Raw genomic sequence first — 72,089 nt, 5'->3', positions numbered from 1 at the left:
GCCGATTACTAACTTCAAGAAAGATAAAGTATTTGCCCTAAATGTAGACAAGACTGGGAAGAAGCCCGCTAATGAAGCTTTCATCGTCAACATTACCCCAATCAAGACCTTCTCAGCGCCCATCAAGATCTTCTCCAAGAAGAAAGCGAAGGAGATAAAGAAATGTGAGCCTTTTCGCGCCCAAGACAGATACAAGAGCACCTTGAGGGAGCTACAACAGAAAACGTATCCTTTTCCTGACTCTGACATGGCTGCAATGTTAGAGGACTTGTTGGAAAAAAAGGTGATCGAGCTACCCGAATGCAAACGTCCTGAAGAGATGAATCGCATAAACGATCTTAGGTACTGCAAATACCATTGTATTGTGAGCCATCCTGTTGGCAAGTGCTTCGTTCTTAAAGAACTTATCATGAAGCTAGCACAAGAAGGGCAAATTGAGCTCGACCTTGAAGACACAGCCGCATACCACTACAATTGCATTTAGATCGTTCGATCTCATGTCTTTCCAAGCGACACCTGACCATTCCCGTGAACGCTCAAGCTGCATGGCACCTCATGCACAACCATCACTGGGGGTAAGCGACCAAGATGCACATACTGATGATGAAGAAGGATGGACATTGGTAACCTACAAAAAGACAAGGAAGCCAAAACCACGAGTCATACAGCCAAAGGCGGAACAAAAAGGAAATCACCATTGCCGCAACAATGGGAAACCTAAAAAAAACATAAAAGTTGATAAGACAACATATGCTGGGGAACCTATAGAGCAGGAGCCACGCATTCCAGTTTCCTTGCATGAGTATTTCTCGAAGGACTTTTTCCAACAGTGCATCACCATCGCCTGTCACATGGTTGAAGTAGAAATAGAAGAGCCCTCAAAAGGCAAAGCTATCGCCACTGAGGTAGAAAAGACCCTCACACCTGAAGAAAGTCTGCCAACACACTTTCGCATCGAGGAAACGCTACAATTGCCAAAAAAGATGCGAAGAGCACTAACATCAGTCTTGGCAAGTCTCGGCGACCACGAAGTGCAAGAAGGCAACGACGAAGACTTGAAGCTTCAGCCACATGAATGTGCCACATGTTGTGCCGCCCATGACGCAATTAACTTCACTAACGAAGACTTACTGCTAGGATCAAAGCCTCACAATCGTCCACTCTTTGTCTCAAGGTACGTAAGGGAACACAAAGTCAATTGCATGCTTGTAGATGGTGGGTCAGCCAGAAACATCATGCCGAAATCAATAATGACCACAATCGGCATTAAGGTAGATGAATTATCCCTAAGCTGTCTGCTGATCCAGGGTTTTAACCAGGGAGGACAAAGGGCGATGGGCATGATCCGAGTGGATATGACCATTGGTGAGCTCAAATCAAGCACGATATTCCACGTGATTGATGCAAGAACTTCCTACAGCTTGCTCTTAGGAAGACCTTGGATCTACGCAAATGGGGTAGTATTGTCCACCCTTCACCAATGCTTAAAATTTTACCGAGAAGGAGTGAAGGTGATCCAAGGCGACACCAAGCCATTCACCGAAGCCGAATCACACTTTGCAGATGCCAAGTTCTATATGGAGGAAGACATGGTGCCCGAAGCTTTTCCAGAAAAGATCAGATCCACGGGCAAAGTAGCACCTAAAAAGCAGGAGTGACAAACCATGCCTAAAACGCAAAAAGGGCAAGCTGTGCCATCTTCAAGCAAAGACGATGACGAGCATGCTAAACCTATAACAACCAAAGGGAGTAGGACGCCATCAAAAAGGCTGAACACACCCATATTCTGATACATCCCGATGTCAAGAAGAAAGAATGGTCAATCTCTATTCGAAACTAGAGCAAGAAAAACCGATACACAATGGCACAAGGATAATGTGAAGTTGCTCAAAACGAATGCAGTTTTGCCTCTGACACAGCTAGGCGGTGCTAAGGTTGCAAGACTACCACAAGGCTTTATAAAAGCTATACCAAAAGGGTTGGAATCAAGCTTTCTTCCAACCAAGAGAACCGAGGAAGGTTTTGATCTAAACGCGTACAAACTCATGTCGAAGGCTGGGTATAACTTCGCTTCCTCTTCTAATCATGGGAAGAAGGTTTCAAACACTGTCAGCGACAAAGAACATAACCTCACCAAGACTAAAAAAAAGTTAAAAGAGCATGGTTACGGGGTTGACAACAACAAAGATGAACTTATCTTTACACCAAATGCACCCGTGATGATTTTAAACAAAGCGAAAAACACTAGCGCTCAATACGTCAGTGTGAGCATTGAACAAAACCAAGAAGAGCCCAAACCCACCCCTCGGATGTCAGTCTTCGATAGGATGAGCCGTTCAAGACCCAGAATTTTAGTGCTTAATCACATTGGCGGTCAAGACCGAACTTCCGTCTTCAAGAGGCTTAACGTATCAACATCCCAAAGCTCTGTTTTCGGAAGGTTGTCAAAACCTAAGAAACAAAGCAACACAGCTAGCTCTCCTCCACGACGGTCAGCTTCGAAAAGATTTGAAGATAATGAGAAGTTTTCTAGAAAGAGGAAGACAACACCAAAGGAAGAAAAGCTCGACAGGTTAGCAGAAAAAGGCGACGTTCGAAGCTTGATTCCTTGAAGGATGAAGCGCCAAGCAATCTTAGAGGTTGACACAAATGGACCATTGAAAGTAAGAAGGCGTACTATCATCCACACCGGACAATCCTCATGCCAACAAGCTTGAGAAGACAGCACTGAAGAGGAGGTCAAAGATGTCTTCCACATCACGATTCAAGAAGGTAAAGAAGACGAAATCCCCGAGGAAGATGTCACTGCTACACCACCACAGCTTGAAGATGGGGGCAAGCCATAGTTGATGATCTCAAGGAACTCAACTTAGGCACAAGCGAGGAACCAAAGCCTATCTTTGTAAGTGCATTATCAAGTATGGATGAGATAGAGGAGTATTACCAGTTGCTATTAGAGTACAAAGACGTCTTTACTTGGACCTATAAAGAAATGCCCCGCCTGGACCCTATCATCACTGTTCATCATCTTGCAGTCAAGCCTGGAACGCAATCGATAAAGCAAACTCAAATACGTTATCGATCTGAGCTCATCCCACAAATCGAGGTCAAGATTGACAAGCTAATTGAAGCAGGCTTTATTCGAGAAGTGCAATAGCCTAAGTGGATCTCCAACATCATCATTGTATTTAAGAAATCAAGACAAATACGTGTTTACGTATACTTTCGGGACCTCAACAATGCTTGCCCAAAGGACAACTTCCCCTTGCCAATCATTGAAATCATGGTGAACGCAACCACTGGCCATGAGGCATTGTCATTCATGGATGGCTCTTCTGGGTACATTCAAATTCGCATGGCCCTCGAAGACGATGACCTAACAGCCTTTCACACTCCAAAAGGTATCTACTATTACAAGGTGATGCCCTTTGGTCTAAAGAACGCTGGAGCTACGTATCAACGCGCAATGCAGAAAATCTTCAATGACATGCTACAAAAAAACGTAGAATGTTATGTTGATGATATGGTGGTCAAGACAAAGAAAAGATCAGACCACTTAAAGGATTTGTGAATAGTGTTCGAAAGGTTGCGAAAATACAGCCTCAAGATGAACCCATTAAAGTGTGCGTTTGGCGTCACATCTGGAAAATTCCTTAGCTTCATCGTCAAGCACCGTGGTATTGAAATGGACCAATCAAAGATCAAGGCCATTCAAAGCATGCCCGAGCCAAGAAACCTGCACGAGCTGAAAAGTCTACAAGGACGGCTAGCCTTCATCAGACGTTTCATCTCCAACCTCGCAGGGCCTTGTCAACCGTTTAGTCACCTTATGAAGAAAGATGTTCCATTCGTATGAGACGAAGCATGCCATAATGCTTTTGAAAGCATAAAGAAATATTTGTCAAGTCCACCTGTCCTGGGGCACCTGTGCTCGGGAAACCGCTCATATTGTATATTGTTGCTCTAGAAAGTTCAATCGGAGCACTTTTGGCATAATAGAATGAATCCCAGAAAGAAGGAGCCCTTTACTACCTCAGTCAAACTCTCACCGGCGCTGAGTTGAACTATTCCCCAATAAAAAAGATATGCCTTGCTTTGGTGTTTGCCATTCAGAAGCTCAGATATTACATGCATGCTTACACCATCCACCTGGTTGCTAAAGCTGACCTTGTCAAATACGTCATGTCCAAGCCAGTCTTGACAGGGTGACTTGCTAAATGGGCTTTGCTTCTTAATCAATATGAGATCATCTACTACCTAGCTAAAGTCGTCAAGGGACAAGCACTAGCAGACTTCCTTGCCGATCACCCAATCCTGGTTGATTGGAAAATCTCAGACGACCTGCCTGACGAGGAGGTGTTCTACATCGACATCTTCCCGACATGGATGATGTTCTTCGACGGATTCGCATGAGCAGACGAAGCGGGGGTAAGAGTAGTATTCATGTCGCCGCAAAGGCAAATACTACCTTACTCCTTCCAACTGAGTGAGCTATGCTCCAACAATGTTGCTGAGTACCAAGCGTTGATCATCGGGCTCCAAATGGCGATCAACATGGAAATCACAGCTCTTGAGGTATATGACGACTCCAAGCTCATAATCAATCAATTCTTAACTGAATATGAGGTGAGGAAAAATGATCTCGTCCCATACTTCCGGCTAGCAACTCAACTACTACAAAAGTTCGAAGCCGTGTGATACGAGCATTATACGCATACAAATTAAACCCTATTTGTGACAATTGTAGTAATGATGTAAGTAGGGATCGTTCTAACCGGGGATTAACTAGGGATGCTAAACACTTGACTTAAATAAATAAAACTAACTTTTAAAACACTAAGACAAACTTAAAAGACTCAAAACAAGTTCAAAAGACTCCAAATACTTTAAAAACATAAAATAAGACAAATCAAATGATTAAGACTTAACAAAATAAGGGGGGGGAAATTTGATTTGACGAAAATTGAAATAACAAAACAAGTTAATAAACTAAGCAAATTGTAAAACGAATAAACGTAAATATGAATGTGATGAAAATATGGATGATGGAATAGCCAAGGGGTTCTTCTCCACACATGTTACACTTGCAATACAAGATTGATTTTCGGTTGGTCTTTCGATAAATTATGAAACTTAATGCTCCAAGTTAATTAGGTTCGCTTAAATTAACTTTCAGATTTCCCTAGATTCATTGGATTGAATGGAATACGCATTACAACCAAATTATTCTTAATCAAAGTCCCTAACTATGGAATACGCATGATAGAGACATTCAACAAAGATCATTAAGTCCAACGGAAATCATAAACATTGACGAGGCATTCGTTACTATGGAATACGCATGAAACTTATGCCAAGAATTCGTTTAACGCGATTGTTTATAAGCGTCATATTCATGCATGAAAATTAAGCTTGCAATCTCAATGAACATACATAAATACGTTATCAATCAAACAGTTAAACGAATTGAATCCACAACTTATGAAATTCCAACCAAAAGTAATCAATTCATATTGCAAATATAAACATAGTTTCGAATCAGCCCCTAGCTAAAGGGGGTTTAGTTCCTCATAAGTTTGAAATCAAAGAAACCCCTAAACATTCCAACAACTCAAACGTGAATTGTATGAACGTTTAGGCACTCTTCTCTTCCACTCTTATACGTACAAAACAAAGAGAATTAAATTTAAACTTTGAAATCAAAGAAACACCTAAACATTCCAACAACTCAAACTTGAATTGTATGAACGTTTAAGCACTCTTTTCTTCCTCGTTGTTGTAGCACAAGGTCTAAGGTGAGCTTTGGGGATTATGTGAAGTGTTTTGGAGGGATGGGAAGTGGTTGGATAGTGGCTGCAATGGAGGATAAAAACTGCACAGATTGGAAGGGAATTTGCGGCACAAGGGTTGTGTTTGTGTGGTGTGAAGTGTATCAAATGAGATGCTAATTGAATGGGGAGTGAATGAATGAATGCTAGGGTATTTATAGGGGTAGTGGAGGGAACATATGACTGTTTGTTTAAGCATTTGTGTGGAGGAATGATGGAAAAACAGCTAGGACACATGTGAAAACTGGAATTGCACAAGGGGAGCAAAGGGAACCCACGGCAATTAGAGTTTGTTTGATGATGATGCATGTGATAGGTGGGAACAAAGGGTGAAACATGGCACAAGGGGGCTTGAATGAATGATTGAATGTGCATGTGGATTTAAAGAATGAATGGTGGTGTAATGATGAAGTGAATGCATGTGGAATTAAAAGGAGGAAAGCTGAAATTGTGAAGGGAAGGCACGGCAATGTGTTTTGTAAAAGGGAAGATGGTGTGTGAATGCATGTGATTGTAATGTTTGTTGGTTAAAGATGCATGTGGATGTATTATACAATGGGAAAGTATGTGATTGAATTAAAGGATGCAAAGTGAATGAATCATGAATCATTATGGATGAAAGGTGGAAGTGCATGTGTTGATGACTAGGTTAGTGGGTGGAAAGCTGAAAATGGCATATAGGAATGGGAGCTCACGGTTTGAATGTGTAAAGTGTGTGTGAATGCATGTGAAGATGCAATAAATAATGCATGTAGGGTTAGGAAATAATGAAGAAATGCATGTGAGATGTTTGGAAAGGAATAAAGAATGAATGGTGGAAATGTGAGTGAATGATGTGCATGTGTGAGAATGCATGTGGAATTAAGAGGAGTATGGAAGTGAAATAAATGAATGATATGTTAAGTGATAAGTGAATGATATGTGGTGAGTGATAAGTGAATGGTTTGATAAGTGATAAATGAACTAGTTTAAAGGGCTAGGGTTTAAGTACATAGAATGGGCCTAAAATAGGTTGGTTTGTATGGCATAATGTGTTATGTGATTGGGTTAGGGCCATTGTTTTGTGTCTTCAAGTGCATACAAGGCCTTCAAATTCGTCCATCCCCTTGGCTCCATGGATAAGCTATCCAATCCATGCCCAAAAATGCTCCAAATGGCCTCAAAATGCACTTACTTGCTCCCTAGGCCCTTAGAACCTGAAAACACACAAAAGAAGCATAAAGGACTAAAATAACGAGAGAAACATAACGTAAATACACGAGAACAAGCCATTTAAGTCGCATGAATATGCTCCTATCAAATACCCCCACACTTAGCTTTTGCTAGTCCTCGAGCAAAACAGAATAAAAACGAATAAACAAAACGACACTAAACACGTAAAACACAACCTAAACCTTCCAACAACCGTCTTAGGGATTTCCAAAGCACATGACAAGTTAAAAATCATCATTCTCACAGATTTTAGTCATCTTCACACTTAAGTACATTCTTAATCATAGTCACCATATACTAGTTCACAATTAAGCATTTAAAACCATGTTTTGAATGTAGTAACATGCCTTAGAGAATTTGCTCAATTTCTTTCAAGATATGCACTCAATTTTTACTCAGATTTTCTAACTACACACCCTAATCTAGTCATATGTGAGAAGATTGATGTAAACATGAAAACGACACTCACATATATGTATCACAAAGAACGCAAATTCTGGAGTTAATAATCAAGTTTAGATATGATCTCATGAATGGAATGCTACTACTTAGACGCGAGAACCAGAGACACCATAAGCTCATACCAAGTTCAAACTCCACAAATTGAAATACACAACACTCAAGATAGAAGTCAAGGGTTGTAACGGGGCTTGGGGTATGTGGATAACAAAGAAGGGATATGGAAAACAAAGGTTCTTAAAGAAATAGTGAGCAAGCATTTGAATCAACTTAGAATTCACTTTTGAATGAAAACTCAACTTTTGAACAAAAAGGGAGAATTTAGACAATTTTACGCCCAGAATTGGTGTTTTGGAACCTTTCTTCAATCACTTATTCTTTTCTCTCTTTTTTTTTTTTTTTTTTTTTTTTTTTTTTTTTTTTTTTTTTTTTTTGAATCTCAAAACAAAAACACTTAAACATTCTCTCCCCCACACTTATTTTCTTTCATAATGTAACTCAAAAGGAATTTAATTAAGTCATGCTCACTATCTTTTAAGAACAAGGGTAAGGACGGTCATATTCTAGGTTAGGTGAAGATAAAGTGGGTTAACAAAGAACATGGGTTAACATGGCTCAACGGGGGTAAAACTTACAACATATACGAAATATGGGAAGCAAGGCTATTTGGCTATGGTGGCAACTATACAACTTCATCTTGATATATGTTATGCAAATCAATAACATGCTTTGAATGAAATGGGCATGAGTTCTAGCATTTGGAACTATATGATGAAACGCCTTCTAAGCAGTAACCAAGCAAAGAATAATGAGATCATGCAACGATTTTAGAAAACAAGAAATCACAGATTATACTCTCCAAAGAACGTTATAGGCTCAAGTCTCTCAGGGTTGTAGCATTTGTTTGAGTTCCTTCCTTCAGGCATGTTACAAAAACTAAATTTTCTTTTATGATTGCATGTGAAGTCATACATTATAACCATAACCAAGCATATACCAAGAGTAAATCAAACTTTTCTCTATGTTTATAACTCTTTTTAACAGTCATGCAATTACAAACCAAATCCTTATCATTGTGTTGGAAGGTATCTTAAGACACAAACACACACACAAAAACAACTATTTTTGGGTTTTTCAAAACAATTTTTCAAATTTTTATGGGATTTTCGAATTTTTAAGACAAAACACACTAAAACAGTTTTTAAAACAGTGAGAAACAACATGTGAAGTGATAGGTGATAAAATCCAACGAATTTGCATCAAATATACTTAGTTACCCCCCCACACTTAAATCAAACATTGTCTTCAATGTTTTAAGCATAGATTCACACAAAGCATAAGTAAATACACAAAAAGCACTTAAACATACTAAACATGGCATAATGTAATTAACAAAGAGAAGAGTTTAGAGACGCAAATCTGGTTATAGAGTGTAAATTCCCTCTTCTCCTTGGTGATTGCATTGAGGCTTGATGTTGTTGATTCCACAGGGGTTCTCTCGAACTGGTTGCCACCCATCGTTGATTTTCCTTTGTGCTACTCTTGATCTGGGCAGCAGGATTCCCTTTAGGGTCTCCCCCGAAGGTCTGAGCTTATCCCTTTTATCTGTTTCTTTGTTCAATCTGTGCAGGAGTGGTCCCTTCTCTGGAAGTGTATCAACCGTTGAAGATGACTACTCGAGAGCAACGCTAGGTAAGCAATCAGGAATAAGTTCCAGGCAGTTGGCTCCAGATCGGAAGACTGACTCCAAGTGCCGGCTGATTGCTTCTTTCACTTTGCCATGCGAGTAAGAACAAGGACAAAGAAAAAGACAGGGAAAAAGCATGATATGAGATACTTTTGCTTTTGACCTTGATGATATGAGATACCTTTGCTTTTGAAGAAGCGGTGAATGAATCAGCGTATTTCAATCCGCCGTTTCCTCCTGGGTCATCTGTACTCCAGGCATCTGGTATCATCTTTGGGGAAGAAGAAAGAATTGAGTATTTCGAAAGGCTTTGCTGGGAGTGCTTCCTCAGAGGTGAGGAAGAGTTGGGCATTTTCTTCAGGTTTTACCTTGCCAAAAACAAAATGAAGGTCGACATATATAGAGATAATAGCAAGTGGTGGTACTTTTTACCCTTGTCGACAAACGTTTTGATCTCGCAAATCCGTCTTTTTGAAATAGTGGCGCCTCTTCGATCTTTGAATACGCCTCTTCGATTTCTGAGCAGGCGCCCCTTCGATTTCTGAACGACGCCCCTTCGCTTTCTGAATGACACGTGGTAGTGCAGATGCGGCTCCTTTTGACAAAGCTGCACGCGTTTTCTGAAAAGCAGAGAAAGCGTCGCCGAACTTTGCGCTTGTCGGCTAAAGATGTGTAGTTGCGATGATGGCCTCCACGTGTTGTCTGAAAAGAAGAAATCTTTTGACAAAGTTGAACACGTCTTCTGAAAAGCCGAGAACGCGTCGCCTAACTTACGCCGGAAAATCCGGCTCTTTGAATCGGTGGACGCGTTGCCTTGGCTTCTTATAGAGGTATTGATCACCGCCAACATACACACTCTGAAGATTTCCCATTTCTTGAACATCGTCTCCGGCCCTTTGAAATTTTAACTTCATCCTCCCCTTCTCTTTGAACACTTTTGAAAATGGCAAACTCATCGAACCTTAGCTTGGAATTGAGCCTTAGCAGTGATACGGGCGCGCCGCGTCAAGGTAACGTATGGCGCCCTTCTTTCTTTTCTTCTAACGGTCCTCTCACAGGTGAAGACTCCGTGATGCAGGACGCCACAACAGCTACAATAGTAGCTAAGAACCTCCTCACTCCAAAAGATAGTAGGCTGCTGTCAGGACGGTCCGATGAGTTGGCCGTTCAAGAATCCCTCGCACTTAGTGTTCAGTGTGCGAGTTCTGTGTCCAACATGGGCCAACGCCTGCTTGCCCGCTCCTGTCAGGTGGAATCATTGATGGCTGAGGTGGAAAGTCTCAAGCAAGAGATCAAGCAGCTGAAGTATGAGAATAGAAGTTTGCATGTGCTTGCAAACAACTATTCGACGGGCATGAAGAGGAAGCTTGATGAGCTGCAAGAATCCAATGTTCGAATGCAAAGTGACCGTCAAAGTGACCGTCAAAGGCTTTCGGCTTACTTCCAGAGGCACATTTTTCCTGGCTCGTCCAGCGTTTGGCCAAGTATTGGGGCCTGGAATGCTCCCGCTCCGACGCCTTCCGCTCCGAGAGTTTTTCCCAGTAGTGGGGCTTCAAGTAAACGCCCTTTGTGAAGGCTCCATCTTTCTTTGTTTAGCAGTGCCTATCAATAAACAAAACATTTTCTTAATGTTACAATCATAGACTCACACAATTAATAAACAAACAAACAATAACAACTAAACAACCTAACAAGGCAGAAACGAAATATCAACAAAGAGAAGAGTTTTTAGGAATCTGGAATTGGAGTGCTTTCTAAGTCTTCCTTTGTTGAATGCATGGGTTGCCTCCCAAGTAGCGCTTTCTTTTACGTCTTGCAGCCGGACGGTACCTCCGTTTAAGCTTGACTAGGTTCCACGGCATGGAGGGGTACCTCCTCCACGACATGCTCCTCAAACGTCTCGTAATAGGGCTTCAATCGATGCCCATTCACTTTGAATTCTTGCTGCGTCCTTGAACTTTTGATTTGTACTGCACCATAAGGTAAAACGTTAGTAACAACAAACGGGCCAATCCATTTAGAACGCAACTTACCAGGAAACAAACGTAGGCGAGAGTTGAAAAGTAACACTTTCTGCCCAACTGTGAAGGTCTTGGTTCGAATCATTTTATCATGGAATGCTTTGGTCTTGGCTTTGTACACCCGGGCATTCTCATAGGCTTCATTCCGAATCTCCTCAAGTTCATTCAATTGGAGCTTCCTATGAACTCCCGCTGCATCTATGTCCATGTTGAAAGTCTTCACGGCCCAATGTGCCTTGTGTTCTAACTCTACGGGCAAATGACATGGCTTACCATAGACGAGCCGAAAAGGTGACATCCCAATGGGTGTTTTGTATGCCGTACGATATGCCCACAGTGCATTATCTAAACGTAAGCTCCAATCCCTCCTTGTTGGTCCAACGGTCTTCTCCAAAATTTGTTTGATTTCTCGGTTAGACACCTCGGCTTGGCCATTTGTTTGAGGATGGTAAGGTGTGGAGACCTTATGGTTGACATGGTACTTTCTTAGCAACGCCTCAATAGTCCGATTGCAAAAGTGAGACCCTCCATCACTTATGATTACCCTCGGCATTCCAAACCTAGCAAAAATGTTAGTTTTCACGAAATCTGCAACCACCTTAGAATCGTTAGTACGGGTGGCTTTTGCTTCCACCCATTTAGAAACATAATCAACGGCTAGCAAGATATAAGTGAAACCATAAGATGGAGGGAAAGGGCCCATGAAATCAATGCCCCAAACATCAAAAATTTCAACATTAAAGACAGGGGTTTGCGGCATTTGGTCCTTGGTACCTATGTTACCCATTCGTTGGCAACGATCACAAGACATACAAAAGGTTCTAGCATCCTTAAATATAGTCGGCCAATAAAAACCACACTCTAGAACCTTGAGGGCAGTGCGTTGTGTGCCAAAATGACCACCACATGCATATGTGTGACAAAAGCTTAGAATTGAGTGAAATTCAGAATCATGCACACATCTACGTACAATTTGATCTGAGCAATACTTCCACAAATAAGGGTCATCCCAAACATAGAAACGTGCATCATTTTTAAGCTTATCACGTTGGTGCTTGTTTAGTTCATTTGGAAATTGTTTAGCCACCAAGTAATTCACTAAATCTGCATACCATGGTTCACTTACCTCAATGGATAGCAGCTGCTCATCGGGGAAAGTTTCAGGGATAGGTACGGCATGTTCATGCTCCTCGTGGATCATTCGGCTTAAATGGTCAGCCACTACATTCTCGCTTCCTTTCTTATCCCGGATTTCAATATCAAATTCTTGAAGAAGAAGAATCCAACGGATAAGCCTCGGCTTTGCTTCCTTTTTCGTGAGCAAGTACCTCAAAGCTGCATGATCAGAATAAACGATTACTTTAGTACCAATTAAATATGAACGGAATTTATCTAAAGCAAAAACCACAGCTAGAAGTTCTTTTTCCGTCGTGGAGTAGTTCAATTGGGCATCATTGAGAGTCCGAGAGGCATAGTATATGACATGCAGCCGCTTGTCTCTTCTTTGTCCTAGAACAGCTCCTAATGCATAGTCGGATGCATCGCACATGAGCTCGAACGGAAGGCTCCAATCTGGAGGTACAATAATGGGGGCCGAGACTAGCTTCTCCTTGAGTTGGTTAAATGCCGAATTACACTCTTCATCAAACTTGAATGGCACATCTTTTTGAAGCAATCGGCAAAGGGGGTTGGACATCTTGGAGAAGTCCTTGATAAAACGCCTATAGAACCCTGCATGGCCAAGAAACGAACGTACCTCTCTAACCGAAGTAGGAGAGGGTAAGTGACGTACAAGGTCTATTTTTGATTTATCTACTTCAATTCCTTTTTCTGAAACAATATGTCCTAAAACTATACCTTGTTTCACCATAAAATGACATTTCTCCCAATTCAAGACAAGGTTAGTTTCAACACATCGTTTCAAAATTAAGGTCAGATTATCCAAGCAATTATCAAATGAACTCCCAAATACACTGAAATCATCCATGAAAACCTCAATGATCTTTTCAACAAAATCGGAAAATATACTTACCATACACCTTTGGAAAGTGGCCGGTGCGTTGCATAAGCCAAATGGCATGCGACGATAAGCAAATGTTCCAAAGGGACATGTGAATGTGGTCTTCTCTTGATCATCCGGGGCTATCACAATTTGGTTATATCCAGAGTATCCATCAAGAAAACAGTAAAAAGCATGACCGGCTAACCTTTCGAGCATCTGGTCGATGAATGGCAAAGGAAAGTGATCTTTCCTAGTCATGGCATTTAGCTTCCGGTAATCGATACATACCCGCCATCCAGTCTGAATGCGTGTAGGCACGAGCTCATTCTCATCATTCTTGATAACAGTTACTCCGGACTTCTTGGGAACGACTTGAACTGGAGAGACCCAACGGCTATCGGAGATAGGGTAGATCACTCCGCAATCCAAAAGCTTGATTATTTCCTTCTTCACCACTTCCATCATTGGAGGGTTGAGACGGCGTTGAGCCTCTCGGGATGGCTTAGTCCCCTCCTCAAGAAGTATACGGTGCATGCATGTGGTAGGGCTTATTCCTTTAATGTTGGCCAAAGTCCACCCTATGGCCGTTTTGTGCTCTCGCAGCACCCTCACAAGCTTCTCCTCCTCCATTGCCGTGAGACTTGATGAAATGATGACGGGCAATGTTTCGCCTTCTCCCAAAAACACATACTTCAAATGGTCCGGCAACGGCTTAAGTTCAAGCGATGGTGCCTGAACAACAGAAGGTAGCATCTTAGTGGAAACTGAATTTGAAAGTGAGAGTGGAACCTTACCATATTGTTGTGGCAATGACTCAAGGGCTGCCACAACCTCAATTATTTCTTCACTAGAACCCATGGCAAAGAATTCCTCCTCCTTGCCGTGGCCTTGCATTGGCCAAAATCCTTCATTTTTGCGCTCTATGGCCTTAGTGATGGTTGTTTCCAGGGCGTCATCGTTCAATTCTTCAAGGTATATCTGCGCCAAAGAATCGATAACATCAATGGAAAAACAAGAATGGTCATTAACGGGATATCTCATAGTTTCAGAAATATTAAAATCAATCACTTCCCCATCAAATTCCATTGTTAAAGTGCCTTTAAACACGTCTATCTTAGTTCGGGCCGTCTTCATGAATGGCCTCCCAAGAAGAATCGGCAAGGATGAAGCATGGGTGGTTTCCTCCATTTCAAGGACATAGAAATCCGCCGGGAAGATCAAATCATTCACCTGCACTAAGACATCTTCCAATACGCCCTTTGGATAGGCATTAGATCTATCGGCCAACTGAATAATCACACCATCATTTTTCAATTCACCAAGGTTCATTGAAGCATAAATAGAGTATGGCATGACGTTAATTGAAGCTCCTAAGTCTAACATAGCATGTTCGAACTTAGTTTGACCAATAATACAAGGGATTGTAAAGCTACCTGGATCTTTGCACTTTGGTGGTAACTTTCTTTGTAAAACAGCGGAAACGTTCTCACTTACCCTTACTACCTCTTTATGTGACGCCCTATTCCTTGTAGTGCATAATTCCTTCAAGAACTTAGCGTATTTGGGCACTTGCTTTATGGCATCTAGGAGCGGGATATTGACTTGAACTTTCCGAAAGGTCTCTAGAATGTCCTTCTCGGCTTCTTCCTTCTTTGATTGTGCAAATCTGCGAGGGAAAGGAACATTGGGCAGATTAGTGTTCGAAATCACAACATTTGGGACAACATTACCTGAGATGGACGGATGGGAAGGTTTAGATGGTTGCGGCTTGGGTGGTGCTACACTCGCCGTGGGGTCGGATTGCTCATCTTCCTTGTTTTGGGCAGATTCATGTGCTTTGCTTCCCGCTTCTTTTCCACTTCTTAGGGTGATAGCTTTTGCAGATTCGAAGCCACCCTTTGGATTGACCTCCGTAGTGCTTGGTAACTTACCATTCTCACGAAATTGTCCCAAAAATTCGGCCATTTGTCCCATTTGTTTCTTTAGTTCATTCACCTCCTTTGCTTGGGTCTGCATTCCCTGCGCCATTGTGGTTAATAATTGATATGTTTTATCATCATTCATAGACGTACCTGAGTTGGTTTGGGATGATTGTGCTTGAGGAGGTGGTTGTGGTGCCATTGGCCTTGGAAAGAAACCCGGAGGTTGTCGGAATCCACTTTGTTGGGCAGGTTGTTGTGCATCTCTCCATCTGAAATTTGGGTGATCTCTCCAACCTGGATTATATGTGTTAGAATATGGGTCGTTCCTTGGTTGGTTTTGATTCCCATAGCCCATGGCATTGGCAGATTCCCACCCTCCGTTCTCAATTAATTGAGGGCATGTCTCGGATGGATGCCCTTGAATGGAGCATACACCACAGATTGTAGCTCCTTGCGCTTTGGGGCCCTCCACAAACTGCGACAACATAGATTGAAGGTTAGCCATTTGGGATTGTAATTCGGAAATAGAACTTACCTCATTTACATGATGTGGCCGTGGGGCGTCTCTCTGCCCAACACCTTCATATTGTTGTGCATTTAGAGCACGGTTTGCAATTAGGGTCTTGGCTGCCATAGGTGTTTTGTCCACCAATGCACCTCCCGCCGAAACATCGAGCATTTGCCTTTCAATGGGAAGAAGGCCCTCATAGAAGTATTGAAGGAGAAGCTCCTCCTTCATTTGATGTTGAGGACATGATGCAACAAGGGCTTTAAAACGCTCGTAGTATGCCGGAAAAGATTCTCCTTGACTTTGTTGGATTCCGCTAATTTTCTTCCTTAAGAGAATGACTTTTGAAGTAGGGAAGAACTTCTCTAAGAACGCTCTCTTCATGCTCTCCCAAGAAGTAACGGTCCCGGGTGCTAATTCATAAAGCCAATCCTTAGCCTTTTCCACAAGAGAGAATGGAAAAGCCTTTATCATCAGAATGTTCCCATTAACATTTATGGGTGTCATGCTCGAACAAACAACCTCGAACTCCTTGAGATGCTTGTTGGGATCTTCCATGGAAAGCCCATGGTATTTCGGAATGTGGTGCAACAAGCTTGACTTCAACTCGAATTCATCAGTCTTGCCTTGGGCAGCCTCGGGGTATTGAATGTAAAGAGGGGCTGCATTGGCCAAACCCGAGGCAGAAAGCTCTTTGATGGTTCGATTGTCATTGGCCATGGTTGGTACTTCTTCTTTAACCCAATCTGGGGCTTCCTCTTCTACTTCAGGTTCGGGACTAGGAGGATTAGACTCTTGCAATTTCTTGTTCCTTCTCAAAGTCCTCTCGAAATCACCGTCAAAGTCGGAGATATGCTCACGAACAGGTTGTGAGCTACGGGTCATAAACTAGTACCTACACACAAAAGTAAACAAGATAAATAACCAACTTAATAGACTTGGCACAAGTAAGAAAACAAGTTGCCACATACGGCACAAAAACAAAACACATACACACGGTGCAAAAATTAAAAAAAAAATAGAAACTAAACAATTTAAACAAGACTCAAGACAAGGGATTAGCAATTTTGCCAATCCCCGGCAACGGCGCCAAAATTTGATACGAGCATTATACGCATACAAATTAAACCCTATTTGTGACAATTGTAGTAATGATGTAAGTAGGGATCGTTCTAACCGGGGATTAACTAGGGATGCTAAACACTTGACTTAAATAAATAAAACTAACTTTTAAAACACTAAGACAAACTTAAAAGACTCAAAACAAGTTCAAAAGACTCCAAATACTTTAAAAACATAAAATAAGACAAATCAAATGATTAAGACTTAACAAAATAAGGGGGGGGAAATTTGATTTGACGAAAATTGAAATAACAAAACAAGTTAATAAACTAAGCAAATTGTAAAACGAATAAACGTAAATATGAATGTGATGAAAATATGGATGATGGAATAGCCAAGGGGTTCTTCTCCACACATGTTACACTTGCAATACAAGATTGATTTTCGGTTGGTCTTTCGATAAATTATGAAACTTAATGCTCCAAGTTAATTAGGTTCGCTTAAATTAACTTTCAGATTTCCCTAGATTCATTGGATTGAATGGAATACGCATTACAACCAAATTATTCTTAATCAAAGTCCCTAACTATGGAATACGCATGATAGAGACATTCAACAAAGATCATTAAGTCCAACGGAAATCATAAACATTGACGAGGCATTCGTTACTATGGAATACGCATGAAACTTATGCCAAGAATTCGTTTAACGCGATTGTTTATAAGCGTCATATTCATGCATGAAAATTAAGCTTGCAATCTCAATGAACATACATAAATACGTTATCAATCAAACAGTTAAACGAATTGAATCCACAACTTATGAAATTCCAACCAAAAGTAATCAATTCATATTGCAAATATAAACATAGTTTCGAATCAGCCCCTAGCTAAAGGGGGTTTAGTTCCTCATAAGTTTGAAATCAAAGAAACCCCTAAACATTCCAACAACTCAAACGTGAATTGTATGAACGTTTAGGCACTCTTCTCTTCCACTCTTATACGTACAAAACAAAGAGAATTAAATTTAAACTTTGAAATCAAAGAAACACCTAAACATTCCAACAACTCAAACTTGAATTGTATGAACGTTTAAGCACTCTTTTCTTCCTCGTTGTTGTAGCACAAGGTCTAAGGTGAGCTTTGGGGATTATGTGAAGTGTTTTGGAGGGATGGGAAGTGGTTGGATAGTGGCTGCAATGGAGGATAAAAACTGCACAGATTGGAAGGGAATTTGCGGCACAAGGGTTGTGTTTGTGTGGTGTGAAGTGTATCAAATGAGATGCTAATTGAATGGGGAGTGAATGAATGAATGCTAGGGTATTTATAGGGGTAGTGGAGGGAACATATGACTGTTTGTTTAAGCATTTGTGTGGAGGAATGATGGAAAAACAGCTAGGACACATGTGAAAACTGGAATTGCACAAGGGGAGCAAAGGGAACCCACGGCAATTAGAGTTTGTTTGATGATGATGCATGTGATAGGTGGGAACAAAGGGTGAAACATGGCACAAGGGGGCTTGAATGAATGATTGAATGTGCATGTGGATTTAAAGAATGAATGGTGGTGTAATGATGAAGTGAATGCATGTGGAATTAAAAGGAGGAAAGCTGAAATTGTGAAGGGAAGGCACGGCAATGTGTTTTGTAAAAGGGAAGATGGTGTGTGAATGCATGTGATTGTAATGTTTGTTGGTTAAAGATGCATGTGGATGTATTATACAATGGGAAAGTATGTGATTGAATTAAAGGATGCAAAGTGAATGAATCATGAATCATTATGGATGAAAGGTGGAAGTGCATGTGTTGATGACTAGGTTAGTGGGTGGAAAGCTGAAAATGGCATATAGGAATGGGAGCTCACGGTTTGAATGTGTAAAGTGTGTGTGAATGCATGTGAAGATGCAATAAATAATGCATGTAGGGTTAGGAAATAATGAAGAAATGCATGTGAGATGTTTGGAAAGGAATAAAGAATGAATGGTGGAAATGTGAGTGAATGATGTGCATGTGTGAGAATGCATGTGGAATTAAGAGGAGTATGGAAGTGAAATAAATGAATGATATGTTAAGTGATAAGTGAATGATATGTGGTGAGTGATAAGTGAATGGTTTGATAAGTGATAAATGAACTAGTTTAAAGGGCTAGGGTTTAAGTACATAGAATGGGCCTAAAATAGGTTGGTTTGTATGGCATAATGTGTTATGTGATTGGGTTAGGGCCATTGTTTTGTGTCTTCAAGTGCATACAAGGCCTTCAAATTCGTCCATCCCCTTGGCTCCATGGATAAGCTATCCAATCCATGCCCAAAAATGCTCCAAATGGCCTCAAAATGCACTTACTTGCTCCCTAGGCCCTTAGAACCTGAAAACACACAAAAGAAGCATAAAGGACTAAAATAACGAGAGAAACATAACGTAAATACACGAGAACAAGCCATTTAAGTCGCATGAATATGCTCCTATCACCGTGACACTAGAACATGTGCCAAGAAAGGAAAATCAAATGGCAGACGCTTTCGCCAATCTAGCCTCGAGTATGACACTAGGAAAAGATGAAGCTGCAGACGTGCCAGTTTGCCAAAGATGGGTGATCCCGCTCATTACTGAAATGTTACTGGATGATACAAATGTCATCTCAGTACTTCCAGTCAACACTGAAGAGTGGAGACAGCCGCTGATCGACTACTTAGAGCATGGAAAGCTTCTAAATGATCTTAGACACCGTTCATAAATATGTCGACGATCACCCCGCTTCCTTTACTACAAAGGAACACTCTACCGACACTCTTTTGAAGGAGTGCTCCTGAGATGCCTAGGTGAGGAAGAAGCCAATCAAGCCATGGAAGAAGCACATTCAAATGTGTGTGGGGCACATCAGTCTGGACCAAAGCTACATTTCCAGCTTAAAAGAATGGGTTACTACTGGCTGAGCATGGTGAATGACTGTCTGGAACACGCCAAAAGGTGCCAAGCCTGCCAATTCCATGCCAACTTCATACATCAACCACTTGAATCATTACACCATACAGTTGCTTCATGGCCATTCGACGCATGAGGATTGGACGTTGTAGGACCAATTACGCCAAAGTCATCTGCAGGAGAAGCTTACATCCTAGCTGCAACAAATTACTTCTCCAAGTGGGCTCAAGCCATACCCTTAAGGGAAGTAAAAAAGGAAACTGTCATTCGTTTCATTAAGAAGCATATCATCCACCGATATGGTGTGCCTCGCTACATTATCACTGACAACGGAAAACAGTTTTCCAATCAACTCGTGGATGAGCTCTGCGACAAACACAAGTTCAAGCAGTACAAGTCTTCCATGTATCATGCTCCGGCCAACGGCCTCGTAGAAGCATTCAACAAGACGTTGTGCAACCTCTTGAAAAAGGTAGTCGGCCGAACAAAGAGAGACTGGCATGAAAGAATAAGTGAAGCACTTTGGGCATATAGGACTACACATAGGACTCCCACCCAAGCTACGCTTTATTCTCTCGTATATGGCGTGGAAGCTGTTCTACCGCTCGAAAGTCAAATCCCCTCACTAAGGATGGCTATACAAGAAGGCTTGACTGATGAAGAAAATGCAAAGTCGCGTCTTCAAAAGTTGGAAGCATAAGATGAAAGAAGGCTCCAAGCTCAATAACACTTGGAATGCTACCAAGCACGGCTATCTAAGGCATTCAACAAGAAGGTCCGCCCAAGGTCTTTCCAAGCCAGAGATCTCGTACTGGCATTACGTAGGCCTATCATCACAATTCACAAGACAAAAAGCAATTTCACATCAAAGTAGGATGAACCATACGTAGTACAAGATGTCTACACCAATGGCGCCTACTTAATCATGGCAGAAGACGGCTTGAAGATCGGCCCCATCAACGGCAGATTTTTGAAGCAGTACTACCCCTAAAACAAATGCACCACACTCCTGGCTTGCAAGAGCATAAACTGTGTACAACAAAATCATCATCAAAATCACCATTAAAATCATTAAAAAAAAAAAAAAAAACCATCACTCATTTGAACTACGTCATGACTTGATCCCTCCTCAACCAAGGGTACGTAGGCAACTTGAAACTTCAAAACTTCAAGTATAGTCACATCATCAACAAACACACAAACACTTTGAAGAATAAAGAGCAAATTCAAGAATGCAAACACTTCATTTCTTTAAAGGAAAAAGTAGGCCCCAGAGCCTAATTACAAAAAAAAAAAAAAAAAAAAACTGAAGACACTACTTGAAAACTATGTCCCTAAAATTACGGATGCGATCTTCAAGCCAACCTTCCAAAGTTTTCAAAGTTTCTACCTCGGTGGAAGACAAGATGGGCAATTCCATAGCCATGCCTTTCTCTTGTTCTAGGTGTGAAATCTCCTATTGGCATTGAGAAAGTGTAGCTCCCTGCTCCCCGAGAACACTTTCAAGTCGTGATGCTTCGATGCCCAACTGTTCTTGCTCTTGTATCAATGTATCTAGACGCACCTGGATGGAAGCTAAAGAAGTTTCCGTGGCTTGATAATCTCCCGAAATAGCTTGCTGAGGAGACCAGACTTGGGTTAGTGACAAGTTTATTGCTGCAAGCTGGTGAGCTCTAACATCTGGACTCAACTTCTTCAAGGAAATAGCACGTAAGGAAGAATACTCAGTTGAGGCGGCCATATGTTCGGCAATCTTGATCTTCAAGGATGAAAAATCAACGTTAAGATTGTCAATCGCAAACAAGCTTCGACAAATCCTCCTTGAGCAACGCAAAGTCCTCCAACGGGCACCTGAAATCCTCCCCTCAATATGGCTCTTGATATCCATTGTCGCACGAAGATTGATGCGATGAATAAGCTGCTCAGTACCACTAAGGTTTAGGCCTCTTAGAGAGATCTCAGAGCTAGCTGGCAAAGGTATTGAACACATGACGGGCTCTTGTATACCCCCACCTATACATGGCAAACTTGGGAAACTTGGCAGATTTGGAACAAGCTCTGCACCAGGCGGATCCCCGATCTCCCCGCCTGTAAGTAGGTTGCCTCCAAATAGCATCTCCGTATAAGAATAAATGCTGTAGTCACCAAGTCAAAAGAACAAGAAGGCCCAACCTAAAGAAAACAAAGAAAGCTGTTAAAAACAAAAGCTAAAACAATGAAAGCAGAAGAAGTCACGACTGATGAAGAAAATGCATACATCTTTCTCAAACGACACATTGCCATCGAGTTGAGGAAGCCTAAACACTTCTTTCTTCTTATGACGAAAATTGACATCGCTGTCAACCTGTGCGCCTTCAAGTCGTCGCTTGTTTAAAACTTGTTGACGCTGCCGCAAAACAAGTCTATCTTCGTGCGAATCAACTTCATCACCGGCCTCTTCAGAGGCATCCATATGTTGAGAAGACAAGCGTGGGCATTGAGGGACTAAAACCACAGGTCTATCTTGCAAAGTAGCAGCACTCGTGCAATCAAAAGGTATCAGTTGCGTAGGAACCACAGAACAACCCCCCTCGATGCATCAGGGCGTAAATGAGAAGAATTGGTACCACTTGCCATCCCCGAGTTCTCATAACTTACCTTTGACCACCAACTTACGTAAGCAAGAGTCACTGGATTACTCTTGAACTCGTCTTTGGCCGGCAGGGTGATAGAAGCATTTGTACATGCATGGGTACAAGACTCCCAATGCATATACACAGCTTGCAAGGATTCTAATTGGTTTTTTTTCCTTCAGCTTGCCTGGCACATTTTGGACAAAACCAAATTGCCTGATGAAACGGTGGGGACTATACGGCTGAAGCGAAGATGCGAATCATTCATGATGCTTCACCGTACCGAGCCAACTCTCGCCAAGCAGTCCATCCTCAAGCCTTCACAACTTCTAAGTAGCGCTTGCGCCTGGGAATCATCGAGGTTCTTCGAAGAAAGCACGCTAGAATACTTCATCATCAAAGGCCCCAGTTTGACTGAAGTCGATGAAGAAGGCCCTGATTTCTCTAAAGTTGAAGAAGAAAAATAAGTGCCAAAGTACTTACCCAACCAACCATACACATAGTGGTAGGGAAAAACTGCAGCATGTTCTTCAGTGTTAGCCGAGTTCGAAACAACGCTTAAGCCGTTATAAATGTTGGCTAGGACTGGGATAGCAAGACTAAAAGATTCACCTGTAGCCATCTTGCTAGCAACTTTGAAAACTCCAGGACGAACAAAGTTGACGTCGCCTGTTGGAAAAACAAACTTACAAAGCCAACAAGCTAAGAAAATAGCTAGGTAAGATTCTTCCACATGCTTTGATGCTAAACGCTCTTAACTCGGCAGGGGACCGCCTAGCTGAACCAATATCACTAGACGGGTATGGGTCTCCCTTTAGCTTAGTGGTCTTGTTACAACCTCTTTTCTTCAAGGACTTCTTCTACCTTATGTCCTCCCAATACCAAAATCGGATCCATGAAGAAATCTTCACACCTGATTTACCTCGAGCATCTTAGGAAAGCTTGTGATACTCCAAAAATAAACAGCGACAACTTGTAGGCAATCCTCGGCTATTACAGAGATAAAGTTCCCCCGCATTAGGAACGACCTCGTCATAAAACTTACCTTGGATTGGCAAGCCCCCTATCCTGTGGAGATCCCAAAGTGAAATTGACATATCTCCTTGAGCCGTATGAATCGTGTTAGTCACTGAACACCAATGCTCGAAGAACGCATGAAGGACGGAATAATGAATATCATAACTAAACAAAGATATGTACACCGTGTGGTAAAGGTTCATGCTAGTAAGCACATGTTTAGATCGGCCCAAGACATCTTCAAGCCACTCCCAATAAGACTCAGCAAAAACAGCTTCTCCAGTAGTAGACAAGGTATCATTCCAAGCCATAGCTCTGTTGCGAATGTGATCACCAAGAATCTTAAACGAAGCCGGATGATTGTCACAAAAATGGTGCGAAGAGTTCAAGATAAGAATCCTCAATGTGCACGCATTCTTCTCTGTATTTGGTCGAACAAAGTCTACCACCTCCCCAGATACTTCAGAAGACCACGACTTAATATGCATGGAGTTGTCTTTTACAGGAAGAGCAAGCGCCTTAGGACCAGTCAGTGGCACGCAAAGCTTCAACGTTGTTCCCCTATCTTGTGAATCACTTTCCTTCGCAAGAATGGTGATGGTGTTGCTCTTAAAACACTTGAAAAATACCATGACCGCAACAAAAAAAAATCAGCCACAAAACTTGAGCAACACAACAAAGAGGGCAGCCACAGAACGGTCCTTCAAGACACGCTATAGTGGCAAAGAAAACAAAAATGCCACGCAATCGCACTACGCAACCCCGCAGCGATTATGCAAGAGGTTTCTTACATCGCATGGCGACGTCACCACCAAAGGAAAACTGTGACCAAAAGGCATTACATAGCAAAGCCCCGCTGCAATCTCTTGAACAACATCACACGACAGCGCACCACCGAGGGAAAACTGTGATAAAAAGGCACTACACAGTGGAACCCCGTTGCAGTCAGCAGTAGCACAGGATTGCAGGGTAAGGCAGTCGAGATGCAAGGCAGCAAGCAATGCAGTGACTGTGTAATGGTTGTGCGGTGACAGTTCGATCCCATACATGTACATTATATATATATATATATATAGAAGAACCTGTAGAAGTAAAAGAAGTGCGGACTGTGCAAATAATGGTGCAGTGATCGAGCAAACAACAATCCACATGCAGTGAAGAATGGAATAAGGTGACTGTACAAGTAAAAAGATGGTTCGCATACGAGAAGGATGTGGTGCATCGAGGAACCCAGCAGTGTCAGTCTACCGTACTCTCGTCATCAGAGCATGGACACACACACAAAAAGAAGGTGCAAGCTACTGTTAGCAAGTCAAAAAGGAAATGGAAAAGAGGTGGTGGCGACAAAATCATTGAAAAAAAATAAATAAATAAAGAAAAGAAAGGAAGGATGGTGCACGGCATCACCTTGGAAAAGTATGATAAAATATATATATATATATATACACACACACTCACACACACATACACGTACACACACTCACACACACACACACACACACATATATCATTAAAAAAAAAAAAAAAAAGGAAGGAAGTAGCATATCTTAATATGTTTTGTTTGTACTTAACACAATACGCTGAATGAAATAAAACATGTCTATTGATATCCCCGAGAAATTACAAATGCGTACAAAAAAAAAAAAAAAAAAAAAAAAAAAAAAAGAAAGAAAGAAAAAAAAAAAGGGAGCCTTCACAAAGGTTGCTCACGTGAAGCCCCACTACTTGGCGAAACCCTTGGAGCGGGAGGCATTGAAGATAGATTATTCAAAGCCTCAATACTTGGTTCAATGCTAGATGACGAAGGCAAAAGATGCCTTTGGAAGAAAGCCACAAACCTCTGATGGTCACTTTGAATCTGACCTTCAGATTCTTGCAGCTGATCAAGCTTCCTCTTCATGCTCGTCGAATAATTATTTGCAAGTATGTGCAAATCTCTATTCTCGCGCTTAAGCTGTCTGATCTCTTGTCTAAGATTTTCCACCTCGGGTGTCAATGATTCAACTTGATGGGTTCGAGTAAGTAGGCGTTGGCCTATGTTGGACACAAAACCCGCACACTGAACACTGAGAGCTAGGGGCTCTTGAACGGCTAGCTCATCGGACCGTCTTGAAAGCAACCTATTATCTCTAGGAGTTAGGAGGTTTCTAGCTACTACCGTAGCTGTTGTTGCATCCCTCATCACGGAGTCTTCACCTGTAAGAGGGCCATTAGAAGATAAGAAAGACGGGCACCATATATTACCCTGACGCGGCGCACCTGTATCACCGCTGAGACTCAAATCTAAGAAAATGTTAGATGGGTTAGCCATTTTCAAGGATGTTAAAAGAAAAGGGTTGGATGGAGTAAAATCTCGAAAAAAAAAAAAAAAAAAAAAAAACACCGGAGACGATTTTCACGAGCAGGCAATCTTCAAAGTGTGCATGTTGGATGTGATCGATACCTCTATAAAATGAGACGCAACACAACCACCAATTCAAAAAAAAAAAATCGAAAAGACACTACTCTTCGAATTTTAAAAGCCGGATTTTCCTGCGTAAAGTTCGTTAACACTTTTCAAACGCAATCTTAGCTTTTTAGATAACGCGTGCAACTTTGTCAAAGATCTCTGACAAAGTTGAAAACGCGTGGAGTTCATTATTCCAACTACCACACTTTTGCCGACAAGCGTGGCTGACAAAGCCGCACCCGCACCACTACCTGCTATTAAAATCTCTATATATGTCAACATTCATGGCAAGGCATACATCCAAAGCGCCTGACTCTTCTTCTTTGCCAAGAATGCAGCTGCAACAAAACCTCTCAATATACTCAGTTTTCTTCTTCCCTGAAAACACCTCTTCAACCAAGTCTTCAAAAGTAAACGTATCTCATATCATTAGGGTCGAAAGCAAGAGTATCTCATAGCATGCCTTTTCCACGTCCTTTCCTTTGTTCTTCTTCTTCCCTGCAAGATAAAGAGAAAGAAAGCGATCAGTCGGCACTGGGAATCAAGCTTCCCGTCTGGAACCGACTGCTTGGAACCCCTCCCCTGATTGCTTACCCAGCACTGCTCTCAAATACTCATCTTCAACTGTTGATGTACCCCCAAAGAAGATCCCAGATGCCTGGAGAACGGATGAGGCAGGAGGAAACGGTAGATCGAGGTATGTGGAGATAAGCGCAACAAATATATGTGTTGATTTATCCGCTACTTCTTCGAAAACAAAAGTATCTCATATCATCAGGGGCGAAAGCAAAGGTGTCTCATATCATGCTTTTACCCTGTCTTTTCCTTTGCCCTTGTTCTTGCCTACAAGACAAGGAGAAAGAAAGCAATCAGTCAGAACCCGAAATCAAACTTTCGATCTAGAATTGATTGCCCAAAACCTTTGCCTGGTTGCTTACCTAGCGTTGCTCTCAAGTGCTCGTCTTCAACTGTTGGTGAGTCTCGAATTCCCTCAGCGAATACTTCAGGACAGGTGACATGATGTCGGCTCTTTACACTGAAGCTGCCAAACATGGATAAATTGCTGAGAAGTGATGCTCTGAAAGACCATTTAAAGGCAAAAGGTTGTGCGCCACCTCGACTATGCAAAAAGAAACAAGCCGAGAAGAATGCAGTACAAGGAGCTGGAACAAATCACCGTAGCACGATGCCCTCCAATGCAGAACCGCATAATCCAGATGGAGGAGTTTAAGCCAAATCCAAGCTCGACATTGTTGTTCTAATCAAAGAGCTTGATAAGCCTTAACAACCTTCCGCTGGCATCGTCGCCAAAGAACAAAGCCTCGCCTCGCGACGCCATTAAATCGCCAGTACTTCTTCAAAAGCGAAAGTATCTCATATCATCAAGGTCGAAAGCAAGAGTATGTCATATCATGCTTTCTCCATGTCCTTTCCTTTGTCCTTGTTCTTACCTGCAGGGCAAGGACAAAAAGAGCAATCAGTTGGCACTCGGAATCAGCCTTCCGATCTGGAACCTATTCGCTGATTGCTTACCTAGCATTGCTCTCGAGTAGTCATCTTCAACGGTTGATACACTTCCAGAAAAGATACCACATCTGCCTGGAGAACAGATAAAACGAGTGACAATGAAACATCAATCTTGTGGATCATCAGCAAACGTAACAACTGCATGCGCTGATTCATCCCCTAACCCTCTTCAATATGAATTGGAAAGATTGAACAAAGAACAGGCCATCACCTCCACCTCGTGCTTGCCTACCATGTGTCTGAATCTTGAAACCGCTCGTGGTCCTATTTTCATTCAAGATTAAGCCTCAATGGCCATTGAAGAAATCACAAGTTCAATTCAAAATCAAGTGTTCACCACCCTTGAATCAAATTCAACTCCAGATAAAATGAGTAAGTTCAGACCTTCGAAGGAGACCAAAAAACCCTCCAGCCCAGTTCAAGATTAAGCCTGTGGAAAATCAACGATTGGAGGAAACCAGAAAATCTTCTAGTCGAATTCAAGATCAAGCCCCGACGGCCCCTGAAGAAATTTCTAGCCTAATTCAAGATCAAGCCTCGACGGCCCTTAGATCGACATCTACATTAAGGGACTTCAAAACGTATCTTCTACACGTGACAAGCACATGTATACGACGCGCCTTGAAGTGGGGGCATTTGTAGACACTGAAATTTCAGTGAAATAAATGTTAACCAATGCATTAAAATTACAATATTTATTCATTTCACCTACATCACACATTCATTTCACCTACACACTCCATTCATTTCACCTACATCACACACTTACTTCACCTACCAACTCCACTGATTTCACCTACAACATCTACTCACTTCACCAAAAAAATGGATGGTGGTGATTCACTCTCAAAGCCTATAAATAGGCTTCTCCATCAAGACAAAAAAGGGGAGGAATTTACATCACACCAATACCTTGAAGCTTTGAAACTCTAAAGCTCTCAAGAAAATCTCGAAGGATCAGTAAAACCCTCTTCGTTCTTCGTCAAATCCTCCTTCAAGATCAAGCCCCGACGGCCCTTGAAGAAACTTCCCTCAACCTTCGAGATCAAGCCCTGACAGCCCTCGAAGAAAGTGTTCATCGTTCATCAACTATTCATCCCTAGATCAAGCCTCAACGGCCCTTTGGATTAACAAAAAATCAACAAACCCATACACCCATTCTTCAAGATCAATCCCAACGGCCCTTGAAGATTCATTCATCAACTGTTTATCCCTAGATCAAGCCCCAACAACCCTTTGGATCAACAACTCATCCACAAACCTACACCCTACGAGGATAGAATCAGAGGATCAAATTACAAAGAGATTGTAACCCCAAAATCATTAATACAAAATATATTTTGTACACGTATTCTTGTTTCAGGAAAATTCGTGTTTACACCTCTAACTAGCCTTTCACCCATTTAATTCACCTTAATTTGAAGTCTTTTAAGTTGTTTTGCAATCTGTTAAGTTTAGGTTTAAATTCGTCCAAATAAACCCCCTTGACATTGAGTTGTGTCCTTTAGTTAGAACTAGTTTAAATCTGTCTCCATTGTTTATTTTGAGTCTAAGTTAGTTAAATTTTGTCTAAGTATCCCCATAGAGTCAGTTTTGTGTCTATTTGATAGTATTGAGTTGTTTAGAGTCAAGTTAGCTTCTTTTGAGTCAAATTAAGTTTTATTTCGTCAAAATCACTTGTTAGGTCTAGAATTGAGTCTTTTTTTATTGTTTGTTGCTGTTTTGAGTATTTTGAGTACTTTTAAGTCTATAGAGTCTAAATTAGTGTTTTTAAGTCTTATTTGTGATGATTAGCATCCCTAGTTAATCCCCGGTCTAGAACAATCCCTACTTGCATATATACTACAATTGTCATCAATAGGGTTTAATTTCTGTGTCAAGTTAATTTTCACATCAAAAATAGTTTCTTTATTAGCCGTACTTTGTACAATACGTTAGTACGTTATGTATTTACATGAATGGTTTCATTTCTAGGTGAAACGCATCACAAGGACTCTTGATGCTACAAGACGGGTTCAACTTGACGACATGATCTGTGAGTGGGTCTTTTCTTTAATATATACATATATTTATTTAGTTTCCATGTATACATCTAATAATGAATTTTCTATATGACTGTCGTAATTAAATTAACGTTTATAGGAAATGACGTAACGCTGAGAATTAGGAAATCATTATACATCTTATGAGATGCCTCATTTAACTTTACGGCTATGAATGATATTATGTTGACTAGAATTATTGAATCACTGTGGCATGACTATATTTATGTTATATGCTCATCGTTTTCTGTACCAGTGTTATTACTCACCCGGGCCAGGGCCAGTTTTTCACATGGATATGCACATCACACTGTACGCTCACTTTGGATCCATTATAGATGCTAGTTCTGTCCTAGATTGCTATAGGCAATTAGGACTCATATGTGCTGCACATAACGCCAGTCTTCACGTGATTGTAGTACTAGAGCGTATATCATTGTTACACCATATCCTATTCTTGTTAGAATATTTCTGCATCGATTTGTGTGTCAGCATGTGTTGATGAGCACTTGATATGTGATGTGATAAAAGATAGCACTCAAATTAAACCCTCTTTTTGACAATTGTAGTATAGATATAAGTACGAAACGTTCTAGGCCGGGGATTAGGAGGGATTGCTAATCTAATGAAGAATGACTCAAAGATACAAAAATATGCTTAAAACACTTAAACAAACTTAAAAGACTCTTAACTAAACTTATATGACTCAAAACAAACTTAAAAGACTTAAAACAACATAAAACAACCAAATAGACTCAAATTAGACTCTAGGACTCAATTTGGACGAAAATAGAATTGGTTTCGACTCAAAATACTCAAAAACACACTTTAGGACAGATTTGAAACAAGTAAGTAAAGAAGATTGGGTTTTGGACGAAATTAATGTAAAAACAACTAAAAGACTTAAGCAAGATTTGGACGAATTTAAGAAAAACTATGGATGATTAGATAGCTAGAGGATACTTTTCCACACATGATACATTCAAACACAAATTGATTTCCAGTTGCTTTTTCGATAAACCATGAACCTCAACACCCCAGATTAACCGTGACATCACTAATTAACCCTCAGATTTTCCTTTAGTTATTGGATTGGATGACATCATATGACAACCCAAAGCATTCTTCAAAAGTTCCCTACATGACATCATAATAGAGATACAATCAAAGATCATTACGTTCTATGAAAATCATAAGTATTGACAAAGCACTTGTAACTATGACATCATGATACTCATGCTAGGAATTTACTTAACATGATTGTGAAAACAACCTTAACTACTTGTGAATATAAGTTTGTAACGATTATGTGAAACTTCCTTATATTCTAGCACCAAATTCAAGCATGCAAATTATGTAGGCCTCCCTAATCAACATACAAGAATAAGTTATCCATCAAACGGTTAAGTAAATTGCATTCACAATTTATGAAATCACAACTGGACTTAATCAATTCATATCATAAATATAAACAAATTTAGCCTCTCATGTTCACAACAAAACAAAGGAAACTTGAATTAAACTTTGAAAACAAAAGATAGATTACACCTAAAAACGTTACAACACTCCAACTTGAATGCACAAATGTCCAATGCTTCTTCTTCTCTTCTTCTTCCTTGCAAAGCTGCGGCACAAGAGTCTAGGGGTGATTTTGGATGGATTTCTGGGTTATGAATGGATTTAGGTTGGTATGAGGGTGCGGCAAAGGTTAGGGATGATGTATAGGTGTTTGGGTGAAGGTATGGAAGTATGGGAATGGTGGAAGAAATGTTGAAGGCTGCGGCAAAGGCTTAAGTGTTTTGTGAATGATGGCTAATTGTGTGGGTGAATGATTAGGATTCTCGAAGGGTTCGGCATTGCGTATTTATTTGAAGGAAAGAATCCTAACTTTTATTACATAGTTTAGGAAAGGATTAGACCCCAAATCCACAAGGAAAAGGAGACACAAAGTCAGAAATTAAAGGGAAAAGGGGAAGTAAACTTGCGGCATTTAAGAGTAAGAAAGGGAATGTGTTTTAAGGATGAAATTAGGCAAGAATTTAGGATAGAATAGGTATGTAAGGTGCATCTAAGAATGGGGTGAAAGAGGAATGTAATCTTGTGACACAAAATAGGAAATATGCATTTCCCTTGCACGGCAAGGAAGGGAAGGTTTAGGCAATGCACGGTAAGGAACATGAGGATGCAAGGAAGGTTTACTTTGTGTCCTTAAATGCATAAGAGTCCTTCAAGGTTGCTGGAACATAGGGCTTTTAGGATTAGGAAAGGTCAAACCAAAATAGGAAATCTTGGCTTAACTTTCCTACTTCAAGTAGGAAACCTTCTTTGATTAGGAATCCTAACATCTTTAGGTCTTCAATTTCGTCCATTCCTTTTGCTCCAAGCATATGCTATCCATTCCAAGTCCAATTTTGCTCCAAAAGGCTCCAAAATGCACCTTATTGCTACCTTAGCCAAATGAACCTATAAACACACAAAAATAGCTTAAAATACTAAAATAACTATGAACTAACAACATAAATGTAAGAAAACAAGCTAATTAAGTCACCTAAATATGCTCCTATCAATATGATATGTTTGCTTATTCGAGATTATGTGATTACGGACGTCATGTGTTCATTTACGAAATATTATGCCATATTGAATTCTTGAGATACTGCTAGCTTTGGTAAGTATTTTTATGGGTAAATGACATTTTACCCCTTTAGGTTTGAGGTCAATTGCAACCTCATACAATATCTTTAAAACTTTTCAATTTCATACATTTACTATTATTTCATTTCAATTTCATACATCCATTAGTCAATCTGTTAGTTTGATTGTTAAAATGATGATGTGTTAACTGTGGTCTCGCATTTTTGCTGATGTGGCAATCAAATGTGCCCAGATGGACTAAAATATAAATTATAAACCACCCCTACAAACTTGGTACCTAGCTATCTAGCTGGTTCTTGCCAGAAAACGCAGACTATGGTTACTGCCATGACCATAGCGTCAAGCCCACTCTTCTTCAATTCCTTCCCATCTTCTCTGTGCTTGTCTGCAATCAATAATCCTATTTGGGTTTGGGAAGCTTCTTCCATAGCTCTATAGAACTTCAACCTCTTCTTCCTCGTGCAACCTTCTTTCTTCCTACAAATCTTATGTTTTCCGGCAGCTAAGCGTGGCAGCGAACATAATAAGAAGAAGAATCTTGAATAATGTGCGGACCCAGCAGTTCATGGAAAATATAAAAAGATCGGAAGATGGTTGACGGGGGGCTACTAAATACTGCCAGAAATAAATTGGAGTGCAGATCTTGATGCTCTGCTTGTTGGGTTCATCCTGATTTTCTACTGATTTTGGCATTAGGGAAGTGGGATTTGGGAAGCAGATGAGATTTTCATCTGGGATTTCGCTGACAAGTGTTTCAATATGAGTGAAAGTGCGAAATTGGGAGTTTGGGATTTGGTTAGGAAAATGGGATTTGATTGATAAATGGAAATTTCATGGTGCTAAAGGGATTGTGGAGTTTGGACCTAAAAGGGATTTGAAGTTGCTCCCATGGAAGAACTGGATTGGAGAAACAAGTAGGTGACAAACCCCATTGAAGTGAAAAGCTTGAGACTTTGAAATGTGGTTTCGATTTTTTTTTTTTTTTTTTGGGAGTTGGGGGGGTGAATGTAGTGGTATGGGGGATGAATGCAATGGAATGCCTCGAAGCGGAGAATGATTGCCGATTCAAAGGGGGATAGGTCGCGGCCGCTTCTCTGATTCCGGCGAAGTCTAGGAAGGTCGGACTCTGTGGTTGCTGCTTCGCCCTTCACTCTTACTCCGGTGTAGAAACTCCTTCACACCCATCTGGTATTTTAATTCCAACCCAGAAATTCAAAATTTTGAAATCCCAGATTTGCCTAGCGGAAGGGACGAAATGGGAGGCGAGTTGTAAGAAGACGATTTGCTTGGGCCTGTAGAGCCTACCTCCACGGGTGAGGCGCAATAGAAGTGGGTCGCCGAGAACGGATCCAACTAATCTGTCAAGATCCTTTGCATCGACATGTCAAGATCCTAGAAGCAGCCATTATCCATTTCCATAACCTTATGCAACTTTTTCAACCCATTTGACGTGGTTGGTGAATATTTACGTGTCCAAGATTTAGAGGACGTGGGATGACGTGTAATGGGGTTGACTACTGCCACGCTAGCTCTTAACGGATCAATGGATGGAAAATGTAACAGATGTATTATATTGAAATAAAATAGTACATGAGGATGAAAGTGAAATTTTTTTAAAAGATGTTGTAATAAACCTCAAACTAAGGTGGTAAAGTGTAATTTACCTTATTTTTAGGGAATTGTTATTGGCACTCCAAAAATCTCATTCTACACTCCAAACTTTCTATATTTGGAAAGAAAAATATACTTGTGGGGGAGTATAGAATGAGATTTTTGGAGTGCCAATAACACTTCCTTATTTTTATACTATACTTAGTATGTATATTTTGGAAACTATATTTGTTTTATGGCAAGGGGTTATTATGTTTTCGAAAAGGATTTTACAAAACTTTATTTTTAGGCCCATCCAGGTTTTAGCAGTTGAACTTTACTAATTCTCTGATATCACATGTGATATGGGTTCATTCCGGCTCACTAGCGCACTCTTATACTTGGGCACTTTTAGGTTTAAATTTATTCACATTTTCCACATCACTACACTTTATGGCTTTGTCACCCTTCTGGTGTTGGCTAGCACAGCTCGATTCGGAGTCCAGGGAGTCATTCCGAGTCGGGGTGTGTCAATGTACATATGGCAACAATGAGCTCCACTTTTAGGCTTACTTAGACACTAAAATAATAATAAAAATAACTTAAAAAGACATGAAGATAAAAATAAAAAATAAAAAATAATTCACAAATAAAATAGAAAATAAAAATGAAGATTAAGAAATATCAGGCCCCCACCACCTCCAAGCTCAACCAACGACCATCTAAACCTCGTTCCAACCTTTATATTCAAAACCCACCAACTAGTTCAACTTGTAGTTTTTCTTTATGGTTGGTAACATGGTAGTACCCACATCATGGCAGTCCATATATTTCAGAAACTTCCATCACCTTCTTCTCGATGTTGGCATCTTGAGTTGTATGGTAGAGTAGAGTTGGTGGTTGTGTGTTAGGTTTGGAAGGGATTAATTGATGGGGGTGGTTGTCACGCCCCAATCATGAGATATGTCTAGGATCTAACATAACGTCACCACGTACCTGTTCAAATATCGTGCCTTGCTTCCAAGCCATGGCCAAAAACAAATTAACGGTTCAATATTGTAGTAATTTTTCCTTTTATTTCATGGCTACATCCAACCTTTGCGTTAGACTATTTATTTACCCTTTGAAGTTCACCCTTCATTAAACTTTGAAATTTCTCATGGCATTCCTAGCAGAAAAATATAATGTTCCAGATGAGATAAGTGATAGGAGCATATTTATGCGACTTTGTTATCTTATTTCTTTGCATTTACTTCATTAATTTCCATTTAGTTTGGTAATTTATGTTATTTTCGTATTATTGTAGGTCCAATTGGTAAAGATGACAATAAATAGCTAAATGGAGCAATTTGAAGTAGTTCTGGACTTGGATTGGATAGCACGGTGGATAACATATGGGCTGTACGTTTTTGGTGTTTAAATGGTGCTAAACAAGTGCTAAAATCTGGAGAAATTAAAAGTTGAGGCTTGGAAGGCAAGGAATTACACAAGAAAAAGGAATCCTAATTGGAGAGGAACATTATCTTATCCTATCTTATCCAACATTATCTTACCTTATCTCTAGTTGCAAGGAGGAATCCTAATCACATTCCAACACTTTCTACCTGATTTTTAGAGTCCTAAAATAACTTTAAAATACCAAAACCCTTTCCTCCTTAGATTCAGCCATTTTCCCCTATATATATGAAATTTCAGCAGAGATTTAGGTGTGCCATGCCTACCATTCATCCATTGAAGTTGCTAGAATTTTCAGAGTTCTTTCTCTCTTCATTTTAAGTTTCAATGTTTATTTTAGATTGTTTTTTAGTTATGATGAACATGTGTAACTAAGTTTCTTTTTAGCTAGAGGTGAATTCGAAGCCATGATCATATGTTTTATATAAATTGATTACATCCAGTTATTGTTTCATAAAACATGAATGCGATTTACTTATCTGCTTTATAGAGAACTTATTCTTGTATGTTTATTAAGGGTGCACACTTAGTTTGCGTGCAGGGATTTGATGCTAGAATATAAGGGAATTTTACCTAATTGTTATGAACTTATATTTGCAAGTAGTAAAAGTCACTAGTCATGATTGAGTTAAGTAAATTCTTGGCAGGAGTATCATGCTTTTCATAGTTACGAATGCCTTGTCAATGCTTATGATTTTCACAGAACTTAATGATCTTTGAGATGATCTCTATCATGCTTTTCATATTTAGGGAACTTGAGAAGAATAATTTGGTTGCGCCGCTGAGTCTAATTCGATGAACGTAGGAAAATCTGAGAATTAATTAGTGAATTAATTAGTGTTGTTCACAGTTAATTTGGGGCATTGTCATTCATGGTTTCTGTCATATCCCGGCCTGGGCCCCCACCACATCCTGGGTTCGACTCCACCGTAGCACGATATTGTCCGCTTTGGGCCCTTACCACACCCTCACAGTTTTGTTTCTGGGAACTCACACGTGCAACTTCCCAGTGGGTCACCCATCATGGGATTGCTCTCGCACACTACTCGCTTAACTTCGGAGTTCCAATGGAACTCGAAGTCAGTGAGCTCCCAAAAGGCCTTGTGTTAGGTAGAGATGGGAATATACATATAAGGTTTACAGGATTCACTTCCTTGGGTGATGTGGGATGTTACAATCCACCCCCTTAAGGGCCTGACGTCCTCGTTGGCACACTTCTGACAAGGGATTGGCTCTGATACCAAATTTATAGGTGTCGGCCAGTACATCTCAATTCGGAGTCCTAGTGGACAATCCGGTTCGGGATGTGTCAATTTATAGGAAGAATAACTGGAAATCAATTTGTATGCATAGTTCATGTGTGGAAAAGAATCCTTTAGCTATCATTTCATCCATACTTCATTCATAACTTAATTTCCTTGTTGCACTTTACTTTTGTTTTAATTAAATTTGTCCAAAATCCCCCTAGTCATTGTTTTGTTGTTAGTTTAACTTAGTTTTCAGTTTTATAAGTTTAATTTGTGTTGATTAGCATCCCTTCTAATCCCCGAAGTAGAATGATCCCTACTTACTCGTACTACGATTGCATAATACATAGGGTTTAATTTGTGTGTTAGTTTCTACCACATCGAGAAGCATATTTATGCGCCTTCGTTATCTTATTTTTTTGCATTTACATAGTTAATTTCCATTTATTATAGTAATTTAAGTTATTTTCATATTATTGAAGGTTTAGTTGGTAAAGAGGACAATAAATAGTCATATGGAGCAATTTGGAGCAGTTTTGAACTTGGATTGGATAACAGGCGTGGATACCATATTGGCTAGACATTTTGGTGTTTAAAAGGTGTTAAACATGTGCTAAAAATCTGGAGAAATTAAAGTTGAGGCTTGGAAGGCAAGGAATTACACAAGAAACATGAATCCTAATTGGAGAGAAGTTGTTACTTGTTTTGAAGTCCAAATAAAGAATCAAAGATAAATCTGGCTTGTTAGATGACTAGGAACAAAACGGGAAAGGAATTGGGATATCTAGCCTAATAAGGCAAAAACGTGCAAAATAGAAGCTAAGTTGCTGGGATTACTTTGGAATATCTTGCAGCCTCTTTTACCCCATAAAAACTTGCCTTTTTGCCACTTTTACATGCCCTTTTTATTCTAGACGAATTACCCAATTCTGATTACCTATTTTTCCTCTCTTTTCATTCACTCTAAAGAAAACCCTAGTCATGCCCTATATATATATGAAGTGTTCTGCAACGTTAAGAGGTGTGCCGCGACTACCATTCATCCATTGAAGTTGCTGGAATTTTCAGAGTTCTTTCTTTCTTTGTTTTAAGTTTCAATGTTTATTTTAGATTGCTTTTCAGTTATGATGAACATGTGTAACTAAGTTTCTTTTTAGCTAGAGGTGTATTTGAAGCCATGATCATATGTTTTTTATAAATTGATTACATCCAGTTATTGTTTCATAAAACATGAATGCAATTTACTTATCTTCTTTATAGAGAACTTATTCTTGTATGTTTTTTAAGGATACATATTTAATTTGCATGTAGGGATTTGATGCTAGAATATAAGGGAATTTCACCTAATGGTTGTGAATTTATATTTGCAAGTAGTAAAAGTTACTAGTCATGATTGAGTTAAGTAAATTCTTGGCAGGAGTATCATGTTTTTCATAGTTACAAATACTTTGTCAATGCTTATGATTTTCACATAACTTAATGATCTTTGAGATGTATCTCTATCATGCTTTTGATAGTTAGGGAACTTGAGAAGAATAATTTGGTTGCGTCACTGAATCCAATTTAATGAATTTAGGAAAATTTAAGAGTTAATTGGTGTTGTTCACAGTTAATTTGGGGCATTGTCCTTCACGGTTTATAAGAAGAATAACTGGAGATCGATTTGTATGCATATGATTCAAGTGTGGAGAAGAATCCTTTATCTATCCTTTCATCCATATTTCATTCACAACTTAATTTACTTGCTGCCATTTACTTTTGTTTTTATTAAATTCGTCCAACATTCCCCCAATCATTGTTTTGTTGTTAGTTTAACTTAGTTTTCAATTTTATAAGTTTAACAAGGCATAAAATTGATTGCATAACAAATAACAAGATGAAGGTGTTTAGTTACCACCAGAGTAAAAAAGCCTTATCCCTTGCATATGTATTGTATAGGTTTAACCCTTTTGAGCTTTATTTAACGTATTTTCTTTGTTAGCCTACATTATCCCTACCTAGCTGATGCGTGATTTATACGCACACAAATTAAACCCTCTTTTTGTCAATTGTAGTAAGTATGCAAGTAGGGATCGTTCTGGACCGGGGATTAGGAGGGATTGCAAATCTCTTGGAAATTGACACAAAAACGTAAAAACAATATAAAACGCTATCCTAGACTCAAAGAATGCAAAACTAAAGTTTAAAACACTAAGACAAACCAAAAACTCAAAATGCTTTAAAACATAAACTAAACAGATTCTAAGTACTAAAGAATAAGAAAGTAAAGGGGGATTGAGTTTTGAACGAAATTAAACTAAATGAACAAATTGTAATTAAAGCAGAATGTAAATATGAATATGATGAAAATAGAATGAATGGATGCTAGCCAAGGGGTTCATCTCCACACATGTTACACTTGCATAATAAAAAGATTTCCAATTGCGTTTCAACAAATCATTAATTCTCAACGCCCTGGGTCAATTAGGTCCGCTTAAATTAACCGTCAAGTTTTCCTTAAGTTAATGAATTGGATGGGTTAGCGCAACGCAATTCACAACATTCTCCAAAAGTCCTTTACGTGAAAAAGCACAATAAAGATACAATCAAAGATCATTAAGCATCATGAAAACTATAAGTGTTGACGAGGCATTTGTTACTATGGAATACGCATGAAACTAGTGCCAAGAATTCATTTAACGCGATTGTTTATAAGCAACCTCCACTACTTGTGAATATAAGTTCGTAACTATTAGGTGAAACTCACTTATATTCTAGCGTCATATTTATGCATGAAAATTAAGCGCGCATTCTCAATAAACATACATAAATAAGTTATCAATCAAACGGTTAAACAAATTGAATCCACAACTTATGAAACGCAATTAGAAGTAATCAAATTATATTGCAAGTATAAACATATATTTCGAATCACCCCCTAGCTAAAGGGGGGTTTATTTCCTCATAACTTTGAAATTAAAGAAACACCTAAACATTCCAACAACTCAAACTTTGAATTGTATGAACGTTTAGGCACTCTTCTCTTCCATTCCTCATACGTACAAAACAAAGAGAATTGAATTTAAACTTTGAAATCAAAGAAACACCTAAACATTCCGACAACTCAAACTTGAATTGTATGAACGTTTAGGCCCTCTTATCTTCCTCGTTATTGTAGCACAAGGTCTAAGGTGAGGTTTGGGGGATTATGGAAATGGTAGAGGAGTGGTTTGGAGGGTTGGGAAGTGGTGGAAATAGATAGATGGTTTTTGGATTATAAGGGGAGAGATGGGAAGCTCACGGCTAGGGAAGGGAGAATGTGTTTGTAATGTGTTGTGTATGAAAATGAGATGTTTATTGAATGAATGAATGCAAGGGTATTTATAGGAGTAGTGGAGGGAACATATGGCTATGTCATTTGTAGGTGAAGTAGGTGGATGTTGTAGGTGAAGTAGGTGGATGTTGTAGGTGAAGTAGGTGGATGTTGTAGGTGAAGTGGGTGGATGTTGTAGGTGAAGTAGGTGGATGTTGTAGGTGAAGTGGATGTTGTAGGTGAAGTAGGTGGATGTTATGTTAAGTGATAAGTGATAAGTGATATGATATGTGGTTATGATATGATAAGTGGTTAAGTGGTGATGATAAGTGATAAGTGATTAAGTGATATGATATGTGGTGATGATAAGTGATAAGTGCATGTGGGTTAACTAATGAAGGAAATGCATGTGCAATGACAATGTGTTAGAATGGATGTGTGTTATGCATGGCATGATTGGGATTAGGAAAGGTTTAAATGTCCTAAAACTAAAGAGAACAAGGTTCCAACACTTTGGCTCCAATTAGGTCTTCAATTTCGTCCAACACTTTGGCTTCAAGCATAAGCTATCCGTCCTTAGCCCAAAAGTGCTCCAAAAGTCTCCAAAATGCATCTTTTTGCTCCTTTAGCCCTTTGGACCTACAAACACACGAAAATAGCTTAAAGTACTAAAATAACTAAAGAAACATAACGTAAATGTACGAGAACAAGCCATTTAAGTCGCATAAATATGCTCCTATCAAATACCCCCACACTTAGCTTTTGCTAGTCCTCGAGCAAAACAGAAAAAGAAAACAAAAAGAACAAAACACAACCTACACCTTCCAACAATCGTATCAGGGACTTCCAATGCACATGACAAATTAAAAATCATTATTCTCACAGATTTGAGCCATCTTTACACTTAAGTACATTCTTACTCATAGTCACCACATACTAGTTCACAATTAAGCATTTAAAACCATGTTTTGAATGTAGTAACATGCCTTAGAGAATTCCCTCAATTTCTTACTAGATGTACTCTCGTTTTTCACACAGATTTTCTGACTACACACCCTACACTAGGTATATGTGAGAAGATTGATGTAAACATGTAGACGAACACTCACATATGTTATAATAAGGAAAGCATTTTCTGGAGTTAATAAGCATGTTTAGATATGATCTCATGAATGGAATGCTACTACTTAGACGCGAGAACCAGTGACACCATAAGCTCATACCAAGTTCAAACTCCACAATTGAAATACATAACACTTAAGATTGAAGTCACGGGTTATAATGGGGCTTGGGGTGTTTGGATAACAAAGAAGGAGTACGGAAAACAAAGGTTCTTTAAGCAATAGTGAGCAAAGTAATGAATTAGACATTTAGAATTCCCTTTAGAACGCAAAAATCAACTTTGAACACCCAAGGGGGAATCACACAAAACTTAGGGCCATATTCAACTTTTTTGGATCCTTTCTTCAACCATCAACGCTTGTGAGTTCATCCTTACTTATTTTCACTCCTTTTTTTTTTTTTTTTTTTTTTTTTTTTTTTTTTTTTTTTTGAATCTCAAAACATATATATAAACTTAAGAACAAACTTTCACTCCCCCACACTCATTTTCTTGCATAATGTAACTCAAAAGGAATTCATTTTCCGTCATGCTTACTATGCTTCAAGAACAAGGGTACAGATGATCCTAATCTAGGCTAGGTAAGGGGTGATGTGGTTAGCAAAGAAAATAGGCTAAACGAGGCTCAACGGGGTTAAGACTTACAATATATACGAAATATAGGAAGTAAGGCTATTTGGCTATGATGGTGGTCACTACACAACTTCTTCTTGAATATGTGTTATGCAAATCAATAACATGCTTTGAATGAAATGGGCATGAGTTCTAGCATTTGGAACTATATGATGAAACGCCTTCTAAGTAGTAACCAAGCAAAGAATAATGAGATCATGCAACGACTTTAGAAAACAAGAAATCACAGATTATACTCTCCAAAGAACGTTATAGGCTCAAGTCTCTCAGGGTTGTAGCGTTTGTTTGAGTTCCTTCCTTCAAGCATGTTACAAAAACGAATTTTTTTCTTTTATGATTGCATGTGAAGTCATACATTATAACCATAACCAAGCATATACCAAGAGTAAATCAAACTTTTCTCTATGTTTATAACTCTTTCTAACCGTCATGCAATTATAAACCAAATCCTTATCATTGTGTTGGAAGGTACCATAAGACACAAACACACAAAAACGACTCAAAACACTCTTTTTAGGGTTTTTAAAACAAGTTTTTCAAATTTTTATGTGATTTTCGGAGTTATAAAACAAAACACACTAAAACACTCTAAAACAACTTAAAAACACCTTAAAACAGCAAGGAACAACATTTGAAGTTATGGGTGATAAAATCCCACGAATTTGCATTAAATAAACTTAGTTACCCCCCCACACTTAAATCAAACATTGTCCTCAATGTTTTAAGCATATGGTTCACACAAAACATAAGTAAACACACAAAAAACATTTAAACATACTAAACATGGCAGAATGTAATTAACAAAGAGAAGAGTTTAGGGACGCAAATCTGGTTATGGAGTGTAAATTCCCTCTTCTCCTTGGTGATTGCATTGAGGCTTTGATCTTTGTGATTCCACAGGCTTACTCTTGAACTGGTTTCCGCCCATCGTTGATTTTCCTTTGTGCTACTCTTGAACTGGGCAGCAGGATTCCTTTTAGGGTCTCCCCCGAAGGTCTGAGCTTCCTCCTGTTATCTGTTTCTTTGTTCAATCTTTGCAGGAGTGGTCCCTTCTCTGGAAGTGTATCAACCGTTGAAGATGACTACTCGAGAGCAACGCTAGGTAAGCAATCAGGAATAGATTCCAGGCAGTTGGCTCCAGATCGGAAGACTGGTTCCAAGTGCCGGCTGATTGCTTCTTTTACCTTGCCATGCGAGTAAGAACAAGGACAAAGAAAAAGACAGGGAAAGAGCATGATATGAGATATTTTTGCTTTTGACCTTGATGATATGAGATACCTTTGCTTTTGAAGAAGCAGTGAATGAATCAGCACATGTATTTGTTGTGCTGTTTCCTCCTGGGTCATATGTACTCCAGACATCTGGTATCATCTTTGGGGAAGAAGAAAAAATTGAGTAATTCGAAAGGCTTTGCTGGGAGTGCGCCCTCAGAGGTGAGGGAGAGTTGGACATTTTCTTCAGGTTTGCCCTGCCATAAAAGACGAAGGTCGACATATATAGAGATAATATCAAGTGGTGGTACTTTTTACCTTTGTCGACAAACGTTTTGATCCCGCAAATCCGGCTTTTTGAAATAATGGCGCCTCTTCGATCTCTGAACACGCCTCTTCGATTTCTGAGCAGGCGCCCCTTCGATTTCTGAACGACGCCCCTTCGCTTTCTGAACGACACGTGGTAGTGCAGATGCGGCTCCTTTTGACAAAGCTGCACGCGTCTTCTGAAAAGCTGAGAAAGCGTCGCCGAACTTTGCGCTTGTCGGCTAAAGATGTGTAGTTGCGATGATGGCCTCCACGTGTTGTCTGAAAAGAAGAACTCTTTTGACAAAGTTGAACACGTCTTCTGAAAAGCTGAGAAAGCGTCGCCTAAATTACGCCAGAAATTCCGGCTTTTTGAATTGGTGGACGCGTCGCCTTGGCTTTTTTATTGAGCTATCGATCACCACAACAAACACACTCTGAAGAATTCCCATTCTTGAAAATCGACTCCGGCCCTTTGAGAATTAACTCCATCCACCCCATCTCTTTGAACACTTTTGAAAAATGGCAAACCCATCGAACCTTAGCTTAGAATTGAGTCTCAGCAGTGATACGGCCGCGCCGCGTCAAGGTAACGTATGGCGCCCTTCTTTCTTATCTTCTAACGGTCCTCTTTCAGGTGAAGACTCTGTGATGCAGGACGCCACAACAGCTACAATAGTAGCTAGGAACCTCCTTACTCCAAAAGATAGTAGGCTGCTGTCAGGACGGTCCGATGAGTTGGCCGTTCAAGAATCCCTCGCACTTAGTGTTCAGTGTGCGAGTTCTGTGTCCAACATGGGCCAACGCCTGCTTGCCCGCTCCCGTCAGGTGGAATCATTGATGGCAGAGGTGGAAAGTCTCAAGCAGGAGATCAAACTGCTTAAGCACGAGAATAGAAGTTTGCACGTGCTTGCCAACAACTATTCGACGGGTATGAAGAGGAAGCTTGATGAGCTACAAGAATCCAATGGTCGGATGCAAAGTGACCGTCAAAGTGACCGTCAAAGGCTTGCGGCTTACTTCCAGAGGCACATTTTTCCGGGCTCATCTAGCGTTTGGCCAAGTATTGAGGCCTCTTCTTTGATGCCTCCCGGTCCGATACCTTCCGCCCCGATGCCTTCTGCTCCGATGCCTTCCGCATCTATGCCTCCTGCTTCTAGAGTTTTGCCCAGTAGTGGGGCTTCAAGTAAACGCCATTTGTGAAGCTCCATCATTCTGCCATGTTTTTTTTTTTTTTTTTTTTTTTTTTTTTTTTTTTTAAATAAAATCAAACGGCATGGAATTGGTCCTTGAATGGAAGGTGATACTTGAAATGAACCGGCATTGGTTCAAATTCTAAAGTGGGTGCCTGGATCATTAACAACATATTAGTATAAAAGAAAATTGAAATTCGGGGAGGCGGCTTACCTGTGTGCTCCGACATAAACTCAAGAATAAACACCACTCGCTGGAAAGTTTCAGGGATATTGGACTTGGCCAGATTGCAAATGATGGTTATGACTTGTCCAATGTCATCAAATTTAACTTCTTTGGATTTTTTGGTTTCAAGAACGTCCTCTTTGATGAATTCATGACATTCCTTACTTGTCACCTTTGGAAAGACTTCCAAGATGTCTTTCTCACCTTCTTCTTCCTTGGAAGTCATGAATCTGCAAGGAATAGGGATACTTGTTGGAACGGGATTAAAAATAATGAAATTTGGAACAACCATACCTGTATTAGATGGCATAGGAGCAATAGGTGCCTCCGGTAAAGGTGTTTCCACCCTTTCCGTGGGTTGGGTGTATTCCTCTTCCTTGTGATTTGATTTTGATGGTTGAGGGTCCATTCCAACCTCCTTGTCACTTCTCAACATGATAGCATTGGTGGTTTCAAATTCTCCCTTCTGATTTGCAATGGTTGAACTAGGGAGTTCGCCTTGGTCACAAAATTGTCCTTCGAACTCCGCTATCTGCCCAATTTGCTTTTCCAGAGCAGTAAGTAATTGAAAAATCGTATCATTATCATTTGAATTACCTACATTACTTTGGGCAGGTTGTGGTGGCTGCATAGGCGTTGAATAGAACTCCTCATACGGCTGCCAATATCCTTCTTGTTGAGCCTCATTGTCTTGATTTTGTAAGCCCTGCACCAAACAAATTAATTCATCAAGCTTTTGATTATAATCTATTGACGAACTTAAATTTGGTTGGGCATATTGAATATGAGGTTGTGGTGGCTGCATAGGCGTTGTATAGAACTCCTCATATGGTTGCCAATATTCTCCTTGTTGAGCCTCCTCGACTTGGTTTTGTGAGCCCTGCACCAAACAAATTAATTCATCAAGCTTTTGATTATAATCTATTGACGAACTTAAATTTGGTTGGGCATATTGAATATGAGGTTGTGGTGGATGCATAGACGTTGAATAGAACTCCTCATAAGGCTGCCAATATCCTTCTTGTTGAATATGTTGAGGTTCCCACCATATAGAGTTTGAATGATCACTCCAATCGGAATTGTAAGTATTGGAAAACACGTCGTTCCTTGATTGATTATGATCAAATGTACCAACTCTTTGCGTTTGGTACTCTTCCATAAGCTGTGACAAAAGAGAAGCACTATCAAGTGCCATGTCTTGCGTCTAAAATAAAACTAAAAAAAAATATATATACACAAACGAAAATAAAACAATCCAAGAGATTAGCAAAGTTGCTAATCCCCGGCAACGGCGCCAAAATTTGATGCGTGATTTATACGCACACAAATTAAACCCTCTTTTTGTCAATTGTAGTAAGTATGCAAGTAGGGATCGTTCTGGACCGGGGATTAGGAGGGATTGCAAATCTCTTGGAAATTGACACAAAAACGTAAAAACAATATAAAACGCTATCCTAGACTCAAAGAATGCAAAACTAAAGTTTAAAACACTAAGACAAACCAAAAACTCAAAATGCTTTAAAACATAAACTAAACAGATTCTAAGTACTAAAGAATAAGAAAGTAAAGGGGGATTGAGTTTTGAACGAAATTAAACTAAATGAACAAATTGTAATTAAAGCAGAATGTAAATATGAATATGATGAAAATAGAATGAATGGATGCTAGCCAAGGGGTTCATCTCCACACATGTTACACTTGCATAATAAAAAGATTTCCAATTGCGTTTCAACAAATCATTAATTCTCAACGCCCTGGGTCAATTAGGTCCGCTTAAATTAACCGTCAAGTTTTCCTTAAGTTAATGAATTGGATGGGTTAGCGCAACGCAATTCACAACATTCTCCAAAAGTCCTTTACGTGAAAAAGCACAATAAAGATACAATCAAAGATCATTAAGCATCATGAAAACTATAAGTGTTGACGAGGCATTTGTTACTATGGAATACGCATGAAACTAGTGCCAAGAATTCATTTAACGCGATTGTTTATAAGCAACCTCCACTACTTGTGAATATAAGTTCGTAACTATTAGGTGAAACTCACTTATATTCTAGCGTCATATTTATGCATGAAAATTAAGCGCGCATTCTCAATAAACATACATAAATAAGTTATCAATCAAACGGTTAAACAAATTGAATCCACAACTTATGAAACGCAATTAGAAGTAATCAAATTATATTGCAAGTATAAACATATATTTCGAATCACCCCCTAGCTAAAGGGGGGTTTATTTCCTCATAACTTTGAAATTAAAGAAACACCTAAACATTCCAACAACTCAAACTTTGAATTGTATGAACGTTTAGGCACTCTTCTCTTCCATTCCTCATACGTACAAAACAAAGAGAATTGAATTTAAACTTTGAAATCAAAGAAACACCTAAACATTCCGACAACTCAAACTTGAATTGTATGAACGTTTAGGCCCTCTTATCTTCCTCGTTATTGTAGCACAAGGTCTAAGGTGAGGTTTGGGGGATTATGGAAATGGTAGAGGAGTGGTTTGGAGGGTTGGGAAGTGGTGGAAATAGATAGATGGTTTTTGGATTATAAGGGGAGAGATGGGAAGCTCACGGCTAGGGAAGGGAGAATGTGTTTGTAATGTGTTGTGTATGAAAATGAGATGTTTATTGAATGAATGAATGCAAGGGTATTTATAGGAGTAGTGGAGGGAACATATGGCTATGTCATTTGTAGGTGAAGTAGGTGGATGTTGTAGGTGAAGTAGGTGGATGTTGTAGGTGAAGTAGGTGGATGTTGTAGGTGAAGTGGGTGGATGTTGTAGGTGAAGTAGGTGGATGTTGTAGGTGAAGTGGATGTTGTAGGTGAAGTAGGTGGATGTTATGTTAAGTGATAAGTGATAAGTGATATGATATGTGGTTATGATATGATAAGTGGTTAAGTGGTGATGATAAGTGATAAGTGATTAAGTGATATGATATGTGGTGATGATAAGTGATAAGTGCATGTGGGTTAACTAATGAAGGAAATGCATGTGCAATGACAATGTGTTAGAATGGATGTGTGTTATGCATGGCATGATTGGGATTAGGAAAGGTTTAAATGTCCTAAAACTAAAGAGAACAAGGTTCCAACACTTTGGCTCCAATTAGGTCTTCAATTTCGTCCAACACTTTGGCTTCAAGCATAAGCTATCCGTCCTTAGCCCAAAAGTGCTCCAAAAGTCTCCAAAATGCATCTTTTTGCTCCTTTAGCCCTTTGGACCTACAAACACACGAAAATAGCTTAAAGTACTAAAATAACTAAAGAAACATAACGTAAATGTACGAGAACAAGCCATTTAAGTCGCATAAATATGCTCCTATCACTAGCCTAGTATAGGAATATCCATACCCTTATTTTTAAAGAGTAGTGAAGCATGACTTGTTGGGAATTCCTTTTGATCTACAATTTGTAGAAAAACAAGTGTGGAAGGATTTGTTCTTTTGGATCTGATGAAGTAGTGCTTATGCTTTATGTTTAAAAATAAAATTAAAAATAAAAAGAAGAAAAGAAAAAGAAGGAAAAAAAGGTTGAAAAGAAGGGAGAATGAGTTCATAAGTGTTGGTTGTTGAAGAAGGGTCCACAAATGTGAATCTGACCCTAAAGTTGTATGAATCTTTCCTTTGTGTTTATAGTTGGGTGCTACAATCAAAAGTTGAATTGTAAGTGTTGAGTTCATTCCTTTGCTTACTATCACTTTAAGAACCCTTGTTTATCCTTAACCCTTCTTCATTGGCCAATATCATAGCCCCATTACCACCCCTAGACTTTTATCTTGATTGTTATGTGTTTCAATATGTGGAGTTTGAAATTGGTACGAGCATATGGAATCCCTGGTTCTTGCTTCTAAGTAGTGGCATTCCATTCATGAGATCATATACATGCTTGTATTAACAATTCCATAAAATGCCTTCTTTGTTATAACATATGTGAGTGCTAATCTACATGTTTACATCAATCTTCTCACATATACTTAGTATAGGGAGTGTAGTCAGAAAATCTGTGTGAAGATAGAGAGTATATTCGATGAGGAATTGAGTGAATTCTCTAAGGCATGTTACTACTTTCAAATGTTGTTTTAATTGATTAAATGCAAGTTAGTGAGTGGTTACTGCGGTTAAGTATAAGCTCAAGAGTAAGGATGGCTAAAATCTATGTGAGTAGCGATTTTTAACATGTTATGTTTCATTGGAAATCCCTGAGGCAATTGTTGGAAGGTTTAGGTTTTGTTTTGTTTTCTTTGTTTTGCTAGGGGACTAGCAAAAGCTAAGTGTGGGGGAATTTGATAGAAGCATATTTATGCCACTTTGTTATCTTATTTCTTTGCATTTACTTAGTTAATTTCCATTTATTATAGTAATTTAAGTTATTTTCGTATTATTGTAGGTCCAGTTGGTAAAGAGGACAATAAATAGTCAAATGGAGCAATTTGGAGTAGTTTTGGACTTGGATTGGATAGCAGGAATGGATAGCATATGGGCTGGATGTTTTGGTGTTTAAAAGGTGTTAAACATGTGTTAAAATCTGGAGAAATTAAAGTTGAGGTTGGAAGGCAAGGAATTACACAATCCTAGTTGGAGAGAAGTTGTTACTTGTTTTGAAGTCCAAATAAAGAATCAAAGATGAATATGGCTTGTTAGATGACTAGGAACACAATGGGAAAGGAATTGGGATATCTAGCCTGATTTAGAGGTGCCAAATAAGGAAAAAATGTGCAAAATAAAGGCTAAGTTGCTGGGATCACTTTGGAATATCTTACAGCCTCTTTTACCCCATAAAAACTTGCCTTTTTGCCACTTTTACATGCCCTTTTTATTCTAGGCGAATTACCCAATTCTGATTACCTATTTTTCCTCTCTTTTCATTCGCTCTAAATAAAACCCTAGCCATGCCCTATATATGTATATGAAGTGTTCTGCAATTTTAAGAGGTGTGCCGCCCCTACCATTCATCCATTGAAGTTGATGGAATTTTCAGAGTTCTTTCTTTCTTTGTTTTAAGTTTCAATGTTTATTTTAGATTGCTTTTCAGTTATGATGTGTGTAACTAAGTTTCTTTTTAGCTAGAGGTGAATTTGAGGCCATGATTGTGACAGCTCGTCCCAAACTTTGAGATCTTTCTTTTTCCCCTGACTTCTTGCTTCAATTAACTCCTGGATTTCTTCATCATTCATCTGAGCCTCGAGCACACGATCAATTAAAGTTGGTCTAACTTGGAAATTAGCAAGTAAAGCTTCTTCTTGAGTTTCCACCCCTGACTTCACTCCAGTGGACCTCAAATCAGCAAGAAGAGGAATATGACAAGCATATAAAACATTAAGTTTAACCAGAGTCTTCTTACTAAGTGCATCAGCCACCATATTTACACGAATAGAGTGATACTCAATTGTGCAATCATAATCACTTAGAAACTCAATCCAATTCCGCTGCCAAAGATTAAGATCCCTTTGAGTAAAAAGATATTGAAGACTTTTATGATCCATATAAATCTTACATTTAGAGAGTTGGTGAAGTTGCTTACATGCTTGAGTTGCCTCCAGAGTTGTCTAAAGTGCATGATGTGTTCCATGTTTCCATGCTTCGTCATTATGTTTCAGATTCGTCGCACGTGATACCTCCTCAACCTCCGGAAATTAATCCAGATTTGACTTATGATGAGGACCCAGTGACTATTCTGGATTGGAAAGATAAGAATCTAAGAAATAAGACGGACGGTGCGTTTGGTGAAAATTTTATGGAGAAATCACTTAGTGGAAGAGGTTACTTGGGAGACAGAGGACCGGATGAGTGATTTGTATCCCCGCCTATGTTATGATTATTAGTGGTTGTATTTTACTGTATGAAATTTCAGGACGAAATTTTCTTAAGGGGGTAGATTGTGACAGCCCGTCCTGAAACATTTTATCGCAATTGTGAAAAGACGAAATTGCTCTTAGACGTTTTGTGTGGTTGTGTGGTTTTGTTTGTTGTGATTGGATGCCCAAATTTGGACCACCTTTCTGTCACTCCCATTGACTCTTTCTCTTTCCTCCTTCTTGGATTTTTTCAGCATTTCGGTGCAAGTCGTACAGACATCACCCAAATCATCCATTTTTCTTCACAGATCGAGGTTTTTGATGTCATATTCGTATTCCTTGTAACCATACGATCTCATTTATACCATTTTTAGGACATGAAGCCGTCGGAAAACCCGAGAACCATAATCTTCGATTTGAGCACTGTTCATGCAATCGTAAATGTGAAGTTTTGAGGAGATTTTAAGCTGCTAGGAAGCTATAGAGCGTCTTCACGAAGATCGGAGAAGAAAAACGAAGTGTTTTGGATGTTGGGAAGTTGAGTTTGGCGAATTTGAAAATTTGGCCGGATTATCGAGGGTTCTCCTGTGAGATCATGTGGATTTTAGGGCTTGAAGTTGGTAAGAATGTGTTTTCTCATACTAAGCTTCATTTTGGTGAAAATTTCATGAATTTTGGTTGAAAATCGAGTGAGATATGAAGCTTTGAATATTGTTCTTGTTTCCAGCGATGACGACGGTGGCCAGTGGTTCATCGGAGAAGAAAAGAGAATATTCCATCAAAATTGACGGAATATTCCTAACGGCAGCTAACGGTGTTAGGTTAGTTTTAACGAAATATTCCTTACGGCGTTAACTTTTCCGTTAGGCGTGCCAGACACGTGGCCGCGCGTAGGGGCGCGTCTGGCCGTGCCTTGGCTGGCACATGGTAGCGCGTGGGTGATCGAAAATTTTTTCTAAAAATATAGGGATGTTCATGGTGTTGAGTAGATTACGTTGGTATATTCAAACACCCTATTTGAGCAATGTTTAAGAAGTTATTAGCTAGTATCGTTTATGTGCTTTAAATTAACATTTATGTAGTTGTTTCGCATATAAGTGAGACCTATCCTTAGGACGAGTGCAGTCAATCGACGCTTGGGGGCTGCGACCCTTCCACATATCAGTGAGTGGACTTTTGGTTTTCCGTATACAGCCATATACTTGATATTTTTCCCAGAAAATCGATTTAAATGAAATTATGTTTGAAATGTCATGCTTATTGATTTATGCTTAGACTATGAATTTGTATGATATGTGCATATTGTGATTTGACGCGGTGGATGCTTAGGTAAATACCAGGTGAGTTATAGATTGTTTATGTGAATGATTATTATGTGAGATGTGTTGAGAGCTCATAAACATGAACCCTAGTGTTAGCGCTCCCGCTTAGAGTTAGGGCACAGTCCTTCACATGATGTTCACCTCCCGCACCATACGCTCACCATGGATCCAAGTTAGGTGCACAGTCTTATCGTACAGACCATTATAGGTGGTTTCGACTCGTAGGTGACCAGCGATTATTCCCACAGTCTTCATGTGATCGTAGCACTTGAGCGTATTTATTTACACCCAACCCTGTCGTACAGACCACTTTAGGTGGTTCCGACTCGTGTGCAGGTATATTTGTTGAGATGTGGATTTGAGTCGTATAGGTCACGTTAGGTGACTCCGGCTAGATGGATGAGCTTTAGATTCAACCGTACAGGTCACGTTAGGTGACTCCGGCTAACATATCATTTGCATTGATTTATATCACTTGGCTTATATATTTTTATGTTGAGATATTCGACATGCCATATTGTAAATTTTGATATTCTGAGCATGGTTGTGGTATAGATATATATATATATATATATATATATATATATATTTATATATATATTCTATTTTCTGGGAAATTATACAAGTTTTACGACGAGGGGTTACTACCTTTGGTAATTGAAATGGTTTTGAAAAGCTTTGTTTTTGCCAATACACACTTTCTGTTTTGCGCCCCTCTAGGTTCTAGTTAGGGGTGCTTTGTGGTGGCTTGCGAGGAATCCACGACAGTTCTGACGGATTATCACCATTGTATGGTCACCTTTAGGTGTTGTATAATTAGTATTTGTCGTGTTGGACTGCACTTAGGCTACTTATGCTCTGGTTGTGAATTCACACTTATTTCGTCTTGGACCTTAACTTATTTACTGCTTTAGTTAGTTTGGTTCTTATTTATTCGCATTTCTTATATTATTATTGCTTCCGCATTGTGCACATGGCTACGTCACACTCACGTGACGGCCAACACGCCTTGATTTTGATCGAGGTGTGTCAGTTTGGTATCAGAGCCTAGGTTTGGTAGTCCTGCATATTTGGTGATTATTCTAATTATTTTGGTGTCTTCTATCAGAACTATGCCGCCTCGTGAGATGAATTACCCTACTCATGATCTGGAATTGGCAACCATTATCTTTGCTTTGAAGATTTGGAGACATTATCTTTATGGTGAAAAATGTAAGATTTATACGGATCATAAAAGTCTTCAATATCTTTTTACTCAGAGGGATCTTAATCTTCGGCAGCGGAGGTGGATTGAGTTGCTAAGTGATTATGATTGAACGATTGAGCATCACCCTGGTCGTACAAATGTGGTGGCTAATGCACTTAGTAGGTAGACACCAGTTAGACTTAATGGTGTATATGCTTGTCATATTCCTCTTCTTGCTGATTTGAGGTCCACTGGAGTGAAGTTAGGGCTAGAAGCTCGAGAAGAAACTTTACTTGCTAATTTCCAAGTTAGACCAATTTTAATTGATCGTGTGCTCGAGGCCCAGATGAATGATGAAGAAATCCAGGAGTTAATTGAAGCAAGAAGTCAAGGGAAAAAGAAAGATCTCAGAGTGACGGGCTGTCACAATGATCATATGTTTTATATAAATTGATTACATCCAGTTATTGTTTCATAAAACATGAATGCAATTTACTTATCTTCTTTATAGAGAACTTTTTCTTGTATGTTTATTAAGAATGCATACTTAATTTGCATGCAGGGATTTGATGCTAGAATATAAGGGAATTTCACCTAATCGTTATGAACTTATATTTGCAAGTAGTAAAAGTCACTAGTCATGATTGAGTTAAGTAAATTCTTGGTAGAAGTACCATGCTTTTCATAGTTACGAATGCTTTGTCAATGCTTATGATTTTCACAGAATTTAATGATCTTTAAGATGTAACCCTATCATGCGTTTGATAGTTAGGGAACTTGAGAAGAATAATTTGGTTGCGAAACTGAGTCCAATTCAATGAACTTAGGAAAATTTGAGAGTTAATTGATGTTGTTCACAGTTAATTTGGGGCATTGTCATTCATGGTTTATAGGAAGAATAACTAGAGATCGATTTGTATGCATATGATTCATGTGTAGAGAAGAATCCTTTAGCTATTCTTTCATTTATATTTCATTCACAACTTAATTTACTTGCTACCATTTACTTTTGTTTTTATTAAATTCGTCCAAAATCCCCCTAGTCATTGTTTTGTTGTTAGTTTAACTTAGTTTTCAGTTTTATAAGTTTAATTTGTGTTGATTAGCATCCTTTCTAATCCTCAGAATAGTTACTCGTACTACAATTGCATAATTTATATGGTTTAATTTGTGTGTTAGTTTCTACCACATCACCAGACAACTTCCGATATAAATGATGCACCAATATGTCATTCTATCTTTCACATACTTAATAATGATTTCTAACTACTAAACCACAATCAATAACATTTCAATGGACCAACGACGCACAAAATTAACCATTTAACCACATTAATCAATCAATAAGATCAAACATCACTTCGTGAATAGTAACAAAGCCAACTTTTGTAAGGCTTGCCTTACTTCTCTACCAGGATTCAAAGTAACAACATTGTAACCCTAAGTTACAAGCTCAAGCGTAACCTTGAGCAACTTCTACTCACAAGAATCTAGGGTTATGAACCAGCTCAATGAAATCCAATTGAAGATAGGGTTTCAGACCACTCAACGAAATCCAACTAAAGATAGGGTTTCAGATCACTCAAAGGAACCAAATAGGGAAAGGGATTCAGGACCACTCAAAGGAATCAATCGAAGATAGGGTTCCAGACACTTAACAGAACCAATTAGGGAAAGAGATTCTGGACTACTCAACAGAATCCAACTAAGATAGTGTTTAGACTACTCAACGGCAATAATAGATTCCTAACCACTCAACGGAATCCAGTCGAAGATTGAGTTTCAAACCACTTAATGGAACCGAATAGGGAAAGGGATTTCAGACCACACAACTAAATTCAATGAAGATAAGGTTCATGACACTCAACGGAATCGAAATTATGGACCACTCAACGGATTCAATCAAAGATTGGGTACCAGACCACTTAACGAGACACACATGGAAAACGCATTTGGACCATTTAACGGAACCTAGGTGGGGAATGGTCTTGGACCACTAAATGGAATCAAACAGAATTCTAGGAATCTAGTATAGAACAACTCAACGGAACTAGACAGGATACTAGTTCGATGTCATGGTTCCTAATAACAATGGGTTAACAGTCCTCTACTAGGGTAATAACCTATACCACAGATAATAAAGTCACTTACATACTAGCAATCGCACATTACCAATACTCTCATCTAGAAGTCCAATAATAATGTTAATCCTAATAAGGTGCCACTGCAAGCAAATCGAGGTGCACATCCCTTAGAACGATATGCTAACTAAGGTAGACCCACTAGGCTCCATTGGTACCTTGGTAATGCTAACTTCAGCGTTTAAGACTGATTTGGACCAATTTGACCAAAAGTCAACCCTCGGTCAACGTGGTTAACAGTAAGCTCAACAACCCTATGTAATCCAATTCCGAAGATTCGACCTCGGATTTTTGATCCGTGAATTCCTAAGATTCTCAAATCATAAGCACAACAACATACTAAATTTTCATAACGATCGAATGGTTGGATCTTCGTCTACCCCAATGGCCAAGTGGCAAAACTTTACAAAATACGGCTTATACAGCTGAATTACATGGAACGGATATGAAATATGGGTTCAGAGCATCGACATTAGCCTAGAAAGACAAAGTTGGGTAGCTGCCCTCAGTTTTGATTCATATAACCGACTCCACTAAGTGGGATAAGGCTACTAAAAAATCACACAAACAATAACACAAATCTACTTTAAACCAATGTAAATTGTATTAATAATTTTGTGTATTTTCAGGTAATGGGGAGTGAGACAAAGATATTTATAGATATGGAGTTCGTAACTGGAGGGGAGCTCTTTGACAAAATAGTTAGTGACAATTTTCTTCCGGTTGTGTTCTATAAATGGTGTATTGTCAATTTAGAAAAATAAATCACATACTGGAATTAAACCTGCAGCCTAACATTCCCATCCTAAATTCTCTTCAATTACCAAGTTGCCTTGCTCACTCATTTGTGAACATGAATTTGATAAACCAATCAGTTTCGAGCTCTGGTGATTATTTGGGAGGGAGTTCATATTTCTCACTAAAACTTCTTTTGATATGAAGGTAAACAATGGAAGGATGAGAGAAGATGAAGCACGGAGATATTTCCAACAGCTTATTAACGCAGTTGATTACTGCCATAGCAGAGGTGTCTATCATAGAGATCTGAAGGTACTTATGCTTAGCAAACGTGCATATCAAAAAATACAAAATACGGTAAAATGTTAATTAATTTTCAATTTAATTGCTTTTCTTGTAGCCAGAAAATTTGCTATTGGATGCATGTGGGAACCTTAAAGTTTCTGATTTCGGATTGAGTGCACTATCCCAACAAGTCAGGGTATAAATGATATTAGGCCACTCCAGTTCACTTTCCTTCAGCGTTCATATGTAACTATCATTTGATCTTATTTATGTTAGTTTTGTTGTCCGGATGGTCGGTATAAAGATCTTAAGTAACTATTTACAGATGCGGGTGTCAAATTTCTAGAAATTATTAAAATTGTTAGAACACTTTCTATGATTGGAGTCATATGGAATTTAGTCTCTGCCTCATTTTATCATTTACATCAACACTGTAATCTGTGATGCACATGTACATCTTGTTCTAGTTAGTTGGTGCATTTGGGAATGAGATGATGCATCTTAAATGTCCAACATTTATTTCTTACTGCGACACATTGGCAGGATGATGGGTTAATTCACACTACCTGTGGAACTCCAAATTATGTTGCTCCTGAGGTATGGATGTGTTTCATTCCAATCTTCTTGGACCTTATGTATATTTATCTTTCTACGCCGTAGGTTCTTAATCTTGCAAAAATGTACCCTTGTTAGTTTAGGTCCTTAAAGGTGGAGGCTATGATGGGGCAACTGCGGACTTGTGGTCATGTGGAGTGATACTCTTTGTATTGCTTGCAGGTTACTTGCCTTTTGATGATTCGAATCTTATGATCCTGTAGAAAAAAGTGAGCATTTTACTGCTGTATTGCAACGACATATTGTTATTCATATCCGGTTTAATATCTTCTGTTTGCTATATATCCATATAAGGTTTTAAAGGACGCTAGGCACTAGTCAGGCAGCGTGCTGAGGGCTAGCACCTAAGCAGCTAGGCGGACTACGCGTATTTAAGCAAATTTATTATATATCGTATAAATAAGTACCTATTTATACTTAAAAAGATACATAATTGTATTGGGATAAATAAATTGCATTTTAAAATGACCTATAAATTATAAATTATTAAAACAAATTGAGAATATGGGGGAACAAGCATATAATCAGTGTTCATTCGAGTATTCAATAAGTCTCTTACATTTTATTGAAAAAAATAAAATACAAAATGAAAGTTATCAATTTTCTATATAAATGAGAGTCCTGACCTAGGCAGGTGCCTGGACAGGTTAGGTGGATGCCTAAGTAGGTCTAGGCACCCATTCTTAATTTTCAAATGCCTAGGGATGAATCGCTGAGGAGGGGAGAGAGGGGCCGGGGGGGGGGGGGGGGGGGGCGGCGGGGGGGAGTTGCCCAATGCCTGAGCGGGGCGGGCTAGACAGCTTTAGGCAGGTTTTTTTTAACAGTATATGCAGATCTCGGTAGCTGAGTTTACTTGTCCCCCATTACACTCGTTTGGTGCCATGAAATTAATAGCTGGAATTTGGAGATCCTAACCCTATGACTGTAAGTAGTTTACGCGCATTCTGTCGATAAGCTCGTGGCCCTTCGCTAATTGTTATATCTAATAATATAGCTCAACTTTTCATAACTTCCACATGGTGGTGAATCATATTCATTCTTAAAACATAATGTTAGACGGAATATAAAAAATGAGATGCGGGAGAAGGTCAAAACTAGAATAATAGTGTTGCATATATCATGTCTAATGTGCGGCGATTCATAAAATTAAGATGGCATACTGTGACTGTCCATTGTGGGTAGAAGCATCAATGTTATTACAAAAACTTCATTTGGGACAAGAAGAACCACAGGTGGGAAATAAGCACTATTATTTGAACTTAGTTGAGAACAAGATAAAAGGTTAACCAAAGTTCCACCTAAAACTGCTATATGTGTATAGTGTATTAAAAAAATTTGGAAGGGACCCGCCAAAGTTATGTGAGGTAGCAAATTCTATGCTTTAACTAATATAGTTAGCATTGACAAATTTCAACGGGTTTGCACACATTGAACGAAACTGCCTTTTTGACATTTTTGCTAATTTATGATAACAATATTACAGCTGATTTTCTTCTGCTTTTGGCAAGTTATTATGTTTTAGCTTATGGGATAATGAGGTCAATGCTGACAATTGTTAACTTGCTCCTAAATTATATATACTAAAACTCAGTTGAGTTTTAGCACTGTTCAACAATAGTAAAAGGGTGTAAATGCCCTTGATTTTTTTCGGTCCATTATCGTTTTGCTGCCTGCTTCACATAATAAAATACCTACATTGCCCATGATTGTCACGTGTTGATCATCCTTTGTCCTCCCAGGTTGTGTGTCTATGATGGTCGAGTTGTGGCACAAAGAAAGATAAAATAATTAATTAAAAAACTGACAAAAAATTATTTAAAAAATATGACTAAAATTAGGCCACATGGTTTGTGGCGCACAACACAATAAAAAATTATAAAAACATTGAATGCATGGATAAAATAATTATTAAAAATTGTGAGAAACCCACCTGTCCCCATTGCTTTGCCATTTGATTTTTTTTATTTTTTATTTTGCTCGGCTTTTTGTCTACCACGCCGAGTCTCCTGCAGTAGGTGGCACAGAACATGGTTTGTGGCACATAACACAATAAAATATTATAAAAACATTTGAATGCAGAGTCTCCTGCAGAGTGTGGGCACAAAGAAAGATAAAATAATAAAAAAAAACTGACAACAAATATTTAAAAAAAATGAGTTAATCCAGGTTTGTGGCACATAACACAAAAAAAAATATAAAAAATTTTGACTGCATGGAAACCAAATATTAAAAATTGTGAGAAGCCCCGCTGTCTTCTACCTTGCCTTTGGTTATTTTATTTTTTGGTTTTGCTCTGCTTTTTGTCTTCCACTTGTTGATCATTGGGGGATTTTCTGCTGAGAGGGCTTCTCCCTTTATCTTTCATTTTTATCTCTTTCTTTCCTCAAATTTTCCTATGCTTTTTCTGCTTCTTTCTTTCGCGTTTTAGCAAACGGTGCTTCGTCTTTTTTTCGTTTGTGTGTCGTTATTATTATTATGGGTGCATGATTTGGTTCTGTTTTGTATTTTCAGGAAACGATGTTGTTCATTTTTCCCAAGTGTTGTGTTGCCATTTTCGCGCTGGTTCTACTTCAGGTATGTCGTTCTTCTTTTCTTTTTCTTTTTTTCTTTTTTTTTTTCCACTTACTTTTGCTTATTTTCTGTTCTTGGGTAAATTTGGTGTTTAATTTAGAGCACAAAAAATAGGAAATAATTATTAAAAAGTTCTGTTTTTGGATGAATTTGATGTTTAAATTATAGTAGAGAAAATAGGAAATAATAAATAAAGAACGAAAGAGAAATTAAAAAATTTATGCTTTGTTTGACCAGGGTAAATGAAAAATATAGCTCCAACTCCTATTGATAAATTACAGCCATATATAAAGCTAGAGAAGTTAAGAGTCTGAATTTGCAGGATATGAAAACCATCGATTCCCGGAGCTGCTCAAACATAAGCAAAGCAGGTGATTTATAATAAGTGACTTTTTCTTTGTTCTTTATTGTGCTACCGAACTGAATTTTAGTATATGTATAATTTATCATTGTACATTTTTTTTTTTAATTTTTATGTGATAACAAACAATAAAATTTTTATACCTTCTTAACTTTTTAAACCCATGTTTATCTGATGGGAAGACAAAAAAATATTAAAAAAATATGATTAAAACCGGGCCACATGATTTGTGGCACAACAAACAATAAAAATTGATACCTACCCACGTGTCAGTCATCGCCACAATGTAGTATCTCTACTTTTGTTCTTATTTCTTCCGTTTTCTTTTCAATTTTTCTTTGTTGTTTTTCTTTGCTTTTCCCGCTTTTGGCAGTCGTTTGCTTTCTTCGTTGTCTTTGTTGGCTTCTCCCGCTCTTGCTAGTCATTTTCTTTTGTTTTTGAATGGTTCTCAACACCTGAACCAAGTGATCAATCTTATAAACGAAAAAGAGAATCTGTGAGAATAGTGCTTTTCATTCTTGGTGAACAAAGGTTTGATATCTAATTTCATACTATTCTCAAATATGATGTTTATATTTTTGCATCATGTTGTAAAAAATTTCCATGTGTTCACTTCAACTTTCTTAAAATTTCATATCAAACATTTTCAATACTATGAATTATAACTAGGAACCACCTTTTCTTCTTTCTGTGAAAAACTATATTAATGTTGCATAATCATTCAACTCAGTGAATCTGAAGAAATTTCAGAAGTTGATCCAAGAAAATGTGATGAGGTTCCAATCAAGTTATTTAAAAAAAAAAATCACCTCCTACTCAGGCAAAGCCACACAGCACCACTGGAAACAATGATTTGGTTAGTATATTTTCAAGTTGTTTTATCTTTTCCTCCATTACCATTTAAATGCTATACTAAATCCTATCTAAATATGTTCTGTTCTATTCCTCTTTGTTCAGGTTGCTTTATCAATGACAACCAGGGCTGAAGACACCTTTCACTACTCTGATCAATAATGTTTACCGTGTTTTGTTTATCTATTTTAAATCATGTTTAACATGTGTAAAAACTTGTACATATCTTTTTTTGCCCAAAACTCAACAATATTTTTTGCATCCCCATACAACAGCATCTCCTCATTTTTTGTATGCAAATGCTGGAACACAGTATATTAGATGGGGTTATTAGAAGAAATTCAGTTATTATAATGTTTTTTGTATCTTTATACCAGGAATTTCTTTTTTGTGTAACTGAATGTAATCCTCTTGGTCCAGAAATACATAGAACTGCTACAATATAATGGATAACTATAATTTGTATCTTTATATTATCTCAATTTAACCTTTTCCAGTTAACGCTTTACCAAATTCATCGTTGTTATCGTTGTTCCTATTTTGTAACCAAAATTTTTTCATTTTTAACATCTTATCTCAACTTCAAACTCGCAGCAACGCGCGGGTATTAAGCAGTAGTGTTTTCTATTTTCTGTACCTGATTTCTCTCTCCGGTATAGTAACATCATTTGAAAGCGTTTGCGAGTGTTATCACAAAGTTATAGTTCGATGATTTTAGTCTGCATAGACCTTGTTTGAGCGGGAAAATGTGTACTCGAGCACCAATCCGGCTTTTGATGTGATAGAAACTAACACACAAATTAAACCCTATTAAGATAGATGTAGTATATGAAAGTAGGGATCGTTTTAGGCCGAGGATTAACTAGACTGTAATGACTCAAAACAAGCTAAAAAGACTCAAAACACACAAACTAACTTAAATTGACTTAAAACAGGAACTAGAAAGTGATTTGAACGAAAATTAAACTAAAAAGACTCAAAATACTAAATGGAACAAATTAAAACAGGTTCTAACTAAGTAAACACGAACTATTAAAGGGGGGATTGGTTTTGATGATATTAAAGTAAAAATAGACAGATTTTAAAGACTCTAAACAACTTGGATGAAATTGGGTGTTTAAATGGGTGAATGCCTAGCTAGAGGGTTCATCTCCACACATGACACATATGCATACAAATCGATTTCCAATTATTATTCCTATAAACCATGAATGACAATGCCCCAAATTAACCGTGAACTGCACAAATTAACTCTCAGATTTTCCTAATTTCATTGAATTGGATGGATAACGCATCGGCAACCAAATTATTCTTCAATAGTTCCCTACATGAACATCATAATAGAGATACAATCAAAGATCATTAAGCTTTATGAAAATAATAAGCATTGACATGACATTCGTAACTATGAACTGCATGATACTCCTGCCATGGATTTACTTAACACGATTGTGACTAGCAACCTCCACTACTTATAAATATAAGTTCATAACAATTAGGTGAAATTCCCTTACATTCTAGCATCAAATTCATGCATGCAAACTAAGTATGCATCCTTAATCAACATACAAGAATTAGTTATCAATCAAACAGATAGGTAAATCACATTCATGTTTTACGAAACAATAACTGGAGGAAATCAATTCATATTACATATATGTTCATGGCTTTGAATCCACCTCTAGCTAAAATAAGTTTAGCTCTTCATGTTTGCACTTAACACAAAGATAAATTAAATTAAACATTGAAAACAAAAGATATAATACACCTAGAAACGTTCCAGCAATCCAAGCTTGAATGGCAGGGCACGGCTTTAAGGGTCTCATCTCCTTTCTCCTTGCAAAGCTGCGGCACAATGAGAGATTTCTATGTATGATGGATGTGTGGTGTGAATTGTGGTGAAAGATGGGTGGTGAAGGATAGGTGCGGCACTATGTATTTATAGGGAGAAGGGAAGGCACAGCATGGGCTGAGAAAGAGGGAAATTAGGACTCCAAATTAACAAAGAACAAGAACATTTTCAATCAGATTCCAGGGAGGACAAGGAATGGTCCTTGCGGCAAATTCTACAACTTCTAGAAGGGGTGGTGCGGCATAGATTTAGTGAGCCTTCTAGAAACCTGATATTTAGGTATTCTAATGTCATTTAGATGTCCTCCTTGCAGCTGGAATTAAGGTAGCAAAAGATTAGGATATGATAAGATAAGATAAGGTTGGATAAGGTTTGGATAAGATTTGGATAAGATAAGGTAATTTGGATAATGTTTCCTTCTTCTTAATTGATTCCTTATCTTCCTAGTCTTCAATTTAATTCTTCCAGATGTTAATCACATTCCTAGCCTCTCTTGAACTTCAAATTCGTCCATCCACCTTACTCCATACATATGATATCCATTCCAAGCCAAAATTGCTCTAAATTGCTCCAAATTGCACTTTCTTGCCAACTTTGTCATTTGGACCTAAAAACACACGAAAATAGCTTAAAACATTATAATAAATAGAAACTAACTGAGTAAATGCAAGGAAATAAGCTAACTAAGTAGCATAAATATGCTCCTATCAAATTCCCCCACACTTAGCTTTTGCTAGTCACCGAGCAAAACAAAGAAAACAAAACACAACCTAAACCTTCCAACAATTGCCTCAGGGATTTCCAATGCAACATGACATGTTAAAAATTACTACTCCCACAGATTTTAGTTATCCTTACTCTTGAGCATACACTTAACCATAGTCACCACTGACTAGCTCGCATTTAATCAATTAAAACAACATTTTGAATGTAGTAACATGCCTTAGAGAATCCTTCAATTCCTCACCATATATACTATCTATTTTCACAAAGATTTTCTGACTACACTCCTTACACTAGGTATATGTGAGAAGATTGATGTAAACATGTAGACTAGCACTCACATATGTACAATCAAAGAAGGCACTTTCTGGAATTATTAATATAACATGTATATGATCTCATGAATGGAATGCCACTACTTAGACGTGAGAACCAAGGATACCATATGCTCGTACCAATTTAAAACTCCACATATTGAAACACATAACAGTCAAGATCGAAGTCTAAGGGTTGTAACAGGGCTAAGGTATTGGCTAACAAAGAAAGGTGACGATAAACAAAAGTTCTTAAAGCAATAGTAAGCAAAGTAATGAAATAAACACATAGAATTCACTTTTGAATGCAGAAATCAACTTTAAACACCCATGGGAGATTCACACAACACTTAGGGCCAGATTCAAACTTTTAGACCCTTTCTTCAACAACCAATACTTGTGAGTTCATTCTCATTTATTTCTCAATTCTTTTTCTTTCTTTTTCACGTTTTTTTTTTTTTTTTTTTCGGTGCCCTAGTCTTTCCTTGGCACACAAATCATACATCTTCATAGATTTCAAGCCCAAAACTGCTCTAAAATGCTCAAATTGCACTTTCTTGCCAACTTTGTCAATTGAACCTGAAAACACACGAAAATAGCTTAAAACACTCTAACAAGTAGAAATTAGCTATGTAAATGCAAGAAAACAAGCTAACTAAGTCGCATAATTATGCTTCTATCATCATGCTTTCCCAAGAAGTGACGGTTCCAGGTGCTAGTTCATAGAGCCAATCTTTAACCTTTTCCACAAGAGAGAATGGAAAGGCTTTCATCTTCAAAATATTACCATCCACATTAATGGGTGTCATACTCGAGCATACTACTTCAAATTCCTTCAAATGCTTGTTCGGGTCTTTGATGGACAACTCATAGTAGTTGGGAATGTGATGCAGCAAGCTAGACTTCAATTCAAACTCATCGGTCTTGTCCGGAGCTGCCCTAGGTATTGAATGCAAATAGGCACGGCATTGTCCAACCCGGAGGCTGAAAATTCTATGCCTTCAGTAGCAAAACAGAAACAAATGGGAGATTAGCAATTTTGCTAATCCCCGGCAACGGCGCCAAAATTTGATGTGATAGAAACTAACACACAAACTAAACCCTATTAAGACAGCTGTAGTATATGAAAGTAGGGATCGTTCTAGGCTGGGGATTTACTAGGGATACTAATCGACTCAAAATAGACTCAATTACACTAAACTAGACTCTAATGACTCAAAACAAGCTAAATAGACTCAAAACACACAACCTAAGTTAAATTGACTCAAAACAGGTACTAGAAAGTTATTTGGACAAAAATTAAACTAAAAAGACTCAAAATACGAAATGAAACAAATTAAAACAGGTTCTAACTAAGTAAACACGAACTATTAAAGGGGGGATTGGTTTTGACGAAATTAAAGTAAAAACAAACAGATTTTAAAGACTCTAAACAACTTGGACAAAATTGGTTGTTTAAATGGGTGAATGGCTAGCTAGAGGGTTCATCTCCACACATGACACATAAGCATACAAATCGATTTCCAATTATTATTCCTATAAACCATGAATGACAATGCCCCAAATTAACCATGAACTGCACAAATTAACTCTCAGATTTTCCTAATTTCATTGAATTGGATGGATAACACATCGGTAACCAAATTATTCTTCAATAGGTCAATACCTGAATAGCATAATAGAGATACAATCAAAGATCATTAAGCTTTATGAAAATCATAAGCATTGACATGACATTCGTAACTATGAACTGCATGATACTCCTGCCATGGATTTACTTAACGCGATTGTGACTAGCAACCTCCACTACTTATAAATACAAGTTCATAACGATTGCGTGAAATTCCCTTATATTCTAGCATCAAATTCATGCATGCAAACTAAGTATGCATCCTTAATCAACATACACGAATAAGTTATCAATCAAATAGATAAGTAAATCACATTCATGTTTTACAAAACAATAACTGGAGGAAATCAATTCATATCACATATATGTTCATGGCTTTGAATCCACCTCTAGGTAAAACAAGTTTAGCGCCTCATGTTTGCACTTAAACAAAGATAAATTAAATTAAACATTGAAAAAAAAAGATAAAATACGCCTAGAAACGTTCCAGCAATCCAAGCTTGAATGGTAGGGCACGGCTCCAAGGGTCTCCTCTCCTTTCTCCTTGCAAAGCTGCGGCACAATAAGAGATTTCTGTGTATGATGGATGTGTGGTGTGAATTGTGGTGAGAGATGAGTGGTGAATGATAGGTGTGGCACTATGTAATTATAGGGAGAAGGGAAGGCACGGCATGGGCTGAGAAATAGGGAAATTAGGACTCCAAATCAACAAAGAACAATGACACTTTCAATCAGATTCCAGGGAGGACAAACAATGGTCCTTGCGGTAAATTCTAGAACTTCTAGAAGGGGTGGTGCGGCATAGATTTAGGGATAAGGGTTTGGCTTCTAGAAACCTGATATTTAGGTATCCTAATGTCATATAGATGTCCTCCTTGTAGCTGGAATTAAGGTAGCAAAAGATTAGGATAAGATAAGATAAGATAAGGTTGGATAAGGTTTGGATAAGATAAGGTAATTTGGATAATGTTTCCTTCTTCTTAGCTGATTCCTTATCTTCCAAGTCTTCATTTTAATTCTTCCAGATGTTAATCACATTCCTAGCCTCTCTTGAACTTCAAATTCTTCCATTCACCTTACTCCATGCATATGTTATCCATTCCAAGCCCTAAATTCCTCTAAATTGCTCCAAATTGTACTTTCTTGCCAACTTTGTCATTTGGACCTACAAACATACGAAAATAGCTTAAAACATTATAATAAATAGAAACTAATTGAGTAAATGCAAGGAAATAAGCTAACTAAGTAGCATAAATATGCTCCTATCAGCTTTCAAGTCAATTATGCAAAAATTTAGGCATCAACACTATATGTTGACGTTCAAAAAGTGAGTACGCCTGGTTGCATACATATTAGGATGAATTGCGAATTTAGTCCCTAAATTATCACCTCAGTGAAAATTAGGTCCCTGATGTTGAGCAAAAACTGCACACAATATGTAAACAAATAATTAACTCATCACAATTTCACCCTTGTTCATTTTCGAAGGGGGTTTTATTAATTTGAGTTTGACCCATTCTAGACTATGTGTCTAATAATTGCAATCCTTTGTTAAAAAGGAAAACCCTTTGATTCCAATATGAATAAATCGTAACTTGGGGATTTGGGCGTTAGTTTGATTTTGAGGCTGCACCTAGGTCGAGCCTTAGATTGCCCACGTACCCTCATTGGGGTTTAATGCCTTGTTCAGTTTCAACTTGTGCAGGCAATGAGCATTTGATGCCTTGTACAGTTTAAGCTTGTACAGGCAAGGACTTTGAGCCATTGGAGCATTTGACGCCTTGTGCAATTTTAGCTCGTGCGGGTGAGGACTTTAAGCCATTGGAGCATAATACGACTTTGTGCCATTTCAGTCTTGTCGCGACTTTGTGCCATTTGATATTCGATACAGCTTCGTACCATTTGTAGCGGCTTTATGCCATTTGATTTGACGTGGCTTTATGCCATTTGATTTGACGTGGCTTTATGCCATTTAAATTTTGATATAGCTTCATGCTATTTGAGATTTTTCTTCGGCTTCGTGCCATTTGGGATTTGATACGGCTACGTGCCACTTGGTATTTGATACATGGCATGAGTTTCACTAATTTGAGGTGGTGAGTCCATCGAGTTTGGTACTTTGAGATGGTTCACATCCACAGTATTTGAATAATTTTGCGCATGAATTTGGCACCATCCATGTTATCTCTGTATTGGTTGGACTCAATGTGTCTCCATCATACTGTTGGGCTTTTGCCCATTTATTTTGGCCCAAGCTTTTTTTTTTCTTGATCTTTCCAAGTCCAAATAGGACTTTTTCATGGAATCACGAAGACAGCTATCTTCTACTATCTATTTGAGGATGTGGCAAAACTTTTAGAATTTTATGAAGTCAATGAGACTTACATGTCTTTGTTTTCTTGTGAGACTAACACTATCTTCTTTTTGCATGCAAATTCCATGAGTCATCCCCACATTCTTCATGAAATAATGATCTTTTTTAATCCTTGGTGTCGTAGAGTAGCTGCCCCAAGAGATTGAGATGACAGTGTTGACTATCGTTTCTTCTTTGCTTCATCGTGGTGCTTGTAGGAGCCTTGATGTATGTTCCATCGAGTAGGTGGAACATGGACAACAACTGCAACAATTTTGGTGCACGTTGAGCCTAAGCCTAGTCTTCCAATTGTCATTTGACTCTGTAGGATTAGCTTTATAGGCTCCCTGTCTCCATGCTGTAGAGACATCAAGGGGCAAATTTTTGTTTTGTACCCTTTGTCATTTTGTCTCCATGTTTACTTGTTTCAGGCACCATATTCAATCAATGGGGCCATGCTCATAATGGCCACGTGAGTGGAAAGTTTTGGAGGAGCTTTTGTTTCCCTCTCTTGCTGTAGCTTTTTCCTTTCTCTGTTTTATATATTTTTTTTGTTTGGCATCCAACAGACTTCTAAGAAATAATAGAGTTCTTATAAATTCAAATATGGCAGGCCAACAACTTGTTTCTTTTTAAAAACTAAGTCTTTGATCTGGCTTTTCCCACCATGTGTGAACTTGAGAGAAAAAGGCACAAGGACTCTTATGTTGCGTTTTAAAGAAACTCGCAGCTGTAGTTCTCTAGGCACCAGAAAATTGTGATGATAATCACTCTACTACTGAAGAAAATTGTGGGACTTGTTGTTTTCTTTAAACACTCGTAAGAGGACCAACAATGCGTGGAAAGAGGGAACTGAAAATCCCTACATATCTTCTTTTTGCTGCTACTGACTTGGACAACAACATGTACCATTTTTGGTGCACATTGCACGCTAAGGAGTTGGCGCACTCCTTATATGTGCAGTCTTCGCCTCTACAAATTGTCAGTAGCCGGGAGAAGAGACGAAGCTGATTTTGAGCCTTTCATTGGATGAATTTGGCATTCAAGATTTGCACGGGTTTGGTACCCAAATATTTTCATGTAGGTTGACTGCTTGCTTCATCTTTATTCTTATTTGTTAACCGTCTTCAAGATTTTTTTACTAGACAGACCACTTTTTGTTCTTCAACACCAAGCCGGTGCAATTACTGGGAGAGACCTTGATGATCTGAATTCGGAGAGCCATATTTGTGGGGTTGCTACAATGTTGTTGTTTTGTTGTTGGCTGAGAAGCAAACTGCATGCTAGGTTCTCTGATTGGCAAACGGTTTTGGGGTCAACGTGGGAGGCTAGGCACGAAGTAGGTGGCTCGGCAACGGCGAGCATGGAGCACTTAGATTTGATTGGAACTTCACAAGCTGGCTTAGACCACCCCAAAGAAATTCATGGGATTGACGGCAGCAGCACGGAGCGGCCCAGACAAACTTGTTAGGCATGGAAATCACAACATGGCCGTTATTGGTGGCAGAAGTGATGGTTTCTTTGCTGCTATCGATGGAAAAGATGGCAAATGTCTCTAATGATGCAGAACAAGAAGAAGCACTCTGTGGCTGGAAGAGTTGACAGCGACAAGGCTAAAAAAGATGGCAAATGTCTCCATTGGTGGACAAGAAGAAGGAGCAAGCCCAATGATAGGTTTGGAGGGTTGATAGGAGCATATTTATGCTACTTAGCTATGTTGTTTGTAGGTCCTAATGGTAAAGTTGGTAAGAAAATGCATTTTGGAGCCATTTAGAGCAGTTTTGCGCATGAAATTGATAGCTTGCATATGGAGCAAGGTGGATGGACGAAAGTGAAGTTAAGAGAGGCTAGGAACATGCTACAAATCTGGAGAAACAAGTTCAAAGACAAAGAAGATAAGGAAAGAGCAAGAAATAATGAACATTATCTAACCTTATCTTATCTTATCCTATCCTAATCTTTTGCTACCTTAATTCGAACTACAAAGAGGACTTAATTTCACATTAGAACACCTAGATATATGGTTCTAAAACACCCTATCTATTCCTACAAAGGTGCCGCACCTATTCCCTTCTAGAAACCCCAATCCCTGCCATGTATTCCTTATCCTTTCCCCCCTTGGTTTCTGAAAGCATTAACCCTTTCCTCCTAGGATTGTGCAATCCTTTGCCCTTCAGAAATTGTGTATTCCCTAGCCCTATAAATATAAGTGTTTGCCGCATCATTCAAACCATCCATTCACTCATTCATTCATTCATACATTCAGCCATCAAACACCATAATTCACACCACATCACCCTAGTGCTGCAAGCAAGGAAGGAAGGAGAAGAGGATTTGTGCAATCTGCCATCCAAGGGAGTGCCGTGCATGCCATTGGAGTGGGACGTTCTTGGTTCTTTCTATCCTTAGTTTTAGTTTGATGTTTATTTTAATTTGGTTTTCAATTATGATGAACATGTGGAACTAATTTCTTTTTAGTTAGAGGTGAATTCGAAGCCATGATTATATGTTTTATATTAATTGATCACATCCAGTTATTGTTTCTTGAGTCTTGAATATGATTTGCTTATCTTGTTTATGTATGTTGGTTGAGGGTCAACACTTAATTTGCATGCATGAATTTGATGCTAGAGTATAAGGGAGTTTCACGTAATAGTTATTTGCTTATATTCACAAGTAGTGGAGGTTGCTAGTCACAATCGTGTTAAGTGAATCCTTGGCATAAGTCTCATGTGTTTCATAGTGATGAATGTCTTGGCTCATGATTTTCATAGAACTTAATGACTTTTGATATGCATCTTTATTATACGTTTCATATGGAGAACTTGAGAAAGATAATTTGATTGTAATGCATATTCATTCAATTCAATGAAATAAGGAAAATCTGGTGGTTGGTTGTGCAATGCAATTAACTTGGGGCATTCTCATTCATAGTCTAAAGGAATAATAACTAGAAATTGGTTTGTATGCATATATCATGTGTGGAGATGAACCCTCTAACTAGCCTTTCACCTTTTTTAATTCACCAAATTTGTTTTTGCAAAGTGTTTTATGCAAAGTTTCTGTTTTAAGTTTTAAATTAGTCAAAAACAACCCCCCCCCTTTCATTTAGTCTTGTTATTTGAGTCAAAATCTGTTTTCTTTTAGTCTTTTGAGTCAAGTTAAGTTTTATTTTCGTCAAAATCACTTGTTAGGTCTAAAATAGAGTCTTTTTTATTTTTTGTTGCTGTTTTGAGTGTTTTGAGTCTATAGAGCCTAGTTTAGTGTTTTTAAGTTTTATTTGTGTTGATTAGCATCCCTAGTTAATCCCCGGTCTAGAACGATCCCTACTTACATATATACTACAATTGTCAATAATAAGGTTTAATTTGTGTGTCAAGTTAAATTTCACATCAAGGGTCGGTGTGAATTGGTGGTGCGTGTTTCCACCACCCTCTTCTTTGCTTCGATCAAATAAGAAGAAGTGGAAACCTCCTCTTTTTTTCTTTTTTTTTTTTTTTTTTGTTTTGCCTTTAATTTAATTTAATTTAATTTATTTGCAAAAGACAACAGGAACTTCCCAATAAAAAACAAAAAAAATTAAATAAAATCAAGAATCCATTATGAAAATGTAATACCTTTTTGAGCTTTCTTTTCTCTTTCTTTGGCTTCTTGTTGTTGTTCCTTTGCACTTTCTTTTGCTACTTGTCCCTTTTTTTTTCTTTTCTTTTTTTTTTTTCTTTTTTTCTTTTTGTGGTCGATTTCTTCTCCATGTGCTTCTCAATTCCTGCAGTGTTTTCTTGTCACTCTTCTCTCCTCCGCTCTCCCTGTGCCCTCCCCTTTTTATAGACGCAAAGAGCATTTTCATTAACTTCTTCTGTTTTTTGTAACGTGTTTTACTTTCCCGGGGCGTGGGGAAGTTGGGGAAGGCCATCACTTTATTGCGTTGAGAACGTGGGAGCTTAGGAGAGTTCTGGTTAAACAAGAACTCTATTTTTTAGTTTGTGGGCTGTTGAGATTTTTTTCTCCACTTATATAATATATATATATATATATATAAATATAATGTGAACCTTATTTCTAGTTGGTCCATGTTTTGGAGTACTGTATTTTTTATTTTTTATTTTTTTATAAAGTGTCCCCATCTTTTATAAAACTTGCTAATATATTTTCTCTATGAAAATCTATGGCTCAACAGTTGCCCCCTCAAGCATCGTGCATGGCAACAACTTTAAAACGTGCGAAGCTTGAAAATTTTCTCTTATCTGGCTCCATTTATGTTTTGATTTAACAGTGACTCGACATCCAATAATGATTTTTATTTTTTGAGTCACTCAAGTGGTCTAGGAATTCCAAAAACATTAGTATGTAGCAGTTTATCCACGTGCAGTACAATTGGTGGAAAAATGTATTTTTTATGACTTGTGGCTGCATCTAATCTTGGAGATCAGATTGCCTACGTACCTCGTGAAAGGATCAAGTCAAACGTAGTTCATCCCTTTGCCTTTCGGGAATTTTTTTTTTTTTTTTTTAAATAGCTGCACCTAGCTTCAATGCCAGACTGCCTACGTACCCCTTTTAAGGGATCAAGCCATACATAGTTCAGAGTATATTTTTTAGATCACCTTATAGGGATTTACGTCTAAAGAGCTCACTTTTCTTCTATTCCTTTGTCAGTCTCTTTAATTTTTTACCACACTCGAAGCTCAAATCGTTTTCGGGCAATTTGCTTTTCAACATTGTATGCCATTGAGACTAACTCATCAAATGTTTGAGGCTCGGCAACAGCAACAAAAGTTCCGATCTTGGGTATGAGGTTATGTGAGCACATTTGTACTGCCGTCACCTCAGTCAATTTCTCTGTGCATTGTAGCTTTAGGCCTCTCCATCTTGCGACGAAATCATTTACATTTTCATCATGCCCTTGCATGGCATTAGCTAAATCCACTATCAAGGTTTTTCTTGTGGAACTGACGAAGTGTGCAAGAAATGACTTCTGCTTGTCATCCCATGTATGGATAGAACTTAGAGGCAATTGCGTGTACCAAGTGAAGGCTGGTCCTTTTAGGGACTGCACAAACTGCCTTATTAGCAAGGCGTCAGATTGTGATGTTTCTCCATAGGCTGAGTAGAAGTGAGCTAGATGTTTTGTGGGGTGCCATTTACG

At 38.6% G+C, this 72,089-nt stretch overlaps 1 protein-coding gene across 1 annotated transcript; it reads left to right on the top strand.

Moving 5' to 3' along the window:
• Positions 1 to 26,751: 26,751 nt before the first annotated feature.
• LOC125476591 (CBL-interacting protein kinase 32-like) lies at positions 26,752 to 56,490 on the top strand. Its single transcript, XM_048582863.1, has 7 exons — positions 26,752 to 26,925; positions 52,755 to 52,769; positions 55,279 to 55,350; positions 55,592 to 55,699; positions 55,788 to 55,862; positions 56,216 to 56,269; positions 56,371 to 56,490. Exons 1-7 carry the CDS (start codon positions 26,752 to 26,754, stop codon positions 56,488 to 56,490), a joined length of 618 nt encoding a protein of 205 aa, XP_048438820.1.
• Positions 56,491 to 72,089: the final 15,599 nt, after the last annotated feature.

Source organism: the organism of the source record quoted next, unplaced genomic scaffold (assembly GCF_019419815.1).
Source record: "Pyrus x bretschneideri cultivar Hongxiangsu unplaced genomic scaffold, Pyrus_bretschneideri_v1 Contig199, whole genome shotgun sequence".
Taxonomy (NCBI): domain Eukaryota; kingdom Viridiplantae; phylum Streptophyta; class Magnoliopsida; order Rosales; family Rosaceae; genus Pyrus; species Pyrus x bretschneideri.
The sequence above is the reverse complement of the archived record's forward strand: the minus strand, read 5'-3'. Positions and strand labels throughout refer to the sequence as shown.

What these genes read in the sequence shown, in the direction of transcription:
- LOC125476591 (XM_048582863.1), top strand. Translation starts at nt 26,752, where the DNA reads ATGGATAAATTGCTGAGAAGTGATGCTCTGAAAGACCATTTAAAGGCA. An exon ending in TGAGTGCACTATCCCAACAA is followed by an intron (nt 55,863 to 56,215) that starts GTCAGGGTATAA and finishes ACACATTGGCAG; the next exon opens with GATGATGGGTTAATTCACAC. An exon ending in CAAATTATGTTGCTCCTGAG is followed by an intron (nt 56,270 to 56,370) that starts GTATGGATGTGT and finishes TTGTTAGTTTAG; the next exon opens with GTCCTTAAAGGTGGAGGCTA.